Source organism: Magnolia sinica, chromosome 2 (genome assembly GCF_029962835.1).
Source record: "Magnolia sinica isolate HGM2019 chromosome 2, MsV1, whole genome shotgun sequence".
NCBI classification, from domain to species: Eukaryota; Viridiplantae; Streptophyta; class Magnoliopsida; order Magnoliales; family Magnoliaceae; genus Magnolia; species Magnolia sinica.
In genome coordinates this window covers 52604575-52676663 of record NC_080574.1, presented here as the reverse complement: position 1 = coordinate 52676663, position 72089 = coordinate 52604575, and the positions used below count along the sequence as shown (strand labels likewise).

At 39.5% G+C, this 72089-nt stretch overlaps 1 protein-coding gene, 1 long non-coding RNA gene and 1 pseudogene across 2 annotated transcripts; 1 reads left to right on the top strand and 2 right to left on the bottom strand.

Annotated features, from left to right (window-relative positions):
• Positions 1-17683: 17683 nt before the first annotated feature.
• Positions 17684-35136, bottom strand: LOC131237102 (T-complex protein 1 subunit beta). The gene is made up of 11 exons (XM_058234756.1): positions 34982-35136; positions 34765-34821; positions 33444-33509; positions 33215-33326; positions 32367-32495; positions 29301-29372; positions 28440-28555; positions 27749-27825; positions 20212-20697; positions 18374-18689; positions 17684-18048 (listed from the first exon to the last, which is right to left on the bottom strand). Exons 1-11 carry the CDS (start codon positions 34985-34987, stop codon positions 17902-17904), a joined length of 1584 nt encoding a protein of 527 aa, XP_058090739.1. The 5' UTR covers positions 34988-35136; the 3' UTR covers positions 17684-17901.
• A 9279-nt stretch (positions 35137-44415) lies between these two features.
• LOC131225493 (DNA-directed RNA polymerase V subunit 1-like) lies at positions 44416-46472 on the top strand (annotated as a pseudogene).
• A 278-nt stretch (positions 46473-46750) lies between these two features.
• On the bottom strand, positions 46751-48945 carry LOC131237101 (uncharacterized). The gene is made up of 3 exons (XR_009167033.1): positions 48895-48945; positions 48656-48790; positions 46751-47427 (listed from the first exon to the last, which is right to left on the bottom strand). It is a non-coding gene; the product is annotated as an uncharacterized LOC131237101 (long non-coding RNA).
• Positions 48946-72089: the final 23144 nt, after the last annotated feature.

Genomic DNA, 72089 nt, shown 5'->3' with positions numbered 1-72089 from the left:
AAACAATGATAAAATGTAAATAATCAAGCAATTAAGAACCTGAATTTTAAAAAAAAATGCTTAAAATTGACTTACAAGAGAGTTGGGAAGATGGGTTGGGCGAATGAAACACTGGCGGACTGAAGAAGAAGAAGAAGGGTAATATGAGAAAATAGGAATTTTCTCCCTTTTTGTGCATTCATGCCCGATTTGGCTAACCCAAGCATGAACTCAGTTGGCCGAGTAGCTTAGTCAGCGCTGGGCTGGCCGAAAATCCCAAATTATTTTATTTTATTTTATTTTTTCAATTTTCTTTTCTTTTCATGCATACATCATTTATAATTAAACAATAGAGAATAAATGCAAAAAGAAAAGTAAAAATAGAATTGTCATTATTTAACAACACATAATCTAATATCATTCTTTTAATTTGAGAACTTGACACTATCAAGCGTCTTAGTCAGGATATCTGCAAGCTGCTTCTCAGTTTGAATGTATTCCAGCATGATAATCTTATCTTTAACTAATTCTCATATATAATGATATCTAATATCAATATGTTTTGTACGAGAATGTTGAATTGGATTTTTCGATATATTTATGATACTAGTGTTATCGCAATATAAATTCATCGTATTTTGAGTAATTCCATAATCAACTAACATTTGTTTCATCCACATAAGCTGAGTGCAAACATTCCCTGTAATGATGTATTATGCTTTTGCAGTGGATAATGACATAAAAAAAAATTTCTTACTCAGCCATGATACAAGAAAATTTTTAATATCGAAACATCAACCACTTGTAGATTTTCTATCATCCACATTACCTTCCCAATCTACATCAGTGTATCCTACGATTTGTACAGATGTATCATGTGGATACCACAAACCTAATTTAGTACAACTCACAACATATTCTGATTATCCATTTAATAGCGGATAAATGAGATTCCTTAGGGTTAAATTGATATCTTACACAGATGTTGACACAAAAAGAAATATCAGATTTATTGGCAGTTAAGTAAAGTAGACTACCAATCATGCTGCAATAAAGTCGAGAGTCAATACTCTTACATGAATCATCATTTGATAATCTAAGTGTTATACTCATATGAGTGTTAAAATTCATATCATTTTTAAAACCAAACTTCTTTACCAAGTTCAATGCATATTTGGTCTGGGAGATGAATATTTCATCTTCGAGCTGTTTGACTTGAAGTCCAAGAGAGTAATTTAACTCACCGGCCATAATCATTTCAAATTTGGATTTCATAAGATCCGCAAACTTAGAAGAAAGATTAGCGCAAGTAAATCCTTGGATAATATCATCGACATAAAATTGAACGATTAAGATATTATCATTATATTTTTTAACGAACGGAGTTTTATCAACAGTACCCATCAGAAAATTATGACTAAGCAGAAATTTAGTTAATTTTCATAATATGCTTTAGGGGCTTGTTTTAAACCATACAATGCCTTTTTAAGACAGGATACATGATCAAGAAGTTTTGGATCTTTAAAACCCTTTGGTTGTTCAACGTAAACTTCCTCACTTAAGTTTCCATTTAGAAATGCACTTTTAACATCCATTTGATATATTTTGAACTTTTTATAACAAGCAATAGAAATTAATAGTCTGATAGATTCAAGACGCGCAACTGGCGCAAATGTTTCATTATAATCAATACCTTCAATTTGAGTATAACCTCGCACAACCAGTCGTGCCTTATTTCTAATAATGTTACCCAATTCATCATATTTATTTTTGAAAATCCATTTTGTTTCAATCACATGTTTATCAGTTGGTCTCGAAATAAGATACCATACATCATTTCTTATAAATTGATTCAATTCATCTCGCATGGCCAAGATCCAACTTTCATATGTTAGTGTCTCATTTACATTAGTTGGTTCAATTTAGGAAGTGAAGCAAACATGATTGCATATATTTTTAAGTTATCTTCTGGTCTAAATACTAGTGTAAGGATCACTGCGTTTTTGATCAGTCAGATGGTCTTTGAATAATCTTAACTCAGTATTATCTGATTTAGATGATGGTTCAAGTTGATTAACCAAAATGATATCATTATCGCTATCATCTTGATCAAAACTGGAAATGGTCAATTGATCATCAATTACTATGTTTATAAATCCTTGAATAACCCCAGTTCTTTTATTTAGAACTTGGTATGCTCAATTATTTAAAACATAACCTAGGAATATTCCTTCATCGCTTTTAGCGTCAAATTTGTCCAAATTTTCTCTATCACGTAAAATAAAGCATTTCCTTCTAAAAGTTCAAAAATATTTAATAGTAGGCTTTTTGTTAAACTATAATTCATAAGCAGTTTTATTTTTAGTTGTTCTATTGTAAACATAGTATACAGTACTCATAACTTCATACCATAAATTTTTAGGCAATTTTATGTTATTTAGCATTACACTAGCCATTTCCTGTAAAATTCTATTTTTTATTTTAGCAACCCCATTTTGCTTAGGTGTTTTTGGAGTAGAAAATTCATGCAATATTCCACGGTCATTATGGTATTTCTCAAAATTACTATTTTCAAATTCAATTCCATGATCAGTTCTAATTCTGATCACGGATAATTCATTTTTAGTCTAGATATATTTTATAAGTTTTTTTACTTCATTAAGAGCATTCGATTTTTCTCTTTCAAAGGCTACCTATGAATATCTAGTGTAGTCATCAACTACAACTATTAAATATTTCTTTTCACCTCTATTCTTCATTCTAGTTGGTCCGAATAAATCCATATGGACTAGTTCAAGAGATCTTCTAGTTGCTAAGAAGTTCATATTTTTGTGACTACTCCCAATTTTCTTACCTATCTGACAGGCACCACATACTTTATTTTCTATCTTTTTCAATTTAGTTAAGCTACGTAAGTGATGTCTTTTGTTCAATATATATATATATATATATATATATATATATCTCTATATATATATATATATATATATATATATATATATATATATATATATCTCTATATTTTACATGTCTAAAACATTGATGTCATAGTTCAGTCTCGTCTATTTGGACCATGTAGCATGAATGATTTCTTGACCAAGAATCATCAATTATATAGTAATTTTTAAATGTTCTGCAACCATTTAATATCACATGTCCTTTATTATTGATTATCTTACATTTATGATCTGAAAATTTCATATTATGTTTATTATCACAGATTTGAGATATTCTCGAAGATAGGTAAGTTGGGAACCTGTGTATAAACTTTTCAAATTGTAAGAATCGTATCCTAAATCGTATCATTCCGTTGGCTTCTGTGGTCCTCCCGGTCGAATTCCGGCAACCCGCGATCTTTGATCGGCATTTGCGAGCAACCCTAAGTTGCATCCTGTCGATCTGAGTCGGCTCGACCCAAGACTTGTACCCTTGCGACCGCGCCGTTGTCGCATCTCGCACGCCAATTCGATACCTGGGCTAGGAGATGTGGGCTTTCATTCAGTTCGAGAAAAACGCCGTGCATTTGCAAAACCCAAGAGAAACTTTCAAATTAATCTTATCAATCAAGTACACATCACCTCACATGTCAAGTACATGTCCCATCCCCAAGCAACCCCTAAAGTCAACTCTCTCTCTCTCTCTCTCTCTCTCTCTCTCTCTCCACCCATCAAGTACACCCATCACTCACTCACCCATCGCTTCCCATCACTCCATCACTAATCCCTCTCTCTCCTTACAACTCTCTCTCATTTCTTACTCCATCTCCCAAGCAACAATGGTGGAACCGTCCAAGGGAGAGGAGAAAGCTAGTATGGCCCACCTTCCTACCACCCAATCCCACCATCCAAAGTCCATCTCAACAGTTGAAATTCACCCCTTGGAGCTATAGATCGCATCAGTAGAAGGAGTCTAAAGGCCTGTTTGGCCGGACCGACCCCACGGTATTAGGAGGGATGGGATCGCGATATACCGGGATATGCATGACGAGCCAAACAGGCCCGGTGAACTTGTCCCGGGATATACATGACGAGCCAAACAAGCCCAATGAACTTGTCTCGGGATATAAGCAATCCCATGGAACTTAAAATAATCCACTGACATCACCATCATTACCTTAAAATTGATCCCATCCCTTGGTTGGATGGATTGGAAGGTAAAATTCTGGGATATGCTGGGCATACCAAATAGACCTAGTGAGCTTGTCCCGAGATATAGCAATCCCATGGATCATAAACCAATCCACTGACACCACCATCATTACCTTAAAATCCATCCCATCCCTCCTAATCCCATGGGATTCGCTTGGCCAAACAGGCCCTAAGATCTAACGGTGGGTGTTCATAAGCATTTGATTTTAATGATTTCAGGGCCCACTTATGGTGGGACCCATCTTGATGTATACATTGGATAGAGAGGGGCCCATAGTGGCGGGGTCCCTCCCCTTCTCTCTCTCTCTCTCTCTCTCTCTCTCTCTCTCTCTCTCTCCCTTTTTGACTGTTTGATGGCCCACCTGATGCGTGCATCCATGCCATCCATCACGGTGGAGCCCACCTTGGTGTATGTGAGAAATCCACACCGTCCGTTGGAGTAGGGACAGTGGGTCCCACTGCTGATTGATGTCAGCAAGTTCTGTGGGGCCAACATGATGTATGTGTTTGGAGCACACACCGTACAATACCTGGCATGGGGTCCACCTTGATGGATGCAATTGTATCTGGGCCATCCATCTGTTGGACGGCCAGCAGATACAACTACTGTATAGACGCAATAAGCCCTGTGGGCACCATGATACATGTGTTTTCTCCAAGTCATCCCTCTATTTTGGGACGTGGGGCCCACCCCACACGTGTGACACTTGTGGGTGGGACCCACCATGATGTATTTATTGTGTTTCATCCAGCCGTCTAGCTGGGACGGTGGACACCACCATGCTGTATTTATTTCATCCACACCATCTAGATTGTGTTGGATGGTGCTGAACAATGTTTGGATAGTGCTAATTTACATGGAAAATGTTTGGATAGTGTTGATCATCATTAGTGAGCCATGTACCCCATAGAATGATAGTGTGCAGTGATGCACATGTTGTACCTGCAACTATTGAAATGATTTTTGGTATAATCCAAGCTCTCACTTGAGGCCCATTGGTGTGGCCCATTGATGCGGCCCACTTGTTGTATATGAGGCCTATTGGTGCGGCCCACTCATTGTATATGAGGCTCATTGGTGCGACCATTGATGTGGCCCACTCGTTGTATATGAGGCCCATTGGTGCGGCCATTGATGCGGCCCACTTGATGTATATTGAGGCCCATGAGTTACGTCCCATTATGATGTATATTGAGGCCTATGGGTTGTAGCCAATTGTGATGTATTTGAGGCCCATGGGTCGTGGCCCATGGTGATGTATATTAGGCCCGTGTATGCGGCCCATCATGATCTATATTAGGCACATGAGGAGGCCCACTATGATGTATTCGTGACCTTTGATGAGGCTCGATGTGATGTATGAGAAGCCCATATGTGCAGCCCAATGTGATATATTTGTGACCTTTGATGAGGCTCGATGTGATGTATGAGAAGCCCATATGTGGCCCAATGTGATATATTTGTGACCTTTGATGAGGCTCGATGTGATGTATGAGAAGGTGCGGCTCAATGTGATATATTTGTGACCCATTTGGCGAGGCCCACTATGATGTAATTGTGGCCCAAGTATGAGGCCTGATATGATGTATTTGAGGCCCATGAGTAAGCCCATCGTGATTTATTGTGGCCCATATGATGAGGCCCAATGTAATGTATATTAGGCCCATGTGATGCGGCCCATTGTGATGTATATGTGGCCCATGTGATGCGGCCCATTGAGATTGTATGTGGCCCACTATGTTGTGTATGAGACCCTTATGTGAGGCCCTGGGCCCACTATATGTTTGGCCCTATGAGGGCCACCCCTTGGGAGCAATGTTGGTTAAATGTCCACATTGATGGATGATGATGGTTAAATGTCCACATTGTCACCTTCCCTTAGGCCCTTTGTTAGGCAGATTACCAATTCTGATTGTCAAGGCTGATTATCGAGGCCGATTCCGATTGTATAGGCCAATTATCGATGCCGATTGTTGATACCGATTATGAGTATGTGACAGCATATCATTATGATACATGCCCGTATGCATCACTTGCATGTATGTTATGAGATGTGATTAACCATTACATATGTCATAAGGCAGGTTGTCTATGGGACTCCCTGAGAGACAAGTTGCCCCACATCCGCACACGGTATGCACAAGATTGATGCGTGATTGGACTGTATGATTCATGCATCTTGCATTTTGTGATATGACCACCATACGCCCTAGCGACATCAGGGCCGTAGCCTCTACAGGCATGTCGTGGTTGGCCAGATGGGACACCAAAAATGTTTGGTTCTAGCATACGAGCGCCATAAATATCCTTGGGTGAAAATTCCTAAACCTTCGTAGTCAAGAGATGCCCCAATGTCGAGACTGAGTGGATATATATAAGCGCATAAGGGACATATACCAGTAAGTCGTGTCTCCTACTGTGTCGTGGTCGATTGGGAAGGGGTGTGACCTTACCCACCGGGTAAGGGGGCAATATCTAGATTCAGTTTGACTAGCTTGAGGAATAGGTCCGTTATCGATGAGCCGAGCCTGATATTGGCAGGCAGATAGTGAGGTCTCTTCTGCTTACCCAATTATGCACTCGGATAGGGCGACAAATTGGCGTAGAGTGTAATAGACCCCGGTGATGATCCTAGAGATGTACGGTATTGATATATGGACTTATTGAGCAGGAGTTACATACTCAGCATTATACGCATTCATTAATTTATTCATTATCCACTCGGGCTAGTGGTTCGCAACTAATTGATGTGTACCTTCACAATGGCCAGAATTTTAATTGGGATGCACGACTAACCTGAGGTCAGGAGTCTACCACATTGAGCCTATCTATCCAAATTTAGGTATGAGACTGGTTTGGATAGAAGTCCCTTGTGATAGACCCCGTAGCATGCGATACTACATACAATCATCCCGACTTCACAATCCAGCTTGGTCATTTCATTCACATCGTATATTGCATTGCATCCTCAGCACATAGCATTTAGTTTACTGTGCTTCTGTATTACATAACATAATTAAGGTTGATGGCATTCGTGGACTCGTCAGGATTTGTATATTGTATTGCATTCTCAGTATATGATATTGGCTTATTACTTTTTTGCATCACATAGCTTGGATAAGGCTGATGATATTCATGGACTTGTCAGTACTTCTGCTTACTCTGATATCTGTGTGTTTGGCACTTACCTTGCGCACACACTTTCACTACCCTCTAAGCTTTCTATGAGCTTATGCACGATAGATGCATGCAGGTAGTGTTAGGTCGCAGCAGCATTGAGCTTGGAGCGTGTAGCTGTCTTCTAGAGCTTTGATTTCTGATATATGTATTTTCCCTTTTAGCATTGTATTCAACTATCTATCTTAGTGGATATGTGATGATGATGGTGCCTTTGTGATTTGGGTAAACTAGTGGTTATGCTTCTTACGAGATAAATGTATATTAGAAAATCCTCCTTGTAGGATCCCAAGGTCAGAATCTAGTGTATGTGCACTGGGAGCCAAAAATGGGGTATTACGAAGGCTGTCAACACTGGATTCAGTGATCGAAAATTTTGTGAGACCGGTTTCCGAGTTTGGGACGTGACACCAATAATCTTGTAGTTGCTTCCATATCCGAATGTAACCGAGCTACCATCGATTTAGTTAATGTTTGATAGCTTTATCACCTATTATATGACTAGAGCATTCACTATCCAAGTACTATCTCGAATGGCTATTTGCTTTAAAAGCTGTGTGGAGAACAAGACACTTAACCTTTAGAACCCATTTCATTACGATTTCAGGTTTATGAGGGCATCTTACCTTTCGTTGTATTTAGGAGTTAGGATTTCTCCTGTTTCTATTTACTCCATTCTTACTAGAGTTGGATTTCAATACCTCTTTGAGCAAATCCATAATTTTATTAGCTAGAGGAGGATTTCTATTATTAGTCTTTTAATATTTGTGGTAGTTGACACTATTTTTTTATATTAGAGGCTTCTTGAAAGGGTTTTGCATTTTTTAAGTTATTCTTTTTATAGTTTAACTCTTTTAGAGTTTCTGCTTTAAAGTTCGAGGACTCTACTTTTAAAAAAGTAAGAACAAAATCCTTAGATTTCAAAGTGTTATTTTTAATATAACTCAGTCTAGATCTGTTACCACCTCGCCGAGATGAGGTTAACAACTTTTTAAGTTTCTGGTCGCCTTAGGTATATTTCCAAGTATCCTTTGAATTCTGAAAGGACGAAGCTTCAAGTTTTAATATCTCATTTTCAGATTTAAGATTTTGTAATTCAGAAATTTTTAGACTAAAATCTAACTTATCTTTTTCAAAACAATCAGAAAAATAATATTTTTCTAAAACGGCCTTTTCAAGTTCTAATTGTAATTTGACACAATTTTCTTTTTGAATTTTCAGTTTAGCCACAATCTTGCAACTTTCTCTATATAGATGCAACTTGAAGATCATCTTCATTTTCAGAGTCACTCCCTGGAGTTTCATAATCAGATGTTTCACAATCATCCGAGGAAGTGATTCTAAGTATAGGCATAAAGGCTTTCAGATCTTTTACAATTTCTTGGTCTGATTCGTCAGTTTCTGAATTAGTTTAAGATTTTGATGATTCATCCTAAGTAGCAATCATGCATTTTCTTATCGATTTATCTTTTTTATAACATTTAAAAGTGAGATGCATATATTCAAAACAGTTGAAGTATTGGGTGTCTTTAGATTTAGATTTCCAATAGTTTGAGTTTCCTTTTCTCTTGTCAATTGGTTTTTGAAATTATGTTCTTTTCTAATTTTTTAAAATTTTGTAAAATTTGTTTGCCAACATAGCCATATCGTCCTCATTTTTCTCAATATCTGAATTTACATTAGAATCCTTTTATTTAGATTTAGAAGATTTAAGGGCAATGGACTTGATCTTAGAAGCTTTGAAATTCAGCTCATAAGTTTGAAGAGATCCAACTAACTCCTCAACCTTCATTGTATTAGTATCACTCAATTCCTATATAGTAGTAACTTTCAAATTAAACCTATTAAGAAATGATTGCAGTATTTTCGTACAAACCTTGCTTTCAGGAATTCTATCTCTAAGACCCCACGTGGAATTGACTATATTATTCAATTTCATATAGAAATCCATAAAAGACTAGTTTTCTTCCATACGAATTTCCTCAAGTTTGGTCATGAGGATTTAGATCTTATATTTTTTTTTACAATGTTAGTTCTTTCATGTGTCATTTCAAGAATATCCTATACTTGTTCAGTTGTATCACACAAAATGATTCTTTTGAATTCATATGGTGATAGAGCGCAAGCTATAGCATTTAAGGTTTTAGTATTAGCACTACTTTCACTTTTCTGAATAGTCGTCCAAAAAATATAGGCAATTTCCTTCATGGATGTGATTCCATTCTCAACTACTACTTCCATCATAGGAGGGATCCATTGAGTCATAGTGGCTTGCCACACGCTTTCATGAATGGATTTGAGGAAGATCCACATCCTGGCTTTCCAATAGGAATAGTTTAAACCATCAAAGGTAGGTGGCCTGAAAATAGATAGGCTCTCAAAATTTAACATCTTATAACTCCGGATCTTGCTCTAGGAGGTAAATCCCAGAAAGAGCAGCCTCTCTCTGATACTACTTGAAAGATGAGTTATCGATGCCCTGAAGGAGGGGTAAATAGGACAATACGAAATTCTTCGAAATAAAGTGGAATAAATAATATCAATCGCACAAAGTATTGAAATATTGATTCTAAATAATTTGGAAGACAACCTTCACCTAGTATTTTAAGAAGGACAACCTTATCACGATGTTCTTGAAATCAAACTTTTAAACTAGCAATAGACAATGAAATAAATATAACATTCACCATAAATAATAAAATAAACAATCACTGCATAGGCACAAAGGGTTATAGTGGTTTGGTGCTTAAACTCACACCTACTCCACTCCCAAAATTACTACCCTTATAATTTTAGCTTTCACTATACCAAGGTTTTCACAAGTTGACCTTAATAACCTTTTACAGTTCTTGTGATTTTCACAAGCAATCACAACAAAACCCCTTTATAATTTTCACAAGCTATCACAAATTAACCCACAGATTTCCGGGCTATCTCAGAAAAACCCAAATAAAATAATGTAATTGATAATGTACTTGTCTTCAAATGATGATTCGAAGATGCAGTTAAAGCTTAAAGCAGTGATCTTCTTTCTTGAGTGTCAAGGAGGCAATATATGCTCAACCAGAAAGAATATATGGATCTAATGTATTTCAAGAGATATAAACCCTAATGCTGCATATTCAATTCTCTGTTTTTCAAGTATAGTATAGATTACTCTCTAATTGTATTTAAGATCAACTTGAAAAAGGGAATTAAATGAGCTAAATAAAAACTATAAACACCATATAAATAGCTTGATGAGGACCTGAGCTTCTCTCTTGCTTGCAGAAGGTTTTTAAGTGAATTTCATTGTAAAATAGAATGAGAGAAGGTTCCTATTTATAGCTAAAGGATTTGAAAATTCGATCAGCTTAAGAATAGGTTCAGTTGGCAAGATTCCAACAATTCTATTTCAACAGTTATTGGATTGTGGGGGATAAGATTCATCAAAAATTCGGCTGGCCGAATTCCCTTGAAAATCTGAAAATTCTTTGCTGAAAAATGACCCGAACTTTCTTCGAGCTGGCCGAACTTAAAGTTAGGCTGGCCAAACCTAAAGTTAAGCTAGCCAAATTTGTAACAGATTTTTCAAATTTTTAAATCTGAAAAATTGCCCGAACTTAAAGTTAGCAGAAGTTGGGTTGGCCGAACCTGAAGTTAGGCTGGGCAAACTTCAGTGAACTTACACTAAAGTCATTTTAATCATTTTTCGAAAGCACCTAACCTAGGGTCATTCCACCTAGTGGTTGGCATATATCGATATCTTCTCATTTTGATAAACTTGAAACCGAGAGACGTTGTTTAAGTTTTGAGATGTTGAGCCAATCTTGAGGCAATCTTCATGAGATGCCATAGACTGTTGTAGTGTACTTGTGATCTGACCGGTATCTATGTCTAAGAAATTTTACAACCTCATATGTGCTACAAATATAAGCACTTACAATGCTTAAGATTGAGGACTCGAAGATCGTTAACTCTTAGATGACTCGTGAGTTTACATTCTAGAGATTCTGAGTAAGGGACCGCAGTTATAGAGAGGAAAGGTGTTAGGCACCAACTATACCCGTACGGATGTACGATCTTTACTTCACAAGATCTGACTAATTTCTAAAGAATAAGGGTAGTTGTCACGTGCAGAAAATGTAATACGATGCAATAGTAGTGGTGTTTAATCAATCTGATTTTCTGATGGGCGGGTTCCAACTATATCGACAAGCTGCAGAGCATACATTCGAAACGATAAAGTGCAGGGTGTATATATGTGATGCTTGATCCTATGATAAAACAATGACCAACTGTTTAAGGTTTTTGGTGGACCTCCTATGATTATATTGGCAGGTCTTAGAGCATATGCTTGTCAATCAGATATGGTGAAAATGATGAGATGTAATATATATGCTAAACGATGGCTAACTGGCTAAGGTTTTTGATGGGCAAGATTTGATAATATTAGCAAGCTACAGAGCATACGCCCGCCAGTCAGATGCGTGAAAACAATGAAAGTGCACTATGATGCCAATATATATAAGGAGCATGGGGGTCGACAAGGCAATGAATGTTGCACGATGCTAATGCACTAATTTAATTAAACTGATAGATGCTTGAATGGTAGAATGAATGGTAGTGTCGTAAGGCTAGATTGAGTGGCTCAAATTTAAACATGGGTGGCTTAGGAGGCTTAGACTTAGGCTAAGTTAAACTAAACCAGGGTCGGGCTCTCTCTCTCTCTGTCTCCCCCCCCCCCCCTCTTTTGTGGAAGGATGGTTAAGGCTAAGGGATACTTGGTGTGGGTGTTCTCCAATGAGAATAGATTGGTGTGTGCTTGAAATGAGAAGGGGGGAGGGCTTTTTATAGTCTCCGACGCTGGTTTTTTGGTAATTCTTGGTGATCCTAGGGGCAAAGGGTGTTTGAATGGTTAGGATTGGAGATTTTCACATGGCATCATCTCATGGGTTGGATGAGGTAGTAAAAGGGTAATTTTGGGTAGAGAGATGGGCATCAGAGTAAATACACTTCAACCGCACACTTAAAATTCAAAAAATGAGAAACCTATATGCTTGAGGGATGCTGCCCAAAAGAGGGGGAGTGACACATGGCTGGTGGTAACCTGGCTGCTGTCGATCCCCACTTGGACTCCTTGCTTTGGCAGGAAGCATTGTCCAAGCGTGTGGAGGCTCTACTATGAGGGTTATTACTTTGAGGTTTCGACTATTTCTCAAAGTGGGCTTAATTTTGGGCTTGGTTTCAGGCTTAGTTTTGGGCTTAACTAGGTGAATTAATTGGGTTATGGGTTTGGGTAGGCTGATCGGGTGAATTGACTCAACGAGTTAAATCAAGGCTCTACGATTTTAAGTTCTTAGGGTTCAAGGTTAGGCTAATAGGGTTGAATAGGTTGATTAGGTTGAATGGGCTGAGTTTTAGGGTTTACAACTGGGGTTCCTAGGGTTTAGGCTTATAGGGTTAGGGTTTAGGACTGGGGTTTGATTGTCCATCCATTTATTCAAACTCTACTAGCTTATCAGCCTGAGGTTGGTTGTCTATAGGGGGCATTGTATCACATGTGTCTCTATCGGAGTTAGTTCACCACGTACATCGAGTATGATGGTGGCCTAGTTTTTATAGACAACGATCATGCCTGTAAGATTATTGAAATTGGATAGGTTCATATAAGAATGTTCGCTAGGGTGGAACATACTCTAATCCATGTGAGGCACAATCTGGACCTGAAGAAAAATCTGATATCTCTGGGAGCCCTTAGTATACTCGAGTGCAAGTTCTCCGGCTACGTTGATTTCCTGAAAGTTTCAAAAGGGGCACTCATAGTTATGAAGGCATAAAGGAGTGAAAACTTTTGTAGGTTGATCAGGAGTATAAGTACACTTGTTTGTTAATCACATGTGTCAGTAAGTTAGTTAAGTCCTTGAAAGTTGAACATCGAAGAAACACGAAGACTTGGAGCAACGAGGAGTGAAGAAATAGGTAAATTGAGGTGTGTTTGTGACTGTTAGAGTACAAAAAAAAAAAAAAATACACAAGTTCGTAGCCTAATTGCATGCCCAGCTCTGTTGCGCACGCATGCCTGTTGTGCAGCCCTAACCTTATTACGTGAACTTCGGGATTCACAAGTATGAATGCCAATAAATACCCCCTCATCTCCTCATTTGGATCATTAGAGAAGTTGATGAAGTTTGGGAGCTCTCAGAGTCAGGAAATCTGAGTACTCAGGTATCTCCCGGGAAGCAGTCCGGGAAAGGAAGAGGAGAGGAAGATCCTGACTTGCAGGATTCCAATCTGTTGTGCACCTGCGAAACAGGGACTGCATTGCACGTCCATGCAACAAGGGGTTTGCACGCTCGCACAATAAAGGCTCCAATAGCCTATATGTTGTGTAGTTACACGGGCTTTGCTACAATTTGATTTCTGATACATTTATTCTTCGAATGTTGGCGCGAATAATGGACTTCGAGCTCGCACAACCCTTCTGTCGCTTCGACGGACATTTTCTAAGCAGAAATGCTGCCGAAATCGCTAATGAACTGCTATCTTTTCTTTCATTGTACTGATTTACTATACTTTATTTTAAAATCAATAGAAATGTGAAGATGTAATCGGAACTCAGTATTAATAAAATTAATGATGATGATTGTTCTTCTACCTTTCCTTTGTTATTATTATTGAACATAAATATTCCAACCAAGATGCATTTATTTCTTGTCGAAACAGTAACCCATAGCTTAGACTCATTTAGGTTTAAAACAAGCTTAGCCTCTAGATAATCCATTCTACAATAGATAAACCTTGTTTGATTATCTCATAGCCTTAAGAGCCTTTATTTGATAATGGCTAGATAGGCTTTAAAGGTGCAAAGCTGCTGATAATAGAACAACCCAAATTAGTAGTCATTGATAGAATCCCAATCCTATCAACGAGCCATCGATTGGACTTGACCCAATTGAAGAGTCCACTCAATATGATTAAAGATGGCTAAAATTAGTTGCAAGCAAACTAACACAACTTAGACTATTTCGTTCATATCGAAAGCATGTTTGATCCTATCAAGGGGCCTTCAATCCTATCAAAGACCATTAAAAGCATGTAATTCTATAACTAAGCCTTCATAATCACCGTATACTCCCTTATACACTCTCAAATAGCCACCTGGCTTCGTTGCTCTTCCTTGATGCAAACATATATAGACGAAAAAATGCAGCTATTTAAGGATGGCTTGTAAATGTATAGGTTACACTCGTAGCTGCGGTTAGGATAGGATGTCAGAGAATGGGACCTGTGGGAATGCAGCTCTCATAAAACATGCTGTCATTGACCGCCTGCCAATTTTTGTTATCTTAGGGCTCCAATTGTTTTGCAAATAATTTCAAGATTATGGGCATTGTGACGTGAGGCTGAGTTCTGTTGTGTTTGGTTAATTTTTGAATCGATCAAACCCACTAATTGTATCTGACATGTGCTAAGGGTCCGCTTGGACCTACATTGGGTAGGCATTACCACCAGTGGAGTCGGGGAGATGTGCCCTGACTAAGCATTTTTACTATTAATCCTTTTGGACCGTTGATCGCTCTGATCTCGGGCCTACTGATCTGAACCATGAGTTGCTTCTACGCCTAGTCGAGGACTCATTCTCGCCAAAGGTATCTGGCTTTTGGGGCCTTCAGCTGGTCAGATCGGTTTGTGAACCTTTCAATTGGATGATCTGGTCAGTCCGGTGCTTTTTGGATGGTCCGATCTTATTGAAGCATGGTTAAGACAGAGTAGACGTCTCTCATACTGGGTGGGGCATCTACAGTTAGTTAGCCTCAACATTATTATTATTATTATTATTTTTAACCCTCGCGCACACACCACCACACACTCACGCCGTAGTGGGATTTCACAACCTATGGGTACTCGAACCCTCAACCAGGTGTTGAAACTCCCGAGAGTCTACCACCGGAGTAAGAGCCAGGACCCTAGTTAGTCTCAACATGACCCAACTCAAGTTTTAATAATGGACTAAGAGATTCAAGGTTGAGGGTGGCTATGGGTCAGAGAGTCAGAGTCAACTCGAGCACCACCGTTTACTAAACAGGTTGAGAATTCTGGCCTCTTATATGATCTGCAACCCATTACCATGTCCAGCGCGTATTGCATACCGAGTTACATATGTGTCTTACCCGCGCCGTCCATCCATTTTTCCAGTTGATTGTATGGCATGAGGCCAAACTTGAAGCATATCCGAAGCTCAAGTGGACCACCCACATGAAATAATGGGAATATTGACTATCCACTCTCAAAACCATCCATGTCTAAGTGGTCTTATGAAGAGGTTGGATGACAAATAAACATCACTGTGGGCCCCAAGAAAGTTTCCTCAGTGGATGTCAATATTCCCACTGTTTTATGTGGCATGGTCCACTTGAGCTTTGGATACGCTTCAATTTTGGTTTCATGCCCTAAAATGAGCTGATAAAACAGATGGATGGCATGGATAAGCCATACATCACAGTGGGCCCCACAGAGTTTAGTCAGTACACTAGCCTAGCAAGCAATCTGCGTCCAACCATGTCACCCAACCAGACCCACTTGAAATTCATCAAGACCAACCCCCACTCAATTATAATGGAGTCAAGCTCAACCCACCCGGCATGACCACATTTGGGCCTAAGAATGGATCGTGGGAATTAGAATATATATATACCAAGGTCAGGCCCGTTGGCCCACGAGCGGCTTAACTGGTGACCCCAACACCAACCAGCTAGCTGGTGTCAAAGCTGTGGGCCCTTCATGATGTATTTGTTTTATCCACACGTCCATCCGTTTTGCCAGCTCATTTTCGGGGCAGATCTAAAGCACAACCAGAACACACAACAAGAAACAGTGAAGAGTGAAATGCTTGCTGTTGAAAACTACTTGGCGGCAGCAGAAGCTTTGGATCAATCTGATATTTGTGTTTTCCCTTCATCCAGGTCTGTGTGACTTTGTGAACATTTTTGGATGACAAATAAACATCACCGTGGGCATTAGGAACGTTTCAACGGTGGAGATCATCATCCCCACTGTTTCCTAAGGTGTGGTCCACTTGAGCTTTGGATCTGTCTCATGCCCTAAAAATGAGCTGGCAAAATGGATGGATGGTATGGATAAAAACACATAAATCATGGTAGGGCCCACTAGCCAAACTGCGTCTCACATTGCCACCCCTACCTACATCCGAGATCTGAACCCATAAGTACCAGAGGTGGGCCCGTTGACATACGGACTCACACAACCCACTGCCATCCCAACATCCCATATCCGAACCAGTGGATACAGCGGGGAGAAGGCAACACCAGCACCACCAAAAAGGGCGGAGATGTGTGGGACAACGCCCGTATTTACATAGGAGCTGGCTCATGAGGCCAACCCGACCCATTGAAGGCCCTACATCGAAGCTGGTCCATACGCGGTAGAGAAATAAGGTCAGATGATACACAGGCTTCTCTGCACGTAACCTGCAATGATCCAGTGATCCAAACCGTTGACCAAATAGCCCTAAACATAGATAAGGGATTCCCCTGAAACTCCCTTCATTCAACCGAAGAGACTTCTGGGGCATTCTCATTCAATGGTTTGGATAACTAGAGCCATGAGGCCCATAGGTGAGAACTTCGTGAATCAGCAAAGCATGTTTCCAGATGCATAAAACCCGTAATCCCTCCTCGCAATTACGCCAACTTGATGAACAGTTGAATCGCCAATAACATCTCAATGGGCCATGTGTGCAAATGAGATTCGATAAGCCTAAAACCATCCATCCAATTCTTAAGAGGCCAGGCTACCAATATAATTTCCGTCTTGGTCTGGCTATTTTGAACTAGAACGGACACTGAAAATGCGCTGGGTCAAAATGGGACTGACAAGTTGGACCAACAGTCCCAACAGCCTCAGAAAAACGAGACAAGAATACAGTCGGGAGGGGGGAATAATCAGTCACTGGTCGTCGGAAATATGTATAGCTTGCTAGAAGGCAAGATTTTGTGAATGTGAGGCCTTTAGTCCACTGATCTAAACCATTGATACGATGGGCTACAGCACTTTGGAGGATACCCCAGACGTCTTCGAGATTTGAACATTGAAGGCCTTAAAAGGGAGCAAATAAATATACAACCTGTGACCGCATCAATCCACATTCTATAATGAAGGGGCAAATATTAAAGGGTTCCAATCTGGGAGATTACCGAGGCATCCCCCATCTACTGCAAGATCCAACACAGAGACGGGATTGGATCATTGAATGGGGCCCACCTGCCGGAACTTCAACTACTCTGTACAGTGTAAGTTGTAAATCCAATGTAGCATGAAAACATACTACGAAAAGGGCAATGCATGATGGTGACACCATGCCATGGCATGCCTAGGGTTTTGCCTAAAAGACACCTGTTTTACTAAGATTGGAGGTATAAAACCAACCCCACTCCTTCCAAAACTTCCTTAAATCTATACTCTTAAACAGACCCAAAGAGTTGTCCTTCAATCAAATCACACCCCAGCTATGAAGGAAATCATTTTGATGCAATTGTTAAGACTGCATGTAAGTTCTTAGCAGATTGTACCAGATGGACTAACTTGGTCAGCTCCTCACATTCTGTCCTCTCTTTTCCGTGGGGCACAAGTAATGATCTCGTCAACTCTGAGTATCATCTCAGCAGCCTCAGTCGCAGAAAGCAGCACTGCTTGCTTCACCTTAAATGACTCTGAAATCCCAAGCTGCTCCATATCACCTACCTGCAATGTGATCAAGATCCAAAATTTGAAGAGGCACAGATCAATGGCTTGGCTTCGCAATCTCACAATTGAAAACTTTGTGAGAAAGATCAGGCAACCTGCCCGCATGTGCATGTGTGTACCCAAACCCAAACCGGGTCCAATAAACAGGGCCCAGATCCATTAAAATTGGGTTGGGTCCAGGTACCCATTGACAGCCGTAGCCATGAAACAAGTTGGGCCCACAGGATCTGGCAAATGTTCCCACTTCTTTTTTCTGTTTTGTTTTGTTTTTTTTGATAGGCGAGTGTTCCGTGATTTGAACTACATTATCCTTTATACTTACAGCCCCAGAGATGACATCAATCCCTGCAGTAGTACCCTCCTTGTGGTGCTCCGCACGAAGCTGGGCAATCAACTCCGCGCTGTCCAAACCTGCATTGTCGGCTATGGTCGTTGGTATGGCCTGGAGTGCACGTGAGAATGCTTCGATAGCAAGAGACTTCTTTCCAGGCGTCTTCCGTGCTAGCTCATCCACTTCTTTCGCCATTGCCATCTCGGGCCAGCCGCCTCCGAGCAAAACCCGGGTATCGGTCACTGTCTGAGACAACACGCACAAGGCGTCGTGTAAAGACCTTTCAGCTTCATCGAGTACGTGAAAACTGCAGGCAAAGAAACAGAACACCATCTCATATTGAAATCCAACCACTTGAATTAGAGTAGTTCTGTAGTGTACAGGCTTAAGTGATAAACTTCATCGATCATATATCATACAACTTTTTGCATGAAACAGTGGAGTTTTGGCCAAATATGTTGATTAGAGACTTCCGCCCTGTGAGTTCATCTCATTTCAATTAACAGTCACTATAAATTAGAAATCTCAATCTCTAATACCTAACGATTGCTAACATGAACTCATTATGTATTTGAGAAGAATGATCTCTAATACATAATTACCGTTGAATTAGAGTAATTCTGTAGTGTACAGGCTTAAGTGATAAACTTCATCAACCATATATCATACAACTTTTTGCATGAAACAGTGGAGTTTTGGCCAAATATGTTGATTAGAGACTTCTGCCCGTGAGTTCATCTCATTTCAATTAACGGTCACTATAAATTAGAAATCTCAATCTCTAATACCTAACTATTGCTAACATGAACTCATAATTACCGTTAACCCATTTTTAGGTGTCTACCAAACAAAGCCTTGAATTTATTTATTTTTTAACCACAGCATTCCGGGTGCAAAAGAGGGGAGGTCCACAAAGAAACCCTCAATTTTGTCAGTAACGTGAACAAACTCAAGAAATAAATTGTAAAATAACTAAAAATAAAACAGTTACACACAAGGTTCTCGTCTCCTCCCACACGATTTAACAACCATGTTATGATCTTCACAATAGACTGTTACTTATAATCCTACATAGTTTCCAGATAGGCATAAATTAAGAGAAACGCATGGATAGAGCTGGTAGAAGAGGGACATGTACAAGAGACCCTCTCCACCATACGCATGACAGAGGCATGTATGAATTGGAACCATTCATCTAGCTGACCTTACTGCAGATGGCTCACGCTTCAGAAATCACATGATTTGGGTGATAATTTTTATCCTACTCTCTTCATAAAAATAATAAAGATATTCATTGACGAGAAATGCAGAAATACAAGCTGTACCATATCATTTCCCCAAGGGGGCAGTCAAAATTACATATGCCTGACACATTTGCGGTGGAGAGGGATTTCTACACATTCTGGCCTTACCAGCTCATCCGTAGCATTTCCCCAAATTCAAAATGTCAAGTAATGCTGCTTCACCAGTTACAATAATTGATTATCCGTTACATTTATGAATAACCACTACAAGCGTCCCTACTCATGGCTCAGTGGTAGACTCTGTGAGTTTCAACACCGAGATCATAGGTTCGAGTACCCATGCGGTGTGTGAGGGTGGGTGGGGAGAGAGAGAGAGAGAGAGAGAGAGAGAGAGAATAACCACTACACGCATAATCCAGGTATTAGAGAAACCAGTCACCAAGGACATAGCAAAAAAAAACAAAAGGAATATAATGATAGGAATATGACAAACCATATGATAAACTCAAGTTTAAATTCAAATAAAAGAAGCTCATCAAATAAATGCCAAACCTGGCACAATAATCATCAGGAAAAAGAACATACCTTGCCCCTCTTAAAACTATGGTACATGCCTGGCCCATTTCAACCCCAGAGAAATGGATCAACCTGTCCTCACCAATCATTATTTCCTCTATGAGCTTGCAGTGGCCGAGCTTTACAGATTCAGGATTGTCAAAGGTTGATGCAATTTCACCACCAGTTACTAGAGCTAGTCGCTCAATCCCATCAAAATCAGCATGCTCAATTGCAAGTATCCCTGCGTCTGCGAAGAGTTCCTCCGGGAAGTTGTAAATCAATTGTCGGTTAACGAAGCAGTTAATCCCATGAGCAATGATCTTTTGCACCTTTTCTTTCATTTTCTCCTTTTCTGCCCCCTCGATCTGTGCAACTCTAGACATTGAATCAACACGAACACGAGCCCCATAAATTTTTACTTTGTCAGTGTCCATAGCAGTATTTGCCACCAAAATATTTGCATTTTCTATGCGTTTGGGCTGGCCAATGCCTATTTTTTTGTCGAGTATAAATCTGCACAAGGAAAAACACTCTTTACTCAGAAGAGGTGTCATCAACATCATCATAGCCTTGTCCCAGCTACTTGGGTTCAGCTATGAGGAAAGAACAGCAGATAAAACAAAACTATTCTTTAAACTCTTGAACAAGCAGTTTAAGTCCAAAATCATAAGATGGAGATTTATATATTCTGATTATAAAATCACACACATCATCCAATGCTTTCATTTATGTTATTAGCCACTTGGATTCTCATAAAAAGTGCACAAATATGATAAGATGACTCAAGGACCAACAGGTCATATGCAAATAAATTAATGGGGGAAAAAACTACTGAAAAAGATCAATATATACCAAGACTCGTTCTAGCATTTGAATGTATGGAAATCATGGTTTAGAGGCGGTTCCCAAATATAACCGATACACTTGGGAGTGCAGGCCCTTCAGCATGGTACAGAAAATAGGACACAATAGGATGGCTTCTGTCTTCCCAGTTTTCCTGGCTTAGATCGCAAGTGCAATAAGAGCCCAGCTCTTATCTTAACAAAAATTTGTCGGTAGCACATGCTATTGGCTTTGGGAACTGAGACTCCCAAAGGTACCCTTAGCCCCCAACAATGTACGTGTTAAATGCATGAGAAATATGGGCCATACAGCCAAGTGGGTATGGATGTGGGCCATACAGCTGTGTGGCCCACCTAGCATTTTCTCTTGTCCATTCTTAAGTTAAATTAGATTAGGACTCTTTGTTAGTAGTTAAGGGGGATTTTGCTTTTGTTACTTAAGGGTGTTTCTGTCTTTTTCACTTGCTTATTATTAATATATTTTTCGTCTATTCTTTGGTTAAATTGGATTAGGACTCTTTGTTAGTACTTATTAAGTTCTATCGGGTTGGTGTTTGTATAGCCCAAGCTTGAGATCGGACCCGATATATCCTGCCTGAGCCCAACCCAATGTCGGGTCGGTCGGGTTGAACCCGCCCAACTTTCAGCCCTAGTACTTAAGGGGAATTTTGCTTTTGTTACTTGAGGGTGTTTCTATCTTTTTCACTTGCTTATTATTAATATAAAAGGACGATATTAATATAAAAGGAGCCGGAATGTCCAGCCTTACAATTCTCTTTTTCTTTCTTTTCACGGCTCTCTCCTCTCCTCTTATTTCTTCCTTCTACTAGGTATCAGAGCAATCTTGTTTCTGATCTAATGCATCTTTCTTTCTCCCATCTACCATATCCTTGTTTCCTTCTTTTACTTTTAGACTCTCCCATCCCTCTTGTGCTAAAAATATTTTAAGAAACCTAGAATTTCTTTTCCTTCTGTTGTGCCAGGCCTTTGTAATGGTTCGTGCATGAGAAGAGGATGACGTGTTTGTGATCATCACCTCTCGTGGGATGTGTGAATGTGTGGGCTGATTGCCTATGTCAGATGACTTGTTTGCTATCATCAACCCTCATGATTAGTGGGAACGTGTGGACATATGGGCTAGTTATTCTCTTGAAGTACATACTGTATGAAGCGTACAAGTTGAGTGTTCATTGGTCGTGAAAGCTCAACCCGTGTTCGTATAAGCTTGCGGTATATATTCTATCCCTCATCATAGACGGAAATGAGAAGTGATTCGAGAACTGGATTCATAAATCCATCTGATTTTTTAGGGATCTGGATCACCTCTATTAAATTAAATGGAAACAACTATCTCCGGTGGTGTTAGTCCATTCAAATGAGTTTATGAATCAATCGAGGAGAATACTCTATCTCTCACATCTCTTTTCCATCTCATCTTCTCTCTTCTTCTTTTCATCTTCGCTATCTAGAAAGGTTGCAACAAGAACGGCAAGATGCAGTCGTTCAACATGGTATCAGAGCGGCTTAGATCTGTCACATGATCAGCATCTATTGTGATCGCTGAACCTAAATAAATAAATAAAAAGATCAGCAATGTTCATGTTACTGTTGCCCTTTTGATGTTCTCTGCAGCCCACCCATGCTGCTGACATCAAACTGGAAAGCTTGCTGTGAACCCAGATCAGCCCTTGATCAGGTTGATCTGCATTCTGCTTGTTCCAACCTTCAACATAATGAGATCAGCATTGTACTGCTACGTTTTCTGGCTACCGATCTCTGATATATTCAGGATCTGCTACCTTCTGTTTGGATGGTAATCTGATAATCACTGCCTGCTGCATTGCTAAAGAAGTTCCTCTCAGGATCTGCAAAAGTTGCACCCGATTGAAGATCTAGCATTGTCATTTTTTATAGGACCAGTTGGGTCCAGAATCTTTTGGGACGTTGTGATATGCTGTCCCACACAGGCTGATGTTGCTGTGATACGCTGCTCATATATCTGTGCTTCAAATAATATGGTGTGATCAGGACCTTCGCTGCAGGCCAGATATCTTGTTCACCATTGAGATCAGATTGCGCTGTCGACTGGAGATCCAACAGTGGGTTGTTCTTGATATCTCTGGGTCGTGTTGGTGTGATCGTTGTTCGTCATTCAGATCTGCGCCCATCGCTGTGTTGGCGTGTTGCTGAATCTGCTGCTGCGGAGTCTATCTACGGCCCCAGATTTCCTGCTGTGGTCCCTGATCATTGCAAGCCATCTCATCTTGTGGCTCAGAACCGCTGCCCTTTTCATATCTGAAAAAGATTAAGATCCATGTTGCTGCTCTCACCACTGCTCTTCACGTTGTGCTCCAAGTCCATGTGGCCCATGTTGCTGCTCTCACCACGTCACTGCAAGAACCCATCTATTGCTTTCCATCATCATTCTCTGTGGCCAACCATCACCATCCGTTTTTTAACACTGCTGGGATGACATGAAGAGTTCTGCTGATGTTGTGCAGGGCCTGCATTTGAAAGCGTTCCTGCGGCTGTTGGGCCCACCGTGTTGATCGCCTGCTTGGCCGTATTGCTGATTCCAGCCCATCGACAGAAACATGTGGGCCCGCAGTCTCTTCGAAAAAAACAAAGAAAGAGAAAAGGGGGGGAAAAAAGAAAAAACAATCCTTGTTCCTGGACCATTCGCATTGCTTGACACTGTTGGGCCTGTTTGGACGATTTGATTTTATGGTGGTATGGATTGTCTTGCATGTGGAGCAGTTCGTTGTGGACCGAAATCTCAGCGTGGTCCAATTCTTCTTCAAGTCTGCGTGAGCCCAGTTGTTAATGGCCCATTTTTCCGATGCTTTTTGGACTGTATGATGTTAGCTAGCCTCTTCTCCACTACCTCCTTCGACGACTTAATGACTTCTTCATATGAGGCGCTCAATTGCTAGCATGTGTGACCTGGCTAGTTTTTTATAAAGGGCAGTTAGCTCATACTTGTTTATGTACTGACCAATTAATTCGGACTTATGTTAGGACTGAGTTGTTGTCTTAGCCTTATTTACTCCGAACAATTGGACTCGGACTCATTAATTGTATTGGATGGTTAGTCCATTCTCAATTATACCAGATAGTTGGTCCGGTTGTTCACATCACTCATTGTCGCTAAAGTGCCTACTCGCATGAAGTTATTAGTCATCTCGTCGCTTCCACCACTTGTCCGCCTGCTCACCTCTTGTCACAGCTCATGCCGCTCATCTCTGGGGACGCGTATCTTTTAGTTTTTGTTTCTTTGAATAAATCATTTATGTGCCTCTAAACTCAAATTCCTCTTTCAAGGGCACCTTGAGTTTTGAGGGGGGATGTTAGAAAAATTATTTTTCTTTCTTTCTTTCTTAGATCATTATGTTAGCCATTGTTTCAAGCTGGGCAAGCCGGGCCTCATTAGGATGCTCTAGCTTGAGGGGGAGTGTTGAAAGGGAGATATTGTAATCAAGCTCATTGGGCCCAAGTCCATGTAACAAGGCTCATGGGGCCCATTTATATTTCTATTTTATATATATATATATATATATATATATATATATATATATAAGAGAGGCTAAGGTTTCATAACTCTAACCACTCCAAGCCTATCACATTTTGCACCATCATTACCTCTCTCTCTCTCTCTCTCTCTCTCTCTCTCTCTCTCTCTCTTACACACACACACACACACATCTCTTCCCATCTCACATCTTCTCTCTTCTTCCTTTCATCTTCACCATCTACAAAGGTTGCAACAAGAACGGCAAGATGTAGCCGTTCAACACCCTTTAAGTCTTATGTCCGTTAGCAAACTCACAAAATCTCTTATATGCTTTGTGACTTTTACCCTTCACATTGCATTTTTCAAAATCTAATGACAAAGAAGATTGGTGGAGGGCATGAACATAATATTATGCTATCTTGACAATGAAGTTGTTGGTGCAACAGCATAGAAGAACCTCTTCTTATCAGCGGCACTGCCGTCTCGGTCATCCATCCTTGAAAACTCTCAAAAGCATTATTCCTTATTCGTTGTCTGTCTTAGTTCTAAAGTGTGAAGTGCGTGAATTGAGTAAACATCATCGATTTACTTTTCAACCACAAATGGAAATGCATAGTTCAGTTCCCTTTTCTCAAACCCATTTAGATGTTTGGAAACCAATCAAAATTTTCAGTAGGTCAGGATATGAGTTCAAGTAATTTTCTATTTAAAAATATCCATTTCACCAAACAACAAATTTGGAAATTAAGGATTTTTTCAAGATAATCCTATTGAAAAACAATCAGGAGAAACATCTTTCCTTTCCCATAATATCCTAGAAACATTGCTTCCTGAGGAGGAACATTTCCTCAAATTTTTTCACCAATCCAAACAGACCATTAGGTAAGTGGTGGAATTTTTTAGTGAAACTTTAAGACATGTTAAATGACACACGATTACAAACTTAGAACACAAAACATCGACAAATAAAAAATAGCATAATATTTTTCATTTGTTAAGGGCACAAAATCTTGACCATGAGTGCTCTAAAAGGGTTCTAATATTGTATAGGGCAAGGAGAAGGCCCAAATGGATGTGGTCCTTGATGGATATGGTGGAACAACATTCATGCAGCCAACATTAATTATTGAGATGAGGCTTAGATGATGATGATTGTATTGCTGACAAGTGATATGGAATATATCAACCGATATTGTCAATACAAAGAAAATAGAACATGTTACAGTATCACATCTGCTAAAGACGCTTTAATTGTCTTATGCATTATGATATTAAAGCAAATTAGATGTGAAGGTATCATACAAATACCAAAATATTTCCTATATTTGACTGCATATTGTCTTATGCATGACAAGGAGATGAAATGGAAGTGCATGGGAAGATATCATACAAATACCAACTTTCCAATGTTAGACTAATTTCTGTGCTACATATTGTTAATTACCAGTGTCATCAGAATCGTACAATTCATATCACATCATATGGGTGTATGATTTGAATTGTACACCCAAATCATAAATCCTAAATAATCGTACAATAATCGTATCGAATCATATGAATCGTACGATTAAATAGACCCAAAATTTAATTAAAAATCATTTTTTAATTCAATTTTTTCTTCTTTCTTTGAACCATTTTGCTCATAAAACATAAAAAAGGTGCACCCTTATTAAATATATCCTCATTTTTTCCTTTTGAGAGAGAGAGAGAGAGAGAGAGAGGAGGAGGAGGAGGAGGAGGAGGAGATTTGGGGATTTTGATTTCAAAAATCCAATAGAAAGAAATCAAGATACTATTCACAATGGAATTGAATGCCATTTTTTCTAACATGACTCTATACTCAAGAAAGGTACCAAGAACAAAATTATTAAAGGACTCTTGTATGTTTTTAAGGTAAATTTTTTGAAAGATAACAAAAGAAAACAACGTAAAAAGATGAGAATCCTTTACCATCATGATATGTATGCAATAGACATTTTCACAATTGATAATATCATGATATGTATTACTTTTTGGGTACATGTAGATGGGAAATGGATGATTAATGAGTTTTTAATCTTTTCAGATTCACTTATATTATTTCATGTGTTTAATATATGTTTTTAAAGTCGGAAAAATCTTACGATTTACAATACAATTTGCAATTCGATACAATTCAAGCCCTTCTATGATTTATGATATGATAACGATTTTGACAACATTGTTAATTACCACACACAAATGTCATGGAATGTAATGTAATAGATCAATTAACATTCAATGTGGGGTGTTAAAAAATATCATTGGTTTGACCACATCTCATTTTTCAAGATTTTTAAGCTTATTTACTTGTTATTAATTTTTTAAAGATTACTCTAAACAGCTCTCATGATTTACAGTATGGTTTGACAACTCAAATCAATCCAGCCTTCTTAATATCTTAAGTCAAATCCAATGTTTAGAATACCGATGGCTAAGAAAAATGAGAGCTTCAGCAAAAGATTTGGCAGAGTGAATAAGTGATTTGAGGGATCTTACCTTGTCCTAAAGCCTCAATAAGTGATTGGCTGTCCTAAAGCCTCGATAAGGCATGTTTGAAAAATTCTCCTCATAATAGTGAATGAGAGGCGCGCTGCCGAAAATGCACTGCGAGGCCGTTATGCAATCATATCTCCTTTTCTTAGATGCAATATCGAGGGAAAAGTGGGTAAATGGTATGCACTCATTATGGTTCCTGTTTCCCAAGCTTTCCAAAACTACAAATGCAGGACAGATGGTTCACATAAAAACAGCAACAATCCTAATTTGCAGGTACATCCAAATGGGCCTTTAGTGATGTAAATCCAGGCAAAGAAAAGACAGAGAGAGCCAGTCATTTCAGCATCGAAAAAAAATAAATCAAAGACACCATCGCTCGTCAGTTTTCTTTACCAAATTTGTGCAATCATGTGCTTTAGTAGATAAGCTAGGATCCAGCCCATGATCTTAAGGTCGAGACACATACAACCAGTCCAATTGAACTATCGGCTCAATCCCGAAGAGTCAATCAAGTTACTAGTACCAAATAACTAATGATACTGAGCACATATATCAAACAGGGAGTAGTACTCAAGACATTAGGGCGAAAGGAGCAATTTAGTCACAAAGACATGATTATGATAGCTTCAACAACAACAAGAAACTTGCTAAAAGGGGCTGCCTATCTCACAAATTTAAAGGTTTGGTCGCTCACCCTTCATCTAAAAATGAGTCTTTCAAGGATCCTCCAGCTTTCTTAATGATTTGGATGGCCTCTAAGTTTGTACTTCCCTGCCAAGAAAAGAGATGTATGATTTAGCAAAAAGCTGAAATTCAATTGTCACAACTAAAACAAACTAATGATAAAAACATGATTACTAAAATAAATTTTTACCAAAAAAAGGTAAGGGTGTGAGAGCAATAGTGAAGCAAACAAGCAGCAAATGCTAATTTAGTTAGTCAGAATAATTTAGTTAAAATGGGCAAAATGAAAATTGAAGTACAAATTGGCAGAGAAAAATCCCCAATTGATTCCCAAAATCCAGGCCTATATGTTGAAGGAATGTTCAGATAATCAATAGATGGTATAGTTGAGTGGAGAGGAGCCAACTGTTGTAGCAAAGAGGTGATGGGAAATCAAATTGTCAAATAACATTAAATTCTAGTTAAGTAGTGCATTCTAATTCAGTTTAGCATGGTATATCATGTCATGGAATTGCAAAAATTATCCTAAATAACCAATACAGAGTAAGTTTGTGCACCCATTTATCAACCATGGGGCATGAATTGTTACCAGCACCACATCTAATCAAGAACAATAGCCACATTTAAAGCACAATTTGACTTCGTGATGATATGACAAGAGAGTCCCTCATGACATCTAAAAAGTTCAGTCGAATACTTACCTTGAGCCTCATGACAGCATCTACGGCAAGTTTAGCAAAATGCTCCTTGTCCTGGGAAAGTATTTTTGAACTCAAAGTGGTCATAGCTATCTTCATCAAGTCTGATTTAAACTTCTCTGCATTACAGCAATGGTGGTGTGCGTTAGAGACATACCAGAAGTAACACGAAAAAATGTAACATCATTAAAATATTAATTGCACCTTCCTTGCTTTTTTTATTATCAGCTCATCATCAACACTTCTATTAAAGAAAAGAACAGCCAAACCAATCCTGATAATAAGGTTGGCAGCAATCAAGTTCCAGTTTTGTTTATGCAGCGTTCAGATATGTGTTTAAGATAAAGTTGTTCTGTTTTATTTACTCATTTCATTAGTAATGTCGGATTTGGATATGAATACAGAACTGCCAGGGTCTGACTGGAAGAGGAGCAAATCCCGTTTTCTTTGGACTTTCCAACTGAAAATATTTTAATCTGAATAAATCAGGAGTTTGGTTTCCCAAATCCATTTCTTTCTCAGCAGAAACACCTTGAAGGGTGCTTCTTCCAATATCATTATCTCAAAACAGAATGCATAGGACTATCCTTTCTGAATCAATTAAAACTGAACCACATCCAAACAGGCCCTAAAGAAGCATAGCATCATGCCAATTAGCAACTAACTGCACCATCAAGTTTGACAGCACAACAGTTTCTAATTCAACCTGAAAATTCTGCATATTACAAAATTGTAAAAGCTTCATCAATCCCCATGGGAGCTTCTTGACAAGCTTCATATTGCCTGTTGATAAACTGGAACACTTGACCGAACAAAGCAGTGAACAAATTAGTCGGCATTCCCCATGTGCTTGACAACTGTTACCTGGATCCTCTTTATGGTCTACGACCTTCTGCAGCAAAGCATCGCGTGCACATTCAGCAGCCATCCTGTAACCTACCAGGTAAAGTCAGAATAATCAGATACGATGCAAATGTATCAAGAAACCATGTTTCCAGAATCAACTAAAGAGAGCTTGGCGCTGACACTAACTTTAAGACTGGCTTTTATATAGGCGAAAAAAAATAATCTTCGCCGGCTATCTAAACACCTGCCTTAGAATAAATAACAGATGAATAAATGTACCATTGTTGTGCCATGATAATGACAAACTATTACAAATTACCAAATTGTTCCCTCAAACTGACAGTCTGCAGATTTCAATTCAATTAACCTTTGGCTGCCCCTCCCAAACGCCATGTGGAAGGCAGCAATTTCTTTTTTCAAAGTTTCCAGATTCCCAGACACATATTTGAGCTAACATGAACGTATAGCCTCTGCCCAAGCATCCCCAGGAAGTCACGAGCTGACTGCTCAGAATTGCCCTCTCTCACGAGTGCTATTCCATAAGTGACCAAGTATTGATTCTTGAATCAAGAACTCTAGCATTCTTCTGTTCATTTGCCTCTATGAGCATGCAGTATTAGATAGAAAAGTACCCAGTACATACTAAAAAGAAATAGAGAGACCAAAAGGTATATAAACAGGTGCAATTTGAGGTAAAATATGTGCTCCGTTTTTGCAAGAGGACAAAAAGGAATATTCAGCATTTCCAGGTAAAACAATTTGAGGTAGAATTGTTGCTAAAAAAAGCAGTGCTGAATATTCAGCATTTCCAGCTAATCATGCACAGCTTTTCCAAGAACACTCAAGTGGATATATGACATTTAAACAAGGTTGGCCAACGCACCAAGTCCACTGATCTTAGTCAACCCATTTTTGAAGCTCCAGCCTCCGAGTCAAAACATGTGTAGACTCAGCAGGTCAAAATCGAACAGTGGGCAAGTTTGACCAAGTTTTCAAGCAACTCAGTGACTTGTCCAGGTGACAAAAACAAGGGGAGTCATGACGATTTGCATGACATGTTAACTTCATCAAGAAGTACTCAGGGCCCAGAATCCAGTCCATGGCCAGCACCAGGTATGACATGAACAGGTCCCAGTTCATCTGCACAATGAATACAGAGTAGCTCAATGGGAATTGGGAAGCACATCATGTTTGGGCAGGTCATCAAGGGGATAGATATTGGGACTCGTGAGGGTGATTGAGAAGGTGGGGTCCTCGTCCCAAGGGGATCAAGGGGATAGATGTTGGGACCTCAAGGACAGTCAGAATCGGAGATTGCAGGCAGCGGCCTTGAGATGGACAGTTTGTATTAGGGGTCTTTTTAGGAAAATTAGGATTTTGTGCCTTTGGGTTGAGGGTTTTGTGATCTTGGTTTTCTTGTTTGCCTTCCTAGAAAGTTGAGTAGAAGATTGCTTGGCTGTGTAGAGGGAATCTTTACTCAACCTCATTCGTTGGCCTCCCACTGTGCGTGCGTAAGCCTCCAAAAATTCTGTGGGAAAAAGTCATAGAAAGATTTGAAAAACACCTCACCTCTTGGAAATGCAAACCATCGGGGGTCGCCTAACGATGATAAAAGCGGTTCTCTTGAGCCTTCCGCTATACTTTATGTCTCTATTCCAATGCCCTCAAGCAGTGTTGGACAATCTAGAAAGACTCCGACGGGACTTCCTCTAGTATGGCAAGGGGGACAAGTAAAATCTCCATCTAGTTAAATGGAATCAGGTGTGTCAACATATTAGCGATGGCGGAGCAGGTGTTAGAAGCATGAAAATCTTGAACTGCGCGGGAAAGACCGCTGTACAAAGAAAGTCCCACCCCCCCATGGAGATTCAAGAACAAAAGCCTCTTTTCAGTCAAATCGTTCGACAACAGCATCTCCAAGAACCCCTACACCTTAGAAGATCCCCCTTCAGAAAAGGTTTGGAAATACAGGATCATCAATAGACCAACATGGAGATTCAAGAACAAAGGCCTCTTTTCAGTCAAGTCGTTCTACAACAGCATCTCCAAGAACCCCTACACCTTAGAAGATCCCCCTTCAGAAAAGGTTTGGAAATACAGAATCCCGCCCCCCCTCGCAATATTTGGGTGGTAAGTATTAGGAAAGTCCTGATGGTAGATAACTTAAGGAAAAAAGGTATGTGCATCACTAACATATGCTTATGCTGTATGGCGGAGGTAGAAACAGTGGACCACCTCTTTGTCTACTGTCCCTTTATCAATCAGATTTGGCCAGTCATTTTTTCTTGGTTCAAAATTTTTTGGGTTCTCCCGAATTCCCCAAGCAACCTGCTCAAATCCTGGCATGGAGCAGATCTGGGCAATCAAAAAAATCAAATCTGGAGAATTTCTTTACCGCCAATCTGGCGGGCGATATGGGAAGAGAGAAATGGGAGATGTTTCAATGGGGAGTCGCATGACGTGGGATTTCTTGCAAGAAGAATCCATTATTTGATAGTAGAATGGGCTTCCTCTTCCCCTTTTTCTTTTGCCTATAATTTTTTTTCCTTTTTCTAGGAGCCTTGGGCTGCTATCTCAACAGGTCAAGCTCCTCTTTTGTATTCCATTTTCCTCCTTAATATAATCATCTTGTCTCTTTTCAAAAAAAAAAAAAGGCAGATGAGAAAGTTAAAAAGGGAAGAAACCCCCTTTCTCTTATTACTCTGGCAGAGATAGCAGAGTATGGTGGATGATACACAAGCACTTACTGCATGCATGTTTTTAGGAAAAGCATGACTCACCAAGTCCCTGTGTTGACCCACCCGCGTCAAGTTTTGTGGGCTGACCCAGTCAAATCCAAGTCTCGAGTTTGCCAACCTTGCAGTTAGCAGAAATAGTAAAACTAAAAGTTCACAAGTTTTATACATGAGTACAAAAATGGTCAGCATGTATCCTGAACAGTATGGACCACTTTACCTATGAGAATAAGCAAAATATAATATTATTAACTGTGCATTGATAAGGGCAGACACTTCAGCAGATGTAATGATCCACAAATGCCTAAACCAGTTAAAAGGAATATTGGAATGGCATCTTAACACCTACCTGAAATGATTGTCATTGGATGAATCTTTGCATTAACCAATTTTTCTGCCTCCCTCAAGAGCTCTCCAGCCAAAACAACAACAGATGTTGTCCCATCACCAACCTCATCATCTTGAACTTTTGAAATATCTGATACTTAATTAAGGAAGAAGCTAAATGATAAAATAATGTAGGTACCATCAGCTCAAACATGGAGAGAATTTCGAGCTGCACCATTTCAGCATAAAGGAGCAGACTTATCACACTCTTAAACTTGGTTCGGACAAAAGCATCACCAAGAATATGGTAGTTCATCAAATAGCAGCAATGATTATTGATGTAAATTAGGACACTACTTAATTCCACACCATATCCTATCAACATGGACAAGCGTACCAACACATCCATGAAGATTATTTTTCTTTTTCTTTTTTCAAAGAATGAAGCAAACTTTTATTCAAGGGAAAAGACCGCTGTACAAAGAAACCAAAGAAAAACAAGGAAAAAGACAAACAGCAGAAACCTAAGAAAACCACTATACAACTCAAAGAAAACCCCCAGAAATTCCCCCAAAAGAACTGAACATAGAAGCCCCAGGATACAAAGCAGAGCTCAATCGCAACCTTGAATGGAAATTATCCTAACACAAGAAGATGATTTTTACTATTTTTTTGAAAGGCATATATAATTTTAATGTGCTTCTAATAAAAAGCAGATTCTCCTTGTTTCATAGATTCTGAATGAAGATAGATATACCAGTCCAACCTTTCAAACTGCAGAACAAAGGATTCTCCTTGTTTCATAGATTCTAAATGATGATAGATATACCAGTCCAACCTTTCAAACTGCAGAACAAAGGAATAGGATACCAACAAGAACTTTGGCTGCAGGATTGTCTATATGAAGAGATTTTAAGATGGTAGCACCATCATTTGTAACCGTAACACTTCTTCCTCTGCCACTTGACTGCAATATTTTATCCTACACAGCAATGGATACTCGAACAGGTTAACTGAATCAAGCATAAAACCAACAGTGGGTATCACATTGAAGTTTCAAATGGGTGACATGAGGCAGTATTTGTAAGGTGAAGTTTACCATTCCTTTTGGACCTAACGTCGTCTTGACCAAATCTGCAATTGCCATGGCACCAACAAACGATGCCTGCACCCAAGAAGATGAGAATCAAACATCACACTGCAAACCAGTTTTACAATGACGGTAAACTAGAATGGACTAACATTGTTGACTAAAAGAAAATTAATAATAATTTGGAGCTGGTGCATATTGTATACTGTTTTAGTAAATGGTAACAACCCCACAAACTGTCAAATGGTACGTTTAAATTCCATCCTACGCCGAGTCAACTTGGTTTTGGTGGCATAACAAAGGAGCAAAACACCACAGTGCATCAATTCTGAGTACTAGTTTAGGTCACCGTGCGAGTCATACTCTTAAAAAAAAAACCCTTTTTTTACCCCTTGATTAGCTCATGTGCAGTGATCCAGATAGTCTAATTATTGGACCAGCTCTTGTATCAGTTATAACATTAAACCACACAGATTGAAAGTTCATAACTGTCCGATCAACCACCCATTTCTAGATAGTCAAATACAATAAAATTAGAGCAAAGGCATAGGAAAAAAGCTTATATGCAGAGTGAATGGAAACAACCGGATCCGAAAATGTTCAAGCAGTTCCCATCCATGAGGTGGCCCATTGATTGGTCAGCCCAGATAAATGAACATATATGCCGCTGTTATGAATCATGGGGTTCATACCGTTTCCTAATTGATACCGAGATACATACACGTACATGCGTATAGTGTGAATCAATGTGTGAACATATGTGCATGCAATTACAAAAGCGTTGTTCATTGCCAAAAATATCACCTCTCATGGGCAACAGTCCCATTTTATGTGCATATATTTGCCGATCTTATGAGCAGTGAGGTCGGTGCTATTTACAAATCCTGAAGTTTGCTAAGCCCGCATGTGTCTAGAGCCCTGCGCATCCATAAGCAACCACACGCCGATATTGATAATGTGTGAGAGATCCAAGCTTCCCATCAGTTGGGCCACAATGTTTCGATCTTCTAGTCTAAAAATCAGGCTGTTTCAATCACTCAGGTAGTCCACAGTGTACAAAACAAATCGATGGCTAACGTTTTTAGCCACCCATTTGTTTTGTATGGCCTACCTTGTCAGCAGAACAGCCTGACTTTCACACCAGAAGATATAATCAGTGGGTCTCAACTGACAGCAAGCTCAGACCTCTCACAAACGCTTGGATCTACCCACTTGTAGGACGAGCAAACGTCTGCGTATCCCATACCATAATCATGAGCACATATACATACGAATGCACATTCATTAATCAAATACAACTACATGAAATGAGTGGGTGTATGCAACGCACCATTCTGGCCCGCTCCCCTTTCTCTTCCGTAGCTTCATCTTTAAAAAGCCTTTCGATCTGGACCGTTGAGAATATGTAAGCAAAGAAATTTAAAGAGAGAATGAGGGAGAGAATCATATACAATCCTAACCAGATAGAGCAAGCACAACCTACAAAAGACGATGCCAACTACTAAATTGAAATGAAATGAATATGAAATGAAGAGAAAAATGCATACGGCCATGAAATGTAGATATGGATGGAAGTCAATAAACCCTGAAAGAAGGAAGAAGAAAAGGCACGGAGCTGCTAGGTTTAGGGTTAGGGTTTTTGAATGTTTTCGTCGCGAAAGATCTCGGAGAGAGAGAGAGAGAGAGAGAGAGAGAGAGTGTGTGAGATATGGATGCAGAGAGAGTGTGAGATGGATGTTAGGGTTTTTGAATGTATTTTTATCACGATCCGGCCCCGCCCGTCTCTGCCCAAACGTGAGTACTGGGTCGAAGGGTACGCGAGTTGCCTGTGCGCCCGGTCCACTGGAGGTTCCTGTGGTCGAAAGCCACGTGAGGCCCAAAGAGATATACGTGACAAATCCTCACCGTCCATCAGTTTCTCCACTTCATTTTAGACATTATTCCAAAAATGACGCATGTCTAAAACTTAAGCGAACCACGCTACAGGAAACAGTGGAGATGGAAATGCCCACCATTGAAACTGTCCCCGGACCGACCATGATGTTTAGATGCCATCCAAAACGTTCGTAAGGCCATTTTAACCAGGGCTGAAAGTTGTGCAAGGTCAACCCTACCGACCCGTGACTGACCCGACATTGGGTTAGGCTTGGCTGGATGTATTGGGTTTGATCTCGAACTTGAGCCATACAAACATCAGCCCTATAAAACTTGGGTTGGGCTCGGGTTGAGGTCTTATGTTACCCAACCCAACCCAAACTTGATCAATATACAAGTTCCTTATAAATTAATTATAATTAAATCATTTGTCAATAGAAGACCAATCTTATCACTTTGCATATGAATAATTTGAGGGAAGGATAGATGGACGTCTCTAGAGCGGATCGTCTGTATCGAAGGCACATAAAATTCCAATGCTGTCGGGTTTCATCCGTCTGATGACTTAAGCTAACAAGATATACCGGATTTCTCTCCCAAATAGGTTCATTGATACACAATATGACTTTTAAGGAGTAGTAGTCCCATATTTTAGCTTGTTTGTTTAGAAAAAATGAACTTCTTTACAATAAATAACTACATATATAATTAATAAAGTTATAGGTATAAAAAATAAGATGTGCATTGAAAATATAATAGACTAATGTAATAATGAAAATATTAGCATATATCTACACAACCAACCTGGCCAACCCGACTGAGCCCGCTTGGGTTGGGCTTGGGTTGAGAATTCCCAACCCGAGGTTGGGTTGGGTTGGGTTGGGTTAGGGTTGAGGAATAGGAACCTTGAGTTAGGCTAGGGTTGAGCACCAACCCGACCTAACTTGCCCGACTTTCAGCCCTAATTTTAACTAGGATGAACTGAAAATGCAAATATTGGCCTGAACCAAAACTTTCGTGGCCTCATAAAGGTTTTGACGGTAAGCATTCCATCCCCACTGTTTGTTGTAGTGTGCTCCATCGAATGCCTCATTTTTTTTGAGAATTTTCCTACTGTACGACCCATATATGGCCCACCAACCTTTTTAAGCCCACTTGCTTTTACCTAACTAGAGTAAGCCCCAGTTGTATGGCCCCATTTCTCATGTCGAAAATGCCCCTGCTTTTCCTTCCGGAAGCGGATCGCCTGGTGCTTGAAGACGAGCGCCGACGCTCCTCGAACTCCGAGTTGTACGAACGATTTAAAAGATATCAAAGTCACATGGGCCCCACAGTTATGTATTTATTATATCCACAACGTTCATCCATATTTTGAGATCATTTCGGAGCATTATCAAAAAAAAAAAAAATCATATCCAAAGATCAACTAGACCACACTACAGAGCCGCGGAAAAATTGATTTTCACCGTTAAAAGTTTTGTAGGGTCCACCATAACATTTATTTTCCATCCAATCTATTCATAAGGTCACAAAGACTTGGATGAAGAGGAAAAACAAACTTCATAATGATCCAAAACTTCTGTAACCCCTAAAAGGGTTTCAATGGTAGACGTTCAATCCTCCATTGCTTTTTATAGTGTGGTCCACTTGATAGCTAGATCTATCTTATTTTTCGTCTCAAGCCTTAATACGAGTTCGCCAAATAGATGGACGGTTTGGATATAACACATACCTCATAATGGGACCCACAAAAAGTGGTGGGGATTACAACAGGTAAAAAAAAAAAAAAAACAGCCAACGAGTTGGACCCAATCGACTTGGTCAGTAGCTACAGATTATAACCATAGCCATAATGCGGCAGTCTAAGCACTTTTTTTTCTTTTTTCTTTTTTTTTTTTACGTGGAGAACTTTATTCTACCTATATTTTTCTCTAATACATATTTATATAAATATGTATATATAAGCTTATAAAAAAAAATTTCTCTCTCTCTTTTTTTTTTTTTTTTTTCATTTCTTTCTTTATTCATTTCACAAGAATATCTTCTAAACCAAAATTAGTTACTTGATGTACCATATATGATTTTGGGGTAGGAGAAGCTACTTTAGCCAACCAACTTAGTTATTTTCCAAGATTTCATCAAGTCGATGGTCGAAAATCTATTTCATTCACTTCGCGATCAATTTCAATCAGTTCGCGGTCAATTTCATTCACTTCGCGGTCAATTTCATTTACTTCACAGTCAATTTCAATCATTTCACGGTCAATTCCCTTCATTTTATGGTCAATTCCATGCATTTCATGGTCAATTCCGGCAATTCCCCTTCACTTCACGGTGAATTCCATGCATTTCGCAATCAATTCCCTTCACTTCACAGTCAATTCCATGCATTTTAAGGTCAATTCCGGCGATTCCCCTTCACTTCACGGTCAATTCAATTCACTTCACAGTCAATTCAATTCATTTCACGGTTAATTCCCTTCATTTCACGGTCAATTCTGACGATTCCCCTTCACTTCATGGTCAATTCCATGCATTTCACAGTCAATTCCCTTTACATCACGGTCAATTCCCTTCACTTCACGGTCAATTCCATGCATTTCACGGTCAATTTCGGCAATTCCCCTTCACTTCACGGTCAATTCAATTCATTTCATAGTCAATTCCCTTCACTTCACGGTCAATTCCATGCATTTCACGGTCAATTCTGGCAATTTTCCTTCACTTCACGGTCAATTCAATTCATTTCACGGTCAATTCCCTTCACTTCACGGTGATTTCTATGCATTTCGCGGCCAATTCACTTCACTTCACAGTCAATTTCATGCATTTCACGGTCAATTCTGGTGATTCCCCTTCACTTCACGGTCAATTCAATTCATTTCACGGTCAATTCCTTTCACATAATGGTCATTTCCGTGCATTTCATGGTCAATTCACTTCACTTCATGGTCAATTCCATGCATTTCACGGTCAATTCCGGCAATTCCCCTTCACTTCACGGTCAATTCAATTCATTTCACGGTCAATTCCCTTCACTTCACGGTCATTTCCGTGCATTTCACGGCCAATTCGCTTCACTTCACAGTTAATTCCATGCATTTCACGGTCAATTCCGGCAATTCCCCTTCACTTCATGGTCAATTCCCTTTACTTCACGGTCAATTCAATGCATTTCACCGTCAATTTCCTTCACTTCACAGTCAATTCCCTTCATTTCAAGGTCAATTCCATGCATTTCATGGTCAATTTCGGCGATTCCCCTTCACTTCACGGTCATTTCCATGCATTTCGTGGTCAATTCCCTTCACTTCACGATCAATTCCATGCATTTCACGGTCAATTCCCTTCACTTTATGGTCATTTCCATTCATTTCATGGTCAATTCTGGCGATTCCCCTTCACTTCACGGTCAATTCCATGCATTTCACGGTCAATTCTCTTCACTTCACGGTCATTTTCATTCATTTCATGGTCAATTCTGGTGATTCCCCTTCACTTCATGGTCAATTCCATGCATTTCACGGTCAATTCCCTTCACTTCACGGACATTTCCAATTCATTTCACAATCAATTCCGATGATTTCCCTTCACTTCACGGTCAATTCCATGCATTTCACGGTCAATTCCCTTCACTTCATGGTCATTTCTGTTCTGTTTACGGTCAATTCCCTTCACTTCACGGTCAATTCCATGCATTTCACTGTCAATTCCCTTCACTTCGTGGTCATTTCCATTCATTTTACGGCCAATTCCCTTCACTTCACGGTCAGTTCCATGCATTTCACAGTTAATCCTGGCAATTCCCCTTCACTTCACAGTCAATCCCCTTCATTTCACGGTCATCATAACATTTATTTTCCTTCCAATCTATTCATAAGGTCACAAAGACCTAGATGAAGAGGAAAAATAAATTTCATAATGATCCAAAACTTCTGTGACCCCTAAAAGGGTTTCAATGATAGATGTTCAATCCTCCACTGCGTTTTACAGTGTGATCCACTTGATAGCTAGATCTATCTTATTTTTTGTCTCAAGCCTTAACACGAGTTCACCAAATAGATGGACGATTTGGATATAACACATACCTCATAATGAGACTCACAAAAAGCGGTGGGGATTACAACAGGAAAAAAAAAAAAGCCAGCGAGTCAGGGGCCAACGCGTCAGTGGCTACAGATTATAACCGTAGCTATAACCATAGCAATTACGGTTATAGCTATGGTTATAATCCGTAGCCACTGACCTGGTTGACCGGGTCCCAACTCGGTCGACCCTGAGTCGCTAGATGTTTTTTTTTTCCCTGTTGTAATCCCCACCACTTTTTGTGGGTCCCATTATGAGGTATGTGTTATATCCAAACCGCCCATCTATTTGGCGAACTTGTATTAAGGCTTAAGACGAAAAATAAGATAGATTTAACTATCAAGTGGACCACACTATAAAAGGCAGTGGAGGATTGAACGTCTACCATTGAAACCCTTTTAGGGGTCACAGAAGTTTTGGATCATTATGAAATTTGTTTTTCCTCTTCATCCAGGTCTTTGTGACCTTATGAATAAATTGGATGAAAAATAAATGTTATAGTGAGCGTGAAATGAAGGGGATTGACTATGAAATGCATGGAAATGACCGTGAAGTGAAGGGGAATCGTCGGGACTGACCTTGAAATGCATAGAATTGACCGTGAAGGGGAATCGCCGGAATTGACCGTGAAATTAATGGAAATGACCGTGAAATGAAGAGAAATTGTCGTGAAATGGATGGAATTGACCGTGAAGTGAAGGGGAATCATCGGAATTGACCGTGAAATGAATGGAAATGACCATGAAGTGAAGGGAATTGATCATGAAATGATTTGAATTGACTGTGAAGTGAAAGGGAATCGCTAGAATTGACCATGAAATGAAGGGAATTGACCATGAAATGCACGGAATTGACCGTGAAGTGAAGGGAATTGACCGTGAAGTGAAGGGGAATCGTCAGGATTGACCGTGAAATGCATAAAATTGATCGCGAAGTAAATGAAATGAATGAAATTGACCGCGAACTGATTGAAATTGACCGTGAAGTGAATGAAATGGATTTTTGACCATCGACCTAATGGAATCTTGAAAAATAGCCAGGTTGGTTGGCTAAAGTAGCTTCTCCTACCCCAAAATCATATGGTACATTAAGTAACTAATTTTGGTTTAGAAGAAATTCTTGTTAAATGAATAAAGAAAGAAATGATAAAAAGAGAGAATTTTTTTTTATATGCTTATATATACAGATTTATATAAATATGTATTAGAGAAAAATGTAGGTAGAATAAAGTTCTCCATGTTAAAAAAATAAAAAAATAATAAATAATAAAAAAGTGCACAGACTGCTATGGCAGTCCGTATATTTTTTTCAATGGCTACAGTTATAATCCGTAGCCATAGGGACCCCCAGCTTTCAGAAATCACTTTTTTGAAAAAGCAAGGGCATTTTGGTCTAATAAATGTGCATACGTACAGCTAGGGCTTATTCTGGTGATGTAAAAAAAGTGGGCTTAAAAAGGTTAGTGGGCCATAAATGGGTCGTACAGTAGTAAATTTCTCCTCATTTTTTGGGTCAAGTCCTTGCATGAGTTGGAGAAACTAAGTGACAGGGTAGATTTCTCATGGACATCTTGGTGGACCCACGTACGGCTACTGATAGGTTAAGTAGCGAGACTACTACTGAAGTGACGTCACTAAGTTATGTGGGCTCCACTATGATGTATGTTTTGTATCCATGTCGTCCATCCATCAGGAGAGATCATTTTAGGGTAAGATCCAAAGAATGAGTCACATCCAAAGCTCCGGTGGACCCACCACAAAAAACAGTGGGGAGAGTGACACCACCATTAAAAACTTCTAATGGCCATAAAAGTTTTTGATCAAGCTGATATTTGTGTTTTCCCTTATTTAATGTCTTTATTAACTTTTGAATAGGTTTGATTTCAAAAAAACATTATGGTGGGCCTTAAGAAGGTTTCAACAGTGGGCATCAATCTTCCCACTGTTTTCTGTGGTGGGGTTGACTAAAACTTTGGATCAGCCTCATTCTCTGGGTCATGCCTTAAAATAATATTTCCAAATTAATGGACATTGTGGATATAACACGTACAACATAATGGGGTCCACAGAACTTGGTGACATCACTTTAGTAGAGAGTCTTGCTACTCAACCGCATCCTAAGGCACCTCTCTCCAATGGAAGGCTAGGGAACGCGAGGATGGTGGGACATCTGGTATGTGGGTCCCAAACTCCCAGTGTGTGGATGATATGTAATAACCTAACTGTTGCACGTAGATAGATTACTGGTTTTTTAAAACTGTCCGTTTAATTTGTGTATCTTTGGTGAACCTTGTGAGCGACTGAGGTGAGTTCTGGACCACTTTAATATACACAGTGTAGAATGTTGGAATATTTGGTTGAATTAAATAGACTATTAAAATTGAGAACTAAAAAAGAAAATAAGATTTGAGAAAGAGGACTTATTGAATTGAGTCGAGGCGTGACTGAGTCACTCGGCTTGAAATCAAATTTGCTCCCCTTGGACAATGTCCCAAGTGCAACAGGTTTCCAGAGCAATCGACCTCCAGGATACAACGACTATGACCCAGTCCTACCGGTGCACTCACTATACACGGGCTCAAACCACTTGCAGTTTAACTCGAAAGTGCTAAGTTGACTTAGCGACGAACTCAGCAATCAAAATGCTTAAAATAGAATATCAATGAGAAGGATTTTTGTATTTGCAAACATAAATCGGAAGTCTTTATATAGACTTTGAAGTGGTGCATAAGTACCCTTTACAAAGGGTTAGGTCCATTAGGTTTAAACCCAACAGGTGCGACCAACCAGAATGGATACATCTTTCTAGTTTAAAACAAAAAGGTGCAAGTGTGAGTACACTCTCGCAAATAAACTCCCGTGAGTACACACACACACATACACCCACGCGAGTATACTCACACGCACTCACACCCACACCCCGCCCATGCCCAGCCTAGCCCAGCCCAGCCTGTCCTGTCCCGTCCCGTCGCGTCACATTGTGCACGCGCACGCGCATATGCACACGGATACGGACACGGACTCGGACTCGGACTCGGCTCGGTACGGCTCGGCTCGGCTCGGCGCACGTATGCGTGTGTGGTCAATGGCATAGATTAGAGCTATTGATATAGCCCTCCACAGGACCAAAGTCACGTGCCCCCTGAATGAGGCTCAAGCCCAAGGCAAAAAGCCTATCTTATACACAAGAGGATTTACTTTGTCAAATCTGATGTAGGATAAAACCCACATTCCAAAAACACTAAAAACTTTTAAATGTGGAGGGAAATTGAAAATTTGAAAAATTAAATTTTTAATAGTTATTTTGAAATAAAATACAACAATCCCCCACATGTTTCAAAATAAAAACTCTTTCGGGTTAAAACATAATAGTTGTGCAATGGTGCTGGTCTCACCAGAGACTTGAATCGACATTAGAGTAAGCAAGACAGGTTTATAGGAATCAAGTGACACCATAGTCTTGAACCTGAATCCTTTTAATGTAAATCGTAAGTACATGCCACTCACACAACTCTTCCTCCACAGGTGATTCTGCAGTTCGATGCGTTTTGGCCATACACCATTACTTGGATTTCATTAGTGTTCTAGAGAATTCGCTTAGATTCTCATAGGAAGCGGCTTCTACCTCCACACCCATATAGGTGAATTCCATCAAGTGTATGCACCAACTGTATACACCACCAAATATATAGCTATGGATCCATTAAGAGTTTTAAAAACTCATCCTTTTGTGTTGTTGCTCGCACTGTATACCATAGAAGGGGCTCATATAACTCAGTGCAATCATCTACCTCATGTCTTATTGTTTACCCATTGAACCTATCTCATGGGATCTCCACTTGTATAGGTTGGGTTGCCGACACTGGCAGCTCATATATTAGGCTCAGCCCTATTCCCTTCGATGTATTATCGACCAACCTTTTAAATAGTCATTTGATTAGAGGATCTACCAAATTCTTTTCTGATATCACAAAGTCAATAAATATGACTTCACACTACAAGAAAAATGACCATTACCGGCGGTCAAAACCGCCCCTAAATGTCCAAAAAACCGCCGGTATATTAATTACCAGCGGTTGGGCACGTGCCACTGTAAGGGGGCGTCGCTCTACCTTTTAGCGGCGGTCGTCCCCTTTTACCGGCGCTTACTGTGATTGCCGCTAAAAATTGTACGAACGCCGGTTAAAAGCGATAGAAACACCGCGAGAAGTGATAAAAGTGCATGTAAATTTCGTTAGAAACGCCGGTGTAAACTACTACAAACGCCGCTAATGGAGGCAACAAGTGCTACTCATTGATTCGAGAAACGCCGCTAAAAGTGCCGATAATAGAAATTCCTACTAATTCTTTACTTATCCTTTCACACAAATTCCTGTTGATTCTGACTAATCCCTTCCTATAATTGCAATCCTACAATCAAATCTCCATCAATCTAACTATCAAATTTCTATCTGCATAACTATCAAAAACCTATGATTGAATAACAAGAATTTGAATCACCCAATAATCTAACATTCATCAAGACAACAGGTAGCACAATATTAACAAAACAATTAATGGTCTATTTAAAGTTTTCAAAACAAACTATGTCTTCCTTTCCTAGCCTTTCACATGAATTGTTTCTGTAAGGTCCCCTTCTGGACTGATCATATGTCTTCCTTTCCTAGCCACATCTTCTGGCAAATGTCTACAACACCAACCTCACTGGCCATGGTCACGTGTCCACTATGTGTGATGTAGGCCCTTTTCTTGCAATGAGCCTAAATTCCTCCCTGGGAAGTTTTCCTGCAATGGGCTTAGAAGCATAGCTGATTTAGTAAGTGGCACAGCATTGAGATTATACTGCTTGGAGCTGTAGAGTGCTGATCATGTGCTCTTCACATGTAGACAAGAATAGATAGTTAAGAAAACTTGATTCATAGCACATTTGATGTATACATGTGTTCCACCAGATAGCAGGTCCGTTTTACAAATTCTAGGTTGGAATGGAAAACAAGTTATTTTAGACTACTAAAGCTAAAATGGACAATCCTGCAAGTGAACCTGTTAGAATTCCTGCTCAATCTTCGTGTCCTATATAATAAAATACATAAATGCGGAGAGCCTCCCAATCAACTCTTCAACTCTCCAGGAAAAATGGTCTTTGTGAAAGCTCAGGAGCATTGGACTATTAGATCTCCTTCAGCCTTCTGTGTCTAGTGCACCTCACAACTTTCTGTAACCAGCTGTGGTCCTTCATTATGGTGTAAAGAACACACAAAATAGTCATTTAAATACATCCAGACAAATCACAGTAGCACTTCTCTAACATTCAAAATTTTTAAAACCGAATTGGAAAAAAGAGAATCAAAGTAAACTAAATCAGATTTGAAAGTTGGTCAAATCATAAATAGGCGGATTATGGACGGAGACATTGTTTTCATTAATAGGCCACCTAGTACTCATAAACATTCATTACAAGCATTTTCTGTCTATGTGCATGACGACCATACTGTTAAGATCAATCCTCTTATTTGTGCTCCCCTAGGTGCAGATTTTGATGGGGTTTGTGTTCATATATTGTATCCAGTCTCTAGAAGCAAAGGTAGAAGTTTTGGAGCTGTTTAGTGTTGAAAAGCAAATCCGTAGTTCTCATAGTGGTAGTCTGAATTTACAACTAGTGCATGATTCTTTATTGTCACTTAAACTCATGTTTAGGACTTTTTTTCTTGAACAAAGCGACTACACAACAGTTGGCTATGTGTGTTTCACTAGTTTACTGGAACCTGCTTTGCTTAAGGCTCATCGTACGGGTCCTCTGTGGACTGTTTTACAAATGGTACAAAGTGCTTTACCTGCATTTTTTGACTACTTTGGGGAGAGGCATTTGATCAGTAAAAGTGAAATGGTGAGGATTGATTTCAATAGAGATTTACTGCAGTCATCATTCACAGAGACTGTTACTTCTGTTCTTGACAAGAAGGGAACAGAAGAGGCTGTTAAGTTCTTTAATATGTTGCAGCCATTGCTGAAGGAGATTCTCTTTTTAGAAGGATATAGTGTTGGCTTGAATGATTTTCACATTCCCAAGGCTGTTACTGAAGATATAAAGAAGAAGATTCAGGACATATCACCTTTGCTGCTTCACTTGAGATCAAATTACAATGAACTTGTAGAGTTGCTAGTGGAAAGCTACCTGAAAACTGTAAAACTGCCTATCGTGACTCGTATTCTAAAGTTATCTACTTTGGGTAATTTGATAGATTCTAAAAATGATTCAACTATCAGTAAGGTTGTTCAACAACTTGGCTTTTTGGGGCTTCAACTTTATGACCGAGGGAAGTTTTATTCAAGGCGTTTGGTTGAGGATATGAGTTTCCACTTCCAAAATAAGTATTCTGTTAATGGTGTTGACTCTCCTTCTAAGGCATTTGGGTTAGTTAAGAGCTCATTTTTTCAAGGTCTGACCCCTTATGAAGAGTTGGTCCATTCCATATCATCCAGGGAAGTGTTGATCCGTTCTTCCAGAGGACTTACTGAACCAGGAACTTTGTTTAAAAATCTAATGGCCACACTTAGAGATGTCGTTATCTGTTATGATGGGACAGTGAGAAACCTCTGCAGCAATTCTATAATTCAATTTGAGTATGGACAGGTGGACAAAAATAGTCCTGGCAGGTCTCTTGCTGGTGAACCGGTTGGTGTATTAGCTGCTACTGCAGCATTAAATCCTGCATATAAAGTAGTTCTTGATTCTTCTCAGAGCAATAACTCTTCATGGGAATCGATGAAGGAAATACTTTTGTGCAAAGTTAACTTCAAGAATGATATTATTGATCGGAGGGTTATTCTATATTTGAATGAGTGCTTCTATGGGAAAATGCATGGCAAGGAGAATGCAGCATATTTAGTTCAGAATCGTTTGAAAAAAGTCACTTTAAAGGATGTTGCTTTTGACTTCTCCATTGAATACCAAAGGCATCGAAAAATACCTGAAAGTTCAGAAGCGAATACAGGCCTTGTTGGCCACATTCACCTTGATAAGATGCGCTTGAAAGTACTCGAGCAGAGCATGGATGAGATCCTGCACTCTTGTTAAGAGGTTATAAATTGCTTTGGGAGAAAGAAGCATGCTCTTTCATCTTTTTTTAAGAAGATTTATTTGTCTTCCTGCGAATGTTGCACACTTCAGCAATAATGTGATGAGAAGTGGTCTCAGCTGTCATGCCTGCAGTTCTTTTACAAACAGCAGGAACATTCATATCAAACAGCACTGAGTAGATTGTCTCTTTCAGTTGTCTTCTAGATGCCTTAGCAGATTCAGTATCTGAAGAAAATGAAAAAATAATAATAATAAAAAATTGATGTACTGTCTTCTAGATGCCTTAGCAGATTCAGTTGTCTTCAGTCCATTACTATTGCCCCTATTAAGGAGAGATGATACCATTACCAGTTAAACTTCTGATTCCCACTGGGACACTATGCTAACTACACTTTGGGCATAACTTCCTCAATTGGGTTGGGACCACATTCTCCTTTTTTTTTCTTTTTTTTTTTTTGCACATAAATAACTAACTTTGCATATGCATTCCATGTTAGCACTAATGCCATTAAGATCTTTCTCAATCAAGTGCAGATTTGAGAACTTGATTATGCTCTCATACCGATAGAAGACTTTATTTATGTCAGATCTCTCCAAATTAGTAGCACTCCACACTTGCTTTGAAACAACATTTATAATTATAGAGATAATATCCTGTCAGCTGAACGAAGCAAATGGAGCACAACAACAGTAGCAGCAAAAAAAAAAAACAAAAGTCCATGTACCCTGAGAGTATCCAATTCAGGCCCTCCTAAGGCATCATAGTAGTGATCTATTGGTAAAACATCAATTTCAGCAGTCTGTGTACTGTTAACCTCTGGTTCTCATTTTTTTAGAATTGTATAATCATAAAGCAATGGAAATAATGTGAAATTAGATGATATTTTTTTTTGGAATTGTACCTTCTGATCATGCATAGGCTGCAGATGAAACACATTCCAGAACTTCTTACCTGCATCAGTTCAAACAACTTAGAAGCACTTTACAGAAGAAATGGTAAATAAAAAAAAAAAAAATCAAAGAAGACCAATGATTTCAATGTCCATCTTATGCATTTGAACCAAAATCCCATTCTTTCAAGCATAGAGAGGGAGAGAAGAAATCTAAAATTGACATCTTATTATATTAGAGCAAACACAAAACATAAGTTCATAATATAATGGATATAGACTAGAAATAGTGCACTAAAATGTTTTTGGGATCAATATCCATAAAGGTCATTGAACAAGAATTTGTTCAACCTAGCAATCATTGGTAAACGCAACAAATTGTCCTGCTGTTCAGCCTACCCTCAATAGAACATTTCACGGATATGGGCACTATCTCATTTTTCACAACAGAGGAATCCTGATCATCAGATATGGGCACTATCTCATTTTTCATTTCAACATAAGCTACCATGCGATACTTGGAATTTCTCCATCATTACAATTTTCACTGCCCATAAATTTAAAAAGAAAAAAAGGAAAAAAAAAAAGAAGTCATCTGTCAGGTCTTGAGCAAGGGGAGTCAAGTGTTAGTTTTGCACCATTTATAAAATGGTGGTGAGACTTTAGACATACACATGGCATGCTTGTATGGCAATCCAGACCATCCAAATCTATGGATGGAGCACAAGGGCATAATAAAAAATCTTCACTGAGAAGATAACATTAACCATCAGATTTGTCCTTCCAAATTTGGACCATTTACTTTTATTTTTAACCATCTATCCATATGATATCCATTAATTGGATGGTTAGGATTGCTTGATCAGTGTGATTTAGAAATGTCTGATTTTAGAATGCTCCATCAACAATGAGATCCACAATCTGGATGGTGTGTATAGCTGTAAATCAATCTGATATGTAAGGTGGATGAGTCACTGCCAATTTTTAAATGGTGCCAAAAAAAAAAAAAAAACAAATAGATGCAATAGCTCTATTGAATTTACCATTTTATCCTAGAAAGTGAATTGTCTATCAGTGGAAGGAGAGTAATAAATATGAATTCCCTTTCTATTTTCAAATCAGGTGAAGGAAAATGAAAAAAAAAAAGTTGGGAGAGAAAAGTACAGAAAGAGAAGAGGGGAGTCTAACAACATAGAAAATCTGCTACACAAGAAAGAAATGCATCCACAACAGTCCTTGAAAATTCTGATTCAAGCTAAATTGTTGGATGTAGCTCGATGAGGCTGTTACCTGGCTCTGGTTTCTGAACTCCTCTGTTTCTCATTGCCTCTCTCACTCTTGTCACTTTGTTCCATTGGCTAGCACTTGCAAACATGTTCGCTAGAAGAACATAATCCCCACTTTGAAAGAAGCGAATCCAACCGTCTACAGATCAAACTATGTATGAAAAAGTTGGACAAAGCAAAAACTTTCAAGGAAAGAAATCAGAAAAGAAAACAAATAGAAGAGAACTGATGTAGTGTACAAACCTCAACTGTTTGAGAGCTAATGTTGTCTTTTCACATCTATATAAAGGGTGGGAAAATTTTCAAGGAAATTGTCGATGATGGTGCTTAGAAATTTCTCATGTAGGTGTTTTATTAGGCGTTAATTGTTTGACTTCTTTGGTTAGTCAGAAAGAACCCAGGCAGGTTCATTGCAACTCTCCACCATACAGTCGATTGCAACCTGTAAGATGATATAAGTTCATATCCACCTCACTACAACAAAAATGGCCTTGTGGCTAGAAATGAACAATCAACCAAACCATATACAAGAATTCCAGGACATGACAGTGTATTCATATATATTTACAGATTTTAATGCATGGATTGTGACATCTTTGGAAGAATAATAGCTGTAAAAAAAAAAAAGTAGCAAGCACAACAGTTCTTTGTGAATTGTGACAATGTTGGTACGACATAGAAAAGAAGCAATGTTGATGGTGGGCTCTGTAACCTGGTAGCTGGTGAAGGAGGAGCAGTTGCAACTGAGGGAAACGGGTTTCAGGAAGATGACATTCTCGGTCACAAGAATCCAAGTGCTGGAATTGAGGTTACTGAATCAATTTTAGCTAAAGTTATTGTTATGGATGTTTGTTTGGCAGAAAATGGGCAAAATCAGGGGACTGAAGTCGTGGAGATGCATGTAGAAGCAGATGTCTCTTTGCTCGATGAGAAGCAGAAATCTGTGGGCAATGCTATGGATGCAGGCGCTGCTTTGTCAGAGCAGAAGCAACATACAGGACCAGAATCAGTAGCTGGTGAAGGAGAGCAAGTTGTGGCTGAGGAGAATGAAATTCATGAAGATGTTGTTGCATGCCACAAGAATCTGAGTGCTATAATTGAGGATACAAAATCACAGGGGAGACTTGGTTACATAAAAGATGGAACAAACATTCAAAACTCTAGTATTCACGATCTCATAAGATGGGCCTCATGTACAATTGTTGTCCAAGCAGCTTAATCAAATGTTGCACATTTCCAAACCAAATCACAAAACTCAAGCAATATTAGGCAAGACCCAAAGACAATTACCACTTCATGCATTGCCTGAACAACTCTAATTTCTTGCCAATATTCATTTGGCGACTTTGAAAGTAGAAATATTAAAAGTTATTAAATAGATAAAAATTATAAACAAAAGGCTACCTGGCTAGGCTCGTTTATCAACACAGGCTGGAATCATCGAGCTAATGCTTTATCCTTTTGAAAATGCATCCTGTATTCATAAATAGAACCTGAAGGTTCCTGCTGTGTATAACTGTGGACCCACCTCTCATAGTTGTTGTGTGAGGGGGAAGAACCAGTATATGACTACCAGTTAGAGTAAACACTTACAGGAATCCTCTCTGGATATTTCTCCCAAATTCTAGCAGCCTCAGCACGCCTTTTCTCTGCATACATTCTGCTTTGAAAGGGATGTTTCTAGGGACAATGTGCAGCTTGGTTGCTGCTCCAAGGTAGCTACATCCTGGTGTATCAACATAAAAAATAATAAATACTCCTTAATAAATAGCTTAGCAAATAATTCACCACTAAGAATCCATACCAAAACTATCTGTGAGGGTGCATCCATATTTGGACAAGAGTATGGGAATTGGATACAAAGAGGTTCAGAATTAGAATCAAAATGGCTTTGGATACAGAGAGGTTCAGAGTTAGAATCCCACATGAAGATTGCCTTTATATGATTTAAATGATAAATATAATCAAATAAAGGAAAAGACTACAAATTCATATATCTGATCTAAGCATGATTTATTCTCAGTTCAGGTTTCATGGGCCTGAATCCAACCCCAATTAGTAAATCTGATTAAATTGGGTCAGTCAGTTTGGGTGCACACGCTCCTACATATTCATATAGTAAAATCTCCTTGACATGAGTGGTGAAAACAATTGAAAACTTCATATATTTAACAGGACCACCGTAAGAATGAAGATCAATGGTTCTAAATTCCATACAACTCAGGCCCAGGTTTGGTGATGCAGGTTGTTGGCCTCATAGGCCCAACCATACACATGCTGAAAATCTTCCTAGTTGAATGACCCTAGCTTTTCAGTCGGTGGCCTACAAATAGTTAATGAGAAAAATACATCCACTGTCTACATTGAATGAAAGGTTATATCAAAATGAGGAAAAACTGAGAAATGACTGGATGGAATTTTATGCTTGCCAAGAAAGACAACAACAACAACTATGGCATTTGTACTAGATTTGAAGCTCTAAAATCACATGACTATCAGGTCTCAGAACCAGCTATAATGTACTAAACAACCATCAATTCATCATATGATATCATCAACTGCACAAATATCTGCTACCATCTTTACAGACTCTCTTCTCAGTGGCTGCAATGTCTAAGATTGCTTTAAACTCATGCGCAATCATTACAGCCATTTCAAAACCTGCCAACAGGTAAGAAGCTATGTGAAGCATATAAAGTAAGAAAGTTATAGAGAATTAGAGTAGTAAATATAAACGAGCCCTTGAGATGAGATTGAGCAAGATCTCACTGTTGAATTAACTCTTTTATTTCTTTCTACATCTTCACAACAAAAGGTCAGGTCATCCATGTTTAAGCCATAGACCTTGACAGATTGATATCAAACCAACGACAAATGAACAATTAAATGAAGCATTTTCTGTGCCAACTTACCAACCGATAAATGGGAAAATAAAAAATGACAGGCCCATTTTAATGGCCAGCAATAATGTTCAAACTAACCTGGAATTTATTACATTCTGCCACAACTATGAGCTCTGTCAGACAGGAATTTGTTGCATCTATAGGAATGTTATAACAAGATTTCTATGTGCCTGCATAGAAATCTTGTTACTTTGATGAGATTGACATTAAGAAAATTTTTATAGAAAGGGAATGCTAACAAGCACTTTGAAGCAAAAGTTGGTCAATAGTGTTAGGGTCTAGTTTTCTACTCTTTTTCTTTCCTTCTTATTTCCTTCAATTGGGCTTACCAGGAAAAGAAAAAGAAAAAAGAAATGTGTATGTAGCTTGGTGACCTCTGCTCCTTTTTGTGCATCTTGAAGTTGTATCATCCGTTCCTTTATAGAAGCCATCTTAGTGGGCCAAGAATTTGGCCAGCTCACCTAAAAATGTGACAGACCCTAGACTGAAGTGGGCCATGCCACAGGAAAATGTGATGATTGAACGCTTATCATTGAAACCTTTCCTAGGGTCACTGAAGTTTTGTATCAATCTAATCTTTTGAATTTCCAATCAGCTACACCAAAAATCAGTTTCAAACGGTAGTTGAGAAATAGCAGGTGTTTTTCCCTACAGGTTAGAGAAATGCTTTACACAGGTCCAGGTGAAACAATTTGAGAATAGGGCAACAACATCATTATAGGTTCCTAAACACAGTAAATATCCTCATGAGGCTAAACCTTTGTAACAATACTACAAATGAAGCCAACTACTGCATTCATTAAAACAAAGAAAAATCATATCAAAAATTAAATGATTAAAGATGGACATCAAAAGGATTAATTTGTTGTTACCAGTCCTGTTGCATTTTGCAAAACCAAAAACCACTCCCAAGAGGACTCAGACCTTTCCGAACTGTCACTCTCTTTCCAATATGCCAGCTTCTCACAACCACTCAATTCCCACCTCAAGGAAAGAGATGATGAGTTTGCAAAAGCCCTTCCTAATGAGGTGGATCTATGTTGATTGTTCCCCTCCCATATATCAGGTTAGTCCACTCATGGATGGGCCAAAAAAGTATGAAAGAAACAGAGAGATTAAATGTACAACAGTGGTACACGTTATTGGTTGAAGCATTTCTTCAAACAACTAACCAGCAGATGTCAGCGGCCATGGACAACTGCGGATATGGCTGCCGCTACTTGATAATCGAAAGGGGAAGTGAGAGAGAGAGAGAGAGAGAGAGAGAGAGAGATGAAGGGAGAGAGATCGAGAGAGAGTACCTTCAATTTTCTCTTCTTTCAAGAGAGGCCGGAGTGGAGGGACATTGGAGAGAGAGAGACTTTCGGGATTTGGGGATGGGGCGATTTGGGAGAGAAGAGGGAAGAAGGGTTTTTGGGAGAGAAGAGGGAAGAAGGGTTTTTGGGAGAGAAACATTGGCGCGTGCGATTTAGAGATGCGGCGATTTGGGGGAAGAGGGAAAAATGGGTTTTGGAGAGAAGAAGGCGTACGCGATTTGGGGATGAAATTCAGGAGGTAAAAGACCCTCTTTTTTTGTTTTAATTCCAGTGGCGGTGGCTTATCCGTACACGGGCGGCCACGTAAAAACGCCGCACATTTTGTATCTACACGGGCGTCTCGTTGGGGCCGCCAGTAAGAATCCGCTGCAGATCATGATATTTCTTGTAGTGTCATCACATAACATGTGTTTAATTATGTTCTGTTTGAGTCTAATATGTCTGTTCTTTCCATTATATATTTAACTCTTTGCTTTTGCTATAGTTGTTTGATAGTCACAATGAATATACACGGCCAATATAGGCTTTGGCCACAATAGTATATCATCTAAGAGATTTCTAGGCCACTTGGCTTCTGATCCAGCCTTTTATAAGACAATAAACTCGGATTTCATGGTCGATTGAGCGATACATGTCTGCTTGGTAGACTCCCAAGAGACTGCTCATCCACCCAAAGTGAAGACATGTCTATTAGTGAATTTTATCTCATCTGAATCACTAATCCAGTTAGCATCACTGTATCCTTCTAATACAATAGGAAAACCATTATAATGTAAACCATAAGCCATACTACCTTTTAGGTATCTTAAAATCCTAAACAAGGCATTCTAATGCTCTTTTCCAGGGTTATGCGTATATCTAGTTAGCCTTCCTACTGCAAAAGCTATGTCTGGTCCCATTATGAGGTACATGAGACTACCAATTATTCTGGAATACTCTAATTGAGACATACTATCTCATGTATTCTTCATAAGAGTCACACTGTAATCATAGGAGTACTGACAGGTAAACAGTCAAAATGGTTAAACTTTCTTAATAACTTCTCAACGTAATGAGATTGTGATAATACAATAACACTATCTTTCCTAGTTACTTCAATATCTAAGATTACACTAGTCTCTCCTATGTTTTTTATATCAAATTTAGATGACAAAAATTTCTTAGTTGCAATAACTAATTTAATATTAGTTACAAAAATATGCATGTAATCAACATAAAGGCATATAATAACATAATCATTTTCAAAAATTTTACTATATACACATTTATCTACATCATTTATATGATAAACATTTGATTTTAAAATATCATTAAATTTTTCATGTCATTATTTATGAGCTTGTTTTAGACTATATAGTGATTTAATTAGTCTACATACTTTATTTTTTTTGATATCTTATAACCCTCAGGTTGCTCCATATATATTTCTTCTTCTAAGTCTCCATTTAGGAAAGCCGTCTTAACGTCCATCTGGTGTATCACCAGTTTATATATGGAAGCTATCGCTATTAAGACCCTAATAGTTGTAATTCTAGTTATAGGAGAATATATATCAAAATAATCTATTGATTCCTTTTGTTTAAAGCTTTTTGCTACTAATCTAGCCTTAAACTTATCAATAGTTTCATCTGATTTTAGTTTCTTTCTAAACACCCATTTACAGCCTATTGGTTTATTTCCAGGTGGTAGGTTTACAAGTTTCCAAATATTATTAGATGTTATAGATTCTAATTTATCATTTATTACTACCTTTCAAAAGGTTGCATCTGGAGAGTTAATCGCTTCTGTATAAGTTGTAGGATCACCTTCTACTAAGAAGGTGAAAAACCATCTCCTGGTTAGTTTCTCTTCTAACTCTAGTACTTTTTCTTGGTTGTATCTTTTCTACTACTTGCTCGCAAGCACTTTTACTAGTAGACGCGATATCTGATTCATTAATTTCTTCTAATCTTATAGATTTAGATTTTATAGGGAATATATTCTCAAAAAATTCTACATCCCTAACTTCTATAATTGTATTAAGATCTAGAATATTATCCTTAGTTTTTAAAACTAGAAACCTGTAGGCTGCACTATTTTGTGCGTAACCTATAAATAAATAGTCGGTCATTTTAGGACCTAATTTTCTTTTCTTAGTTTCAGGTAATCCTACTTTAATAAGATACCCCCATACTTTAATGTATTTATAACTAGGAACATAATTCTTCCAAAGTTCATAAAGTGTTTGTTCAGAAGATTTAAAAGGAATTCTATTTAGGATATAACAAGCAGACAGAATTGTTTCTCCCCACATATTTGAGAGTAAGCCTGAACTGTTTAATATAGCATTTATCATCTCTTTTAGAGTTCTATTCTTACGTTCTGTTATTCCATTCTGTTCTGGTGTATAAGGAGCTATAGTTTCGTGAACTACTCCACTCATTTCACATAATTCTCTAAATTGAGAAGATTCATATTCACCTTCTCTATCTATTTTAAGTCTTTTAATTTTTATATTTAACTGATTTTCAACTTCAGTTTTATACTTAGAAAAAGCATTTAAAGCTTTATCTTTATTCCTTAACAGATAGACTCTAGTGAACCTTGAGTAGTCATTTACAAAAGTTATGTAATATCTTTTTCCACCTCTAGACAAGTGATTTCTAAAATCACCTAAGTCATTGTGTATCAATTTTAATAGAATAGAGGATCATTGTATTCGTTTAAAGAGTTTCCTAATAAATTTTGATTCTACACATGTTTCATATTTTTTGAATTCTTCATTAGATATATTAGGTAATAAACTTAATCTTTTCATTTTCTTCAAAGATACTACATTCACATGACCTAATCTACTATGCCATAGATAAAAGAGTTCAACGATATAAATAGAACTAGATGTCTTCTTATTATTATCATTGGATACATTTACAGTGAATAAACCATCACTACAGTATCCCTTACCAACAAAAGTTTCATTCTTAGTCATTACAAGCTTATCTGAATCAAATACTAACTTGACACCAGCCTTATTGAGGAGCGAATCAGAGAATAAGTTTCTTCTAATGTCAGACACATGTAGGATATCATTCAACATCAGTCTTTTCAGAAGTGAGTTTCAGAAGTACTTTCCTTTTTTCGACAACTGGAGATATTATAGCATTACCCACGAACACCTGTTCTTAATCTCCTGATACTTGGTCGGAGGTAAACATGCTACGATCCTAGTTACACTAGTATTTAGTACCCACTCCAAATTGTTTACAAGAAAGACTTTTGACACCACAGCTACTACCATGTCAGACTCATTACCTGTTTCTGTAAGATTAGCCTGCGGCTTATCTTTGTTTTTCTTAAGCCGGTAAGTTTTAATGTGATGCTCAGACTTTCCATAGTTGTAGTAATTTCTCTTTTTCTTGAATTTATTGTTCGCATTCTTCTTTTTAAGCCTGCATTCATTTGCATAATGTCCAAGTTTACTATAGTTATAACATTTGCCATTTTTCTTATTATTTTCCCGACTTGATTCTACAAGATTTGCCTTTGAATCTATTTCATTTTCATTTTCTTTTTGGTCTCTGATTCTATTGGCCCCCTCTATTCATATGTGTACGATAATGGTTTTCAAAAAAATACCGTTCTTTTTATGTTTCATTCTATTCTTATATTCTTTCTAGGAGGGCGGTAACTTTTCTATTAGCGCTCCTAACAAAAACACTTCATCCAACTTAATTCCTTCAGTTGACAGTTCGTGAACTAGATTTTAAAAATCATGAATCTGATTTGTGATAAGTTTATCGTCTGACATATCATAATGAATGAAATTAGCAATTGCATGTTTCTTAGTGCCTGCATCTTCCAATATATATTTTTTTTCCAATGCAGTCAATATATCTTTAGCAGACACGTAAGAAGCATACATGTCATATAGTTTGTTAGATAAAAAGTTTAAAATATAATTTTTACAATTATTTTTATCTATTACTTCAGTTTGATTTGCTGGATCTATAGTAAATAATTCAGATAAAATGTATGAAACTTCAAGGGTGGTCAGTGCGAACATTAGTTTCTGTTTCCACCGTTTAAAGCATTATCCAGCGAACGGTTTGATTTTGGCTAACTCAGCAAAAACATATACTGTTATTGTAGTCATAATCTATATGATTTAACAAATTTTGATTTCAAGATTGTTGGAATATTTGGTTAAATTAAATAGACTATGAAAATCTAGAACTAAAAAAGAAAATAAGATTTGAGAAAGAGGACTTATTGAATTGAGTCGAGGTGTGACCGAGTCACTCGGCTTTAAATCAAATTTGCTCCCCTTGGACAGTATCCCAAGTGCAACAGGTTTCCAGAGCAATCAACCTCCAGGATACAATGACTATGACCTGGTCCCAGTGGTGCACTCACTCTACACGGGCTGAACCATTTGCAGTTTAACCTGAAAGTGCTGAGTTGACTTAGCGATGAACTCAACAATCAAAATGCTTAAAATAGAATATCAGAGAGAAGAATTTTTGTATTTGCAAATATAAATCGGAAGTCTTTATATAGACTTCGAAGTGGTGCATAAGCACCCTTTACAAAGGATTAGGTCCGTTGGGTTTAAACCTAATAGGTGCGATCAACCGGAACGGATACATCTCTCTAGTTTAAAACGAAAAGAAGCAAGTGCGAGTACACTCTCGCAAATAAAGTCCCGCGAGTACCCATACACATATGGGAGTACACTCACACTGCACCCGCACCCACACTCAGACTCGGACTCGGCTCGGTGCGCGCGCGTGTATAGTCAATGACATAGATTAGAGCCCCCCACCCCGGTCCAAATTCACATGCCCCCTGAATGAGGCTCAAGCCCAAGGCAAAAAGCCTATCTTATATACAAGAGAATTTACTTTGTTAAATCCAATGTGGGATAAAACCCACAATCCAAAAACACCAAAAATTTTCAAATGTTAAGGGAAACCGAAAATTCGAAAAATTAATTTTTTAATAGTTATTTTGAAACAAAATACAACACAGAACAGTTGACGAGCGGACTGGATGCCCTGTATGAGTGATATGTCAGCACATGTGGCCGCGTGGATGATGTAGATAGAGAGGTGTGTGTGCTTTTAGCAGGACTCTCGTAACTTTGGTAAGGTTCGTGAAGGGCGTATACGATTGCTCCTGTAATAGACCGAATCTTTTTCCCTCTTTTATTTATTTATTTATTTTTTCCTTTGACGGTGAGGGTTTTGCTTGAATACATCCTAGCGTAGTGGGTGAGTCCATGGCATACGTCGACGTATGTGTTGTATATTCATACCAACGGTTTATAGCATGGTCCCAAAAATGAAATAGATCCAAACTTCAGGTGAACTACATGTGAATCAGTAGTGAGTGATTAACAATTAAAAACCTTTTGTTGGCCGTTCGTCTTTTCCCTTCATCCTAAGTTCTGTTACCTTATTAATAGGCTGGATGGCAGATAAACATTACAATAGACCTTAGGAATTTTTTAATGATGATTCAATAATTGCATGTTGGATGGCAAATAAACATTAAAGTAGACCTTAGGAATTTTTTAATGGTGATTCAATAATTGTTGTTTCCTGTGGTGTGATCTTGGATTTACATATGCTTCGTGATCATCCTTTAAAATGAGAGGGCAAAATGAAAGGATGGCGTAGAAACGCACCATATACATCGAGGTAGGCGCCCAATCAAGAACTCACCCACAAAATTATGTATTACAGTAAGATATAGGTTCGAACTCTAGGTGTTGGATTTCGGCTTTTCCAATGACACAACTCCTTCATTTGATGAGGTTCCCTTGGAATGATGGATGCCCCACAATATACACTTGAGGCAATATTTTTGCCCATTTATTGCACCAATGTTGTCAAGTTATATATGCGATTGCATAATTTTTTAAAAAAAAAATTAAAAAATGTAAATATATATATATATATATATATATATATAATTAACAGAAACTTTTCTAAGTTAATAGATAATTAATTTTATATATTTAAAATATACTTAAATGAAATAAAATCAGTTAAAAAATGAATTAAATATCAAGTCATCAACATTGAACAATGCTATTAACAAATAACAAGTAACAATAAAATGAAAAAGTAATGTATTTATTATTAATTGTAGAAAATAAAAATATAATTTATAAGTTATACACTAACAAAATAATACTAAATGAATGTTATATATATATTGATCTATTTATCATTGTGGCATTTGATCACCACCATCATCATCGAAGCTATCTCCTTCCATGTATACTTCTTCTATTTCTTCATCATTTGTATGTACTAATATTTCATCAACATCCAATAATATATCTTTAGTATGATCATCTTCTCCTTTTTCTTTTATTTCCTCAATCTGTTCCATGGGTTGATTGTTACTACTCCCCCCGTCCATCGCCTTCAAGCTTGAAGTAGAAGTACATTATTCAGGTACCGATCCACATGTAACATTTTCAACTTGGGCCCATGTCAGCTCCTCACCAATAAAGATCAATTTATTTGTCTTTATGAGCCACTCATTATCTGCATCCAGCTCATCTACGCATATACAAACTAGGTTTTTCTTTCCTAATCTAGAATCGTTCTCACAATTTATGATTGTATTTGATGAAGACTAAATCATTGAACATCTTTTTTCTTTTCAAACCAATTCCTTTTTTTTTTGTACGAATCTGCATGAAAAAAAATGCATTAAGCATTAGCTTACACTTACAATTATCCCAAATGATTACATATTAACATTTTTATTTTTTTCAAACTTGTCGCTGTTTGACATTGTTTTTCTCACACTGAGTATGTGGGCATGCTAGAATTGGATTTGCAACTCCAATTCGAACCGAACAACAATGACCCCAAGCACTGAGGTAGGCAGACACATAGTGTATGATTGAGATCTAAAGAGATCAGTTGCCTATTTAGCCAGTTGCTCGATGTGTAAATTGGATCAAGCAATTTTCAGAGGGTGGGGTTCATCCTCTGATGATCGGTTACTCCTTTGTCTTCTGTATGAAAGGACTTTTTAATATAGATAAAATTAAATGAGAGAGAAATTATTACGGTCGGTCGCTAAGAGCACCTGAAGAGCTCATTTCCTATAGATGAAGTGAATCCAACATGAACTCAAATTACAGTTAAAGATTATCAGCTACTTGATTACTGCTATGAATTACACTACGGAATATAAACAACATACTAAAAAGTAAAGGGTTACACTAAGAAATATAATTTACTTGACAGGAACAATAAAAGATTACACAATAGAATGTAACTTGACTGATAATTTGAAAGGTAATTGAAAGATAGAATTGGTTTGTTTGGGTTTGTATGAGGCGATTTTTGTAATGCCTCAGTTTTTAAATTTGAGTACTCGTTTTTTAAAAACCCGAGTGTTAGCCTTTAAAATTCAATCTAGATTTAAACCGCTTTATCATCAATCAAAGTTAGTAGCAAACATAAGGAGAGTATGTAACATCCCGAATTTTCACGACTAGAGTTTATACTTGTGCTTGAGAAAACTAGGTCTTAATAATGTATAAATTAGACACTTTAAAAAATCACACCTTATTTTTTTCATTTAGATTATATCCAGATATTTTCATGAAGGTAACATTCATGAGAATAAAATTGATTGTATTGATTATTTCATTAGAGTAAAAGAATTCAGCAAATAATTAAACACCCTCTCAAATAGGAGCTTATTATATTTATCGAGTTTGTAGCGGAAGTATAAAACTAAATCATAAAACTATCTTCTTATTCTTTTAGTACAATCTTTCATAGGGAGATGATCCACTAAATCTTCAATCTGTACGTCACCTGCATCATCTGTATGGTTGGAGAGGGTCAACGCCCTACTCATAGTGATGGTTACCTTTAAGATTAACAATAATTCAAGAGATTCATATAAGTAATCTAAGGGTTCTGATATGTCACGTACTCCACTATTACGAGAGATATCAGTATCCGCAAACAATTTACATGAATGCATGTCTAGCAAAGTGTGTGTGGCTCATCATACATAATGATCACTGTCACAATGTGGAAAATAGTTTATAATATCCGGCTCGACCTGCATTCTCACACTACGGATATTCGTCGGCATGTCCCACGTTAATGTGGATTTATGTGAGCATTTCAAGGCGATACAATAACGTGATTGGAGGATTTACGTAACACGATGTGTTCATGGAGTGACTATTTGTGACATCCAATCCTGAGAAGTGATGTAACACGCATGGCGATTTACTTACATCGATTGTGCACTATGCCAACCAACACACGGAATTACGTGTCGACCAAGAGGGTCGCTATCCGTAATGCATTACGTCCACGATAAAATATTTGATTCACTAGTTGTGATGATACCTTTAACACATCACTTACGTGTATGGAACATAAACTAAATTATGGTTCTCAAAAGGGTTAATAATTGTTGACGGTAAATTAACCAATTGCAGAAAGGAAATCTTAGTAACATGAAAATATAGTATGTAACAAGCAAGATAAAACATATCAACTTAACTACTGTAAGCTTAAAGGAATAGAACCCTCATCTTTAATGTTATTCATTCCTTGAACGTGGGTGAGCGTCGAAGGATTAGGTCTTTAATCCGGTATTAACAATTTCTTTTAAGTGGTTAGTTTTGATTTAAACTCATTGGTTTTTGACGTGATTTAGATCAAAATGTTGAGGAAAGGAAAGAGAGAAATCTAGGTGTGAAAGAGGTTGGGTGTGAACTTACCTTAGAACTTTACTCACCATTTAGCGAGTCGCTCAACTTAAACAGGGCCGACTTCCACTTCTTGTTGCTGACGACCTCTCTCTTTCTCTCTTTCTCTTTTCTTCTTCTCTTCTTTTCTTTCTTTCTTTCTTTTTCTCCTTCTCTCCCTCTCTTGCTCCTACTGATCGGTTGTAGTTCTCTCTCTTTTATGTTTCTTTCTTTCTTTGTGATGAGTTGTCTCCAGGAGGGTTATATATATATACATACACCTTTTTTCAGAGGATCTAAAGCTTTCTTGTGTAACCCCCGTTGCATAGCCAAGAAACCAGGAATTTCTTTACGCAACGTTTGTTTGTGCAGCGAACGAATGGGAAGGTGTAATCACTGTTCATGGCTTGTAAATTCTCCTTTTGATTCCTCCTTTTTCCTTCCATAAATTGGTTGGCCCTAGACAGTTTACTGGGATTAATTTGGCCTACTAGATCAACAATCTGATCTCTAGAACTAGAGTTTGCGAAGCGTTCTTCCGTGTGATGCGGTCATCTCGTGTGGTGCCACAACTTCATTATTTTTCTTCCTTTATTTTGGACGCCGTAGAGGGGATCGGATTCCACCTTGGAGAGGTCTGGACGAGCAGGATGGGCCGACAGACTGCTTATATGGAGTTGGTGCATTCGTTTTCTCAGATGATAGTTTTTCGAAAAACGGTTTTGTGCCAACTGTTTGTGTAACAATTGCATGCATGGGCCCTGATGGGTCTTGTATTCCTGGTTGAGATTACGTTTAGACTTTAGGGATGGTTCGGATCACCTAAGTGGGCCCCACTACACGTTTTTGTCATAGTCGAATTCAAATCCCAATCGTGGAAATAAGGAAAATGTGGGAGTAGCCCGATTGTGGCCAGATTTGTGTGCGTGTGGGATCTTGCCTGCATGCGAAATGACCTAGGGTGTGGTCGAACCTGTCCCCTAAACATGATGGACGGTCCGGATCGGATCATCATTGTGTGGTGGTGGGCCATAACAACTCCCAAATGGACACCATCCATTAGCGTAGTGGGCGGTAAGAAGGAAATCCCTTCGTTTTTGGGATTTCATCGGGTTAAACATAGTTTGACTTGATCCTTGGTTTAGTGCACTGCCAGTGCACTTGCGCTATGCACGCTCCTGTTATGTTGGGGTCCATAGTGTTGTTTTAGGGAAATCTACTCCGTCCATCCATTTTGTCATCTAATTTAAGGGGTTGGACCCAAAGTTGAAGCATATCCTAAGATCAAGTGAATCATACCACATAAAACAACGGTTATTATGGTTTCCAACGTTAAAGCCTTTCTAGGCCCTTTAGTGATGTTTATTTGTCATCCAACCTGTTCATTAGATCATACAGACATAAATGAAGGGAAATTGTCACACCCCAAACATGGAAACAGGGCTCACAAAATTCCCGATTGCCGAATCCTGCGCCGATAACCTCCATAGTATCTCATTCTCGGCTCCCAGCACCCATACACCAGGTTCTGATCCTGGGATCCTACAAGGAGGATTTCAAACATGATTTTGATTCAGTATAAGCATAACTATAAGCATAACGGATGAACAATAACCACAAGAACACCATCACATAATTCATTATGATAAAAAACTTTAAGGTACAATGTGTACAAAGGAAAATACAAGATAATAATAACAGAAACTCCTAAAGCTCAATTGCACGCTCCTACTGCGGCGAAGCTACGGTTGCGTCCTGATGTCACCTGCACGCATCAATCGTGCATAAGCTTATAAAAAGCTTAGAGGGTGGTGTAAGTGTGTGCATAATATGAACGTGCTTAGAATACAATATCAGAGTAATGCGGAATCATGCTGATGAGTACATGAATGCAATCAGTCATACCAAGGCTATGCAGTGCAAGATATGAATGCTATCGGCCATATCAAGACCATGCGATGCGAGATGCAACTCAAGCATGCCAATCCTCATCCAAATCCACACATCAATGCAGCTTATCACTAGAGCATCAAATATTAGTACAGTTCTCATTCTGGATAATCACCGGGGTTTAGTACACTCCAAATGACACTGCCCCCTTCCCAGGCACGCAGTCCAAGTGAGCATAAGAAACCTCACTATTCACCTGGCCAATAGTCTGCCAATACCTATCCGGCACGTCAATAGCGGACCCATTCACGAGCTGGTCAAACTCAACCTACCAATGCCCCCTACCCTCGGGCAGGTAAGGTCACACCCCTTTCCAACCGACCACGACATAGTGGGAGACGCGACTTCTTGGTATTCGACCCTCATGCGCTCATGTATCTACTCGGTCTCTACATTGGAGTCATCCTCTGATACCATCGGGTTTAGAAATTTTCACCTAAGGACATCTATGGCGCTCCGATGCTAGAAACAGTATTTTCAGTATCTAATCCAGCCACCCACGATGTGTCAGTGGAGGCCACAGCCCTGATGTCACTAGGGCGCTCAGTAATCATAATCACATAAATGCAAATGTTCATGAGTCACGTAGTTCAATCATGTATCAATCCTACGTATACCATGTGCTCATGTGGGGTAACTCTGCTTGAGTCCCATAAACCACCCGTACTATGACATATGCAATGGCCAATCACATCTCATAACAAACATACAGATGATGCGTATGGGCATGTATCATAATGCTATGCTATCATAAACTCATAATCGGCAACGGTAGTCGGTATCAGGAATTGGCACAGATAATCGGCATCGATAATCAACCTCAATGCAAGGCGGGGTCCATAAATGGATGGTCGATGATGGACCAATTAAAATCAATGGAGCCCAAGCGTTTGGGTTAACCCACTAGAGAATGATGAGAAAGAGCCTACTAAGGCCTAAGGGAAGGTCACAATGTGGATGTCCAACCATCATTGCCCATCAATGTGGACCTTTAATCAACATTGCTCCCAAGGAATGACACTCATAGGGCCAATCATATAATGGGTCCATAGTCTCATACAAGGGTCTAATACACATCATCATTGGCCTTGCTTATGGGGCATATACGCATCACATTGGGCCTCACTCATGGGCTAAAATACATCTAACATCGGGCTGTATCAAATGGGCCGAATCAAATGGGCTGAATCAATGGGCCAATTCAAATGGGCCGAATCAATGGGTCGAATCAAATGGGCCAAATCAAATGGACTGATTTAAATGGAATGAATCAAATGGGTCGATTCAAATGGGTCGAATCAAATTGGCCAAATCAAATGGGCTAATTCAAATGGGTTGATTCAAATGGTCCGATTCCAATACACCATTCATCCATTGTTAGAGATCATTTTAGAGTATAAAAAAAGGAATCATATCCAAAGGATCATCTGGACCATACCACAAATGGCAGTTGTGATAATGATTCACACTGTTAAAAATTTAGAAGGCCCACCATAACATTTATTTCCCATCCAGACTGTTCATAAGGTCACAAAGACCTGAATAGTGAGGGAAAACAAATATCATATTAGTTCAAAACTTCTGTAACCCAAAAGGGGTTTCAATGGTGGGTGTTCAATCCACTATTTTCTATAGTGCGGTCCACGTGATACCAGATCTGTCTTATTTTCAGTCTCAAGCCTTGAGACAAGCTCGCCAGATGAATGGATAGTTTGGCTGGATCACATACATCAGGGGTGGGGTCCATGTACGTGGCCCACCAGAGAAGTGAATCTACTTCATTTTTTTAGTCTCAAATCGTTGACGAGCTTGCCAAATGAATGGTCGGTGGTGCTGGCCCCCACGCGTTCAACAGATGAACGGTAGGGATATAACACACGCATCACAGTGGGGGTTTAAGAGCGTGGCCCACCATATCCGGGCAAGCTAAATGGATGGACAGTTAGATGAGATCCATCCATCAATGGAAGTCCCACCGTCCAGACCTCTGGACGGTGATGATCTCACCACATGTCAGATACAGCTGACGTCGATATAGCTGCTGAGGTAAGGTGGGTCCCACGTGAGAGTGGCCCACTATATTATCATTTAATATAAAATATTATATTTATATAATAACATATATCATAATATAATATATTATATATATATGTGAGTGTGTGGGAGGTGGGACTGTCAGTGCCCAGCCTCCAGAGACGTTGGGCGGACGGCCTGATGGTAGGCTCCACATGAATGGACGGTTTGGATGTACATCCATCATGGTAGGCCCCACACGCTACTGTGGTAGGGTCCATGTCCATTCAATGGACGACTAGGACGTTCGCATACATCCTGGGGTTTCCAATCAGTACCGTCCAGATGGACGATGAATTACATACGGTAAAGTGGGCCCCACCATGACAGCATGGATACAACCATTCATCAGGTGGGTCACAAAATCTGAGAGAGAGAGAGAGAGAGGAGAGTGAAATACACGCGAAGGGGAGGGACCATGCCATTATTGGGCCCTCCCAAATATAATGCATACATTAAGTGGGTCCCACAATAAGTGAGCGCTTAGAAATTGAAATCAATGGTGGATCACCCACCTATCGGTCTTCTTCTTTAGCTCCACGGGCTCCTATGCTCCTTACCTTCTATTTTAATGGAGGTTGATGGAGAATAAATGGTTGAGATGGGAGATGAGAGGGTGGGAAAGTGGGCTACACTTGTTTTTGGGAGAGAGAGCTTGGACATTGGAAGCTCTCATGGGAGTTGGGAGATTGCTTAGAGAATAAGAGAGAAAGAGAGGTGATAGATTGATATGGGATAGGTGGAATGGGTGTTGTAAGGAAGGGGATGGAGAGGTATGAGTTTGTTTGAAATTTTAGTAAAAGAGGGATGGGTAGGGAGAGAGAGAATTGACTTGTGGAAAAGAGGGAGTATGTGTTTGTACTTGGGATAGGGTGAGGTGGCATGGAATATGGGTGATGTACTTGACTTGATTTGATGTGACGGGTGGTAGAGATTCTCTCGGAATTCGTAACGCGCGGCATTTCTTCAGAACGAATATGGGCCCACATCTCCTAGCCTGGGTATTGGATCGGTGCGCGAGTCGCGGTATTAGAACCGTGGCGACGACATAGTCATTAAGGTACAAGTTTCGGGTCGAGCCGACTTTGGTATGCAGGACTCAGCTTAGGATCATGTGCAAATATCGGATACAGGTCGAGGGTTGCCAGAATTCAACTGGGATGACCGCGGAAGTATATGGAATGGTATGGTCAAGGGTACGAGTCTTACAACTCTCCCCTCCAAATAAAAATTTTATCCTTAAAATTTATATTATCAAACATAACTCATAATAGAAGAGGAAACAAAGCATCATCATATAAAATCGGAGACAACGTACATGATACAATATATAATCAATCATCAAAGAGATGGGGATAATGCTCTCGAAGCTCGGCCTCGCTCTCCCAAGATGCCTCATCAATAGAATGGTGGCTCCACTGAACCTTCACCAAGGAAATGACCTTGGTCCGGAGGACCTGCTCCTTCCGATCAAGGATACAAACTGGTTGCTCAATGTAAGAAGCGTCCTCACGAACTTCCAGTGGCTACCAATCAATAACAGGAACTATGTCTGACCCACGTTTCCTCAGCATAAAGACATGAAAAATGTTATGGATGCCAGACAATTGAGATGGCAAGGTAAGCCGATAGGCCATGACACCAACATGCCCAGTGATCTCGAAAGGTCTTATAAATCTCGGGGCAAGCTTGCCCTTCGCTCTAAATCAAATTACGCCCTTCATGTGCGAGACCTTGAGATACACTATCCCTAACAGCGAACTCCAAGGGAAGACGCTAGCGATCAGCAAAACTCTTCTGCCAGCTCTGAGCTATGCGCATCTTCTTCCTGATGATATCAATAGCCTCTGACGTCTGCTGCATAAGCTCGGGATCTAGGAGACACCGCTCTCCGACCTCGGTCCAACAACTCGGAGATCTGCGCGGTTTGCCATATAATGCCTTAAAAGGAGCCATGCCAATGGTCACCTAATAGCTGTTGTTGTATGCAAACTCAGCCAATCGTAGATGCTCATCCCAGCTATCCGAAAAGTTGATCGTGCAAACTCTGAGCATATCCTTAAGGATCTGGTTGACCCTTTCGGTTTGTCCATCAGTCTGCTTATGATACGCGGTGCTGAGCTACAAATCAGTGCCCATCGCTCTCTGAAAGCTCCCCCAAAACTGAGACGTGAACTTCGGGTCTCGGTCTGAAACGATCGAGACAGGAACACCGTGCAGTCTCATGATCTCATCAACAAACAGCTTGGTGAGCCGGTCTGCATGCCAAGTCTCACGAATCGCAAGAAAGTGTGTCGACTTCGTCAGGTGATCCACGACAACCCAGATAGCGTCATGACCGCTCTGAGTCCTTAGCAAACCCATAATGAAATTTGTCGATACGTGCTTCCACTTTTACGTCGGGATGCTCAATGGCTGCAATAGACTAGGGGGTCTCTGATGATCGGCCTTGACACGCCAGCATGTTTCACACTTTGCCACAAAACTGGTGATCTGGCGCTTTATCCCTGCCCAAAATTACTGTCTTCTCATATCACGATATATCTTTATCGAGCTAGGATGGATAAAAAACCACGATCGATGTGACTCGGTTATAAGATCTCTGCGTAACTCAAGTCCGGGACACACAGTTGACCTCTGAATTGAAGTCCACCATCAGAACCAATCTGTTAATCTGTCTGACTCTCAAATGTTGCCTCTTCTTGATAATCTTGTAATGACTCGTCTATCTGCTAAGCCTCTATCACCCTTGTAATAAGAGAGGGTTAAATTGACAGGCTCGATAGCTGAACGATAGAAGACTACAGACCAAACTCAAAGTTATACTCTGCTATATCCTTGAGCATCCTCCACTCCTGAATTATCATGTGTGCCACCAGGCCCCGTGGCTGATGGTTGATGGCATCTGTCACCACGTTTGCCTTGCTTGGGTGGTACTGGAGGTCAAAATCATAGTATTTCAGGAGCTCCATCCAACGCCTTTGCCTCTTGTTTAGCTCAGACTAAGAGAATAAGTACTTCAAGCTCTTGTGGTCGGAGAAGAGCTCGAATCTAACCCCATAGAGGTAGTGGCTCCACACCTTCAGTGTGAAGATGACTGCTGCCAGCTCCAAATCATGTGTGGGGTAATTCAACTCATGAACCTTGAGCTGGCAAGACGCATAAGCCACTAGTTTCCCACGCTGCATCAGGATAGCACCCAAACCAATACGCGAAGCGTCAATAAATACAACAAATCCATCACTCCCAAAGGGAAGAGTGAGGATAGGGGCGGATGTCAGACGATCCTTCAGCTCCATGAATGCTTGCTCACATACATCAGTCTAAACAAATTCTGCGCCCTTCCGAGTCAACCTGGTCAACTAGGCTGCAATACGGGAGAAGCCCTCAATGAAACTCTTATAGTATCCCACTAAATCAAGGAAACTGTGGATCTTGGATGTAGTCGTGGGCTGGCCCCACTGATGAACTGCCTCAACCTTCGAGTGGTTCATTGTGACACCCTCCCTCATCATCACGTGACCGAGGAACTTCACCTCCTCCTGCTAAAATTCACACTTCTCCAGCTTCGTATATAACTAGTGGGCACGAAGGGTCTGCAATGCGATCTCTAAATATTGCATATGGTCTTCACGGGTCCTCAAATATATCAGAATGTCGTCGATGAAGACCGCAACAAATTAATCGAGATATGGATGGAAGACCTCGTTCATCAATTACATGAAAACTGCAGGTGCATTGGTCAGTCCGAAGGACATGACCTAAAACTCAAAATGATCATAACGCGTCCTGAAATCTGTCTTTAGGATGTCCTCCTCTCGGACCTGAATCTGATGATAATCGGAACGTAGTTAAATCTTCGAAAAGAACTGTGCACCCTGCAGCTGATCAAACAAATCATCTATCATCGGGAGCGGGTACTTGTTCTTGATCGTGACCCGGTTGAGCCCACGGTAATCCATGTAGAGCCTTAATGAGCCGTCCTTCTTCCTGACGAAGAGTACTGGTGCTCCCCACGGAGAACTGCTCAGACGGATGAATCCCAACTCTCACAACTCATCCAACTACAACTAGTGCCATACGGTATTAAGCCTTCGAGATAGGCATGGTATCGGGCACAAGATCGATCTGGAACTCAATATGCCGAAGAGGCGGCAACCCCGGAATCTCCTGAAACACAGCGGGGAAATTACAGACAATCGACAATTGATCAATACATACGGCAACAGGCTCCTTAACGGCGTAGGATATCAAACAAGACAACGGTTCTCCTTTGGGTTTGGCAATGAACTGAAACTGCGGTAAGCCTGGTATGCAGAACGTGACTGTCCTCGTGAAATAGTTCAAGATGACGTGGTACTTAGTAAGCCAATCCATGCCCAAAATAACGTCAAAATCTGACATTGGCAGCATGTACAAGTCGACGGGTAAGAAAATCTCTCCCACTAACATGGGGCAAGACAGAGAAGCGGCCTAATACTGTAGTCTTCTCCAAGGGCGTCAATACGGTCAACCCCTCTTGAGTAGACTCTGTCTGCAATCCAGTCAAATAGCAGAATCCCTTGGATATAAGCGAGTGCGAAGTACCAGAATCAAATAAAAGTTGAGCGATGCATGCAAAGATTGAAAGTATACCCTCAATGACTCCTTCGGAGGACTGCGTGTCCTATTGAGCCGCATAAAACCTAACCTGAGCTGGTTGGGGAGTTGCATGTCTCCTTTGGGGTCCTTACTGCTGCTGCTGCCTCTGCGGATGCCTGTATTGCTATCTCTGCTGCTGCTTGGGCCTCGCCTCGATGGCTGAGGTAGCTGTGGTCGCTATTACGCTGGAGGCTATTGTGGCCCTCTGGCTGCTGCAGATGAGGGCAGGGGCACTCATGCACGTGGTGCCCTGATTGCTGGTGCTGCTGGTGCTATGGCAGATGAGTGACTCTTCGTTGATGCTGTTGGGAGCTATTGGGGGGGCTTGCCTCTTCCGGCCTCTCCTCTGATCTCGATCACTCTGTGTGCTGGCCCACTCAGTCTTATAAATCTGAGCCTTCCGTACTACCACCTGAAAAGTCGGGAGCTCATGCCTAATAACACGACCTTGAAGACCGTAACGTAAGCCGTTCTCGAAACGGCGGGCCTTCTGCCCCTCATTATCAACTAAATATGGAGTAAACCTCGATAACGCCACAAAATGAGCCGCATTCTGTGCCACAGACATGTCTCCCTGCATCAAGGTCTCGAACTCTAACTCTCTTTAACGATGAATGTGGTAGGGGAAGTACTGCTACTCGAATTGATTAATAAAATCCTCTCATGTCCAAACAAAAGTGGGCCTTACAACACGGGTAACGGAGTCCACCAGTGCTCGGCCTCACCTTGGAGAAGAAATACGACCAACTGGACTCGCTGCTGGGTCGTACATGCAAGAGTATCAAAAATCTTCTCCACATCGGAGCGCCACCTCTTGGCTGCAGTCGGATCTAGCTCGCCCTGGAAAGTGGGGGATTGAGCATAACTCTTGAAGAAGGGCACTCGAGCTCTCTTACTCTGCCTGGGTTGGCGAAACAACAGGGTGCCCGCCCTGTCCCTGAAGCGCAGCCGTTAGAGCCTGCAATATCTGCTCTAACTGGGAGGCACTCACAGGTACGATCGGATTCGCACTGGTCTCAAGTGGAGAAATGACATCCTCAAGATAGGGAACAGGGATCTTTGGAGGTGGAGTAGGAGTCGTAGCTGGTAAAGCGGGAGCCTCATGTGGTGGAGCAGGAGTCGCTCGGGTCACGCTCCCGGGCGGCATGTCCTATAGGAAAGAATAAGGACGCCAATCAACCTAGAGAATCTCTCGAATACACGCATGTTAGGGAACTAAATCAGAAGGTTACGCACTCGGAACCTAATCGTCCTAAACTCATAGCAAACATGTGATGTTGTTCTCGGTTATTCCCAAGTTATGCTCTAATACCAACTTCTATCATGCCCTAAACTTAGAAACCGAGATCACAAAATTCTCGATCACCGAATCCGGCGTCGATAGCCTTCATAATACCCCATTCTCGGCTCCCGGTACCTATACACCAGGTTCCGATATTGGGATCCTATAAGGAGGATTTCAAACATGATTTTGATTTAGTATAACCATAACCATAAGCATAACCCACGAACAATAACCACAAGAACACCATCACATAATCCACTATGATAAAAAACTTTAAGGTATAATGTGTACAAAGAAAAATAGAAGATAATAATAACAGAAATTCCTGAAGCTCGACTGCATGCTCCTACTATGGTGAAGCTACGGCTGCGTCCTGATGTCACCTGCACGCATCAATCGTGCATAAACTTATAGAAAGCTTAGAGGGTGGTGTAAGTGTGTGCATAATATGAACGTGCTCAGAATGCAATGTCAGAGTAATGCGGAATCATGCTGATGAGTACATGAATGCAATCAACCGTACCAAGGCTATGCGGTGCAAGATATGA

Coding starts and splice junctions, on each gene's coding strand:
- LOC131237102 (XM_058234756.1), bottom strand. Junction 20,698..27,748: donor GACTCATTTTTAGATGAAGG/GTGAGCGACCAA, acceptor TTCCTTGTGCAG/ATTTATACTCGACAAAAAAA. Junction 18,690..20,211: donor ATAGTTTTAAGAGGGGCAAG/GTATGTTCTTTT, acceptor CTTTGCCTGCAG/TTTTCACGTACTCGATGAAG.